The sequence below is a fragment of the Poecile atricapillus genome, chromosome 12, assembly GCF_030490865.1.
Source record: "Poecile atricapillus isolate bPoeAtr1 chromosome 12, bPoeAtr1.hap1, whole genome shotgun sequence".
Taxonomy (NCBI): Eukaryota; Metazoa; Chordata; class Aves; order Passeriformes; family Paridae; genus Poecile; species Poecile atricapillus.
Window position 1 is genome coordinate 2,330,802 of NC_081260.1, and position 69,700 is coordinate 2,400,501.

The 69,700-nt window shown below is 49.7% G+C and overlaps 3 protein-coding genes across 7 annotated transcripts; 1 reads left to right on the forward strand and 2 right to left on the reverse strand.

Annotated features, from left to right (window-relative positions):
- The first annotated feature begins 373 nt into the window (after nucleotides 1-373).
- SLC16A2 (solute carrier family 16 member 2) lies at nucleotides 374-40,111 on the forward strand. Its single transcript, XM_058847409.1, has 6 exons — nucleotides 374-737; nucleotides 26,875-27,019; nucleotides 30,820-31,282; nucleotides 31,686-31,829; nucleotides 32,321-32,549; nucleotides 33,804-40,111. The coding sequence occupies exons 1-6, from the start codon at nucleotides 374-376 to the stop codon at nucleotides 34,022-34,024; spliced, it is 1,566 nt and encodes a 521-aa protein (XP_058703392.1). The 3' UTR covers nucleotides 34,025-40,111.
- A 10,872-nt stretch (nucleotides 40,112-50,983) lies between these two features.
- Nucleotides 50,984-64,304, reverse strand: RLIM (ring finger protein, LIM domain interacting). 5 transcript variants are annotated; one of them, XM_058847404.1, is made up of 4 exons: nucleotides 64,118-64,304; nucleotides 54,580-54,768; nucleotides 53,682-53,765; nucleotides 50,984-52,850 (listed from the first exon to the last, which is right to left on the reverse strand). In XM_058847404.1, the coding sequence occupies exons 2-4, from the start codon at nucleotides 54,746-54,748 to the stop codon at nucleotides 51,316-51,318; spliced, it is 1,788 nt and encodes a 595-aa protein (XP_058703387.1). In that variant the 5' UTR covers nucleotides 54,749-54,768; nucleotides 64,118-64,304; the 3' UTR covers nucleotides 50,984-51,315. The 5 variants fall into 5 exon arrangements, with proteins under 5 accessions (XP_058703387.1, XP_058703390.1, XP_058703389.1 ...); XM_058847407.1 differs by having other exon boundaries at nucleotides 64,176-64,283; XM_058847406.1 differs by lacking the exon at nucleotides 64,118-64,304 and adding an exon at nucleotides 63,539-63,682.
- On the reverse strand, nucleotides 63,690-64,406 carry LOC131583701 (spidroin-1-like). Its single transcript, XM_058848109.1, has one exon. It carries the CDS (start codon nucleotides 64,404-64,406, stop codon nucleotides 63,690-63,692), a length of 717 nt encoding a protein of 238 aa, XP_058704092.1.
- Between the last annotated feature and the right edge of the window lie 5,294 nt (nucleotides 64,407-69,700).

Sequence of the window (69,700 nt, forward strand, 5' to 3'; positions counted from 1 at the left end):
GGCTCCCCCGTGGCTCCCCCGTGGCTCCCCCATCGCTCCCCGCCGCCCCCCGCGCCCCGCCGGGCCCCGCGGGGGCGGCGCTGGCGGGGGCCCGCCCCGGGCCGGGCCCGCTGCAGGATGCGGCGGCGGGGGCGGCGCGGAGGCTCGGCGGGCGATGCGGGGCCGCGGCCGGGCCCGGGGCGGCCTTTGAGCCCCGCGGGGGGACGGGAGGGGGGCGCGGGAGGGCGGGCGGCCCCCGCCGCAGGTAGGGACGCGGGGGCCGAGCGGCGCGATGGAGGAGGAGGAGGAGGATGGAGGCGGCGGAGGGGAGGCGGGGAGTGAGGCTGCGGCAGGAGGGGGCGGGCGGGGGGGCCGGCCGGGGGGGGCGGCGGGCATGTGGGACCGGCTGCGGGGCAGTCGGGCGGCGGGCGGCGGCCGGAGCGCGGCCGCGATGGCGCAACGCGACGAGAAGGTGCCGGCGGCGGCGGCGGGCGAGAGCGAACCCGGGGCCGGGGCTGGGGCCGGGGCCGCGGCTGGAGCCGGGGCCGGGGCTGGGGCCGCGGCCGAGCAGGGACAGAGCGGGGTCGCCGCGCCCTTCCAGCCCCCCGAGGGCGGCTTCGGCTGGGTGGTGGTCTTCGCCGCCGCCTGGTGCAACGGCTCCATCTTCGGCATCCACAACTCCTTCGGGATCCTCTACATGATGCTGCAGAGCGACCTGGGCGAGGGGGAGAAGGACCCGGCGCTAGAGTTTAAAACAGGTACGGGCTCCGTGACCCCTTTCCCCGGGCCGGGCAGGGCGTGCGGGGGGTGCCCGAGCGGAGCGGGGATGCCCGAGCGGAACGGGAAAGGTGCGGCGGCGCGGCCGGCGCTGCCTCCCGGAGCTGGAAGCTCCTTCTCGGCTGTGTTGAACCTCGATTGCTCCCTGCCCCCCTCTATCCTCGTAGCCGTGGCTATATTTATCTCCGACAGCATCATGTGTTTCTAAGCTCCGATGTACTCAATTAAAAGTAATTCGGCTGAAAAACACGCCCTTAGCTTGTCCTGCCGGTGTGTCTCGGGGTAAAGCAGAGCAGCGCTGGTGAATCAGCTGCTGGGTGTGAGCCACCCCCTCTAGTTTTCTTTATTATTGTTCTGTTTTATGGGTTTTCAAGCTTTCTAGCTGGCTGCCTGGTTGGCCGGGGGTGGCTGCAGGAGAGCATCCCTCCGAGCCGTGTCCATTCAGTGGGACAGCCGGCACCGGGCCGGGCTGGCAGCGCCGCCTGCGCTGTCACTGCGAGGGCGGCGCGGGGTCTCCAGCGCTTCGCATCCCTGAAAAGCAAGATCCATGGACTGTGTGTTTTGGCAGGAGCGACGGGCCCGGCCGGGATGCAGACTGGGTAGGGTTAACGTGGAGAAAAGGGATGTTTCTTGCTGCCAAGACCCTGCTGTCGAAGCGGACTTGGCAGAGGGACACCAGCCTGCTGGCGTGGTGGTCCCGGCTGGAGACCGGTGTTGGGAGGCCCAGCTTCGTCCCAGGTCCTGCTGTGCCCCCTGGAAGATCACACCCATCATCCCTGGCATGGACAGTGTGGCCCACCTCGCTCTCATCTGCCAGCTGGAGATTTGATGCTGAGGGAACCTGCTTGTGGTGCTGCCCTGACTCCGGACGGGACGTGGGCAGCAGCCAGGAGTGTTCTGGGGAGGGATGAGTGCCGGGGCTGTGTAAGGACCTTAAAGCCTTGTTTTGGGGACCAGCGCTGCCCACGCTCCCTCCCTCAGCTGGCGCACGGCCGGCGAGCGCGGCGGGGAGCGCGCCAGGATGAAATTCATTACGGGATCCACCACATCTACAAACCCAAATTAACTCCGTGGTACTCTTACCAGGGAAACGATGCGACCGTGTAATTACGGGTACTGACGGAGTGCCACGGCGAGCTGCGGACGTGTGGCCAGTTGTAATTAGGGTGATTGATGGGCTGGGAGTGTGTGTGCGCTGTGTGTGCGCGCGTGTGATGCCCAGGAAGCTCATAGTGTAGCTCTCTGTTTCCTGCTGCCTGTGATTGTATCTAGAAAGCCTAAGGCAGGGCTCTAAAGGTAGAAGCGGTAACAAAAGAAATTAAACACTGCAAGTTCTGGTGGTTTAAAGGCTCTGCGCCCAAGACAGAGGTTGTAGGAGTCAGCATCTGCCTCTCGCTCCTGCCATCTATTTATTTAAGGCTATGACCGCACAGAGGCCTCGAAAAAGAAAAGGCGTGTGGGTGTGCGAGGCAAACCCAGGCTGGGTAATTAAATCGCCTGGGTGACGAATATATGCATTTTGGTCTGGGTGCTTAATGAAGAGGCCGTTAATAACCGAGCCGTGGCTCCCGGGTTGCGGTGCCGGGGCTCCGGCGGCGGTGACGGAGCCCATCTGCGGCACCTCGGGGGCTGCAGCTGCACTGGCAGGGGCTGAGGGCAGCGGGGTGCAGCCCAGGGCCCCCCTCCAGCCTTTCTTCCCTCGCTCCCACCCCTCCCCGCTCAGCGTTGCATAATTTCCCCGCGGCGCTCGTTTGCGTGCAAACATAATCAGGAAAATATCGTAGCTCCTTTCCAAGCGCTAAGTGATACGGCCTTCCTGAAAAGACCGGTGCTGTCTGTTTGTCCTCCCATGTCACCCTGAGCCCTCCAGCTGCAGGCAACAGCAGGAGCCCAGGGAGCCCCTCATCCCTCCAGCAGGTTGGGAGGATGAGGATCCGCTCCCCGCTCCGACAGCGGCATCCAGCATGGCTGTGGGCATGGCTCAGCCTTTTGTGTCTGCTCTAAAACCTCCTCCAGGTCTCAGGGAGGTGGGTTTGTACCAAAGAAGGGGGTTTGGAGGCAAAATGGGGAGTAATGTTGTCAGCTGGTCAGGCATCCCTTTAAAAATAGGGTTCTGTTTATGCTAAAGCGGGTGCTAGTCGGCACTAAACAATAGCCGCCCCGGCTATAATTATCGAGGTTTATTCCTTGTTTGCATTGGTCACGTTTTCTTGCGTTTGATCTTGAGAAACGCAGGATCCGTGGAGTTCAGGTCTGGGGTCAGGCTTTGAAAACAAACCCTGTGGCAGCAATGCATCGAATGCATAGGCTCCTCTCTTTAAAGAAATATACTGTGCTGCCTATGTCAACAAGCACGGCGGGCTGGGGCTGCGACCACCGCGTGCCCCTTCCCCGCGGGACGCCAGCGCCGGGGCCTCTGCGAGGCTCACTCTGCGCTTTGGGTTTGTTTTCTTGCAGGGGGGAGTGGAGGAATGCTGAGACCGGAATAAAAAAGTAAAAAATAATATACATGTGAGCGCTCGGCCAGGAAAAAAAAAAATAAAAAAATCCGGCTTTGTTGGAGGGGTGTTGAGTGATGTTTGAGGGTGTTTGCTGGGAGGTGAGTGGTGACGTTTCCCTCTGGTTGTACGAGGCTCATTCCGGTGCTGAGGGATCGGTGCTGATCCCACAGTGAGGGCTGACACTGAGCCAAGGGCCAGATGAGCCATCCCAGCTCCAAAAGCCCTTTTGAGTGGCAGCACGGCCCTGGTGAGCATTAACTGGGCGTGAATTTTATTACATCAGTGTCTGCTCTGCCTCTGCTTGAATGCTGCCCCAGCCTTGGGAGAGGGGACCACAAAGTGGTCTTGTCCCTGCCCAGGGCTGTGCCCTCCCTCAGCCAAGGAGCCACTCGAGGGTCCCAGAGGATGCTGCAGCTACCTGGGCAGAGCCAGGAGGGTGACATTTCTTGTTCCTCCAAACACATCTGAGCTGTACCTGAGGTCTGGAAAGCCCTGGTGGGACAGCCTGCAGAGGCACACAGATTTTGTTGGTTTTTTTTTTTTTTTAAAGTCTATTTATCTTTTTCTTCTCCCCTCCTCTGCTTTGTGTCAATATCCCAGGTATAGATTAACTCTCTTCGCTTAATATTTAATGTTTTGGTGCCTGGAAATGGAACTGAAAACATTCAGAGAGGTGGCCTGAGGAGCTGGTCTGGTTTGGCTGCAGCTCCTCTGAGTGCATCCCTGTGTCCATCAGCATCCTCTGATCTGTGTGCAAGAATTTGGGGAACAGCTTCCCCGCTTTAGTCCAGCTCCAGACAGGGAGCAGAGGCTGCTGGAGCTCCCTGTGCTTAGGGAAGCTGGAATGGTGCATGGACCACAGTCCTTGACTGACCAGATCCCGAGGCCAAGGCAGGGCTGATTTATTCCTGAATTCCCATCTGTTTGGCTGGGGAATTTCTTTGTGCTGATTTCACATCCTTAGGACAAGTGAGCACAGGTGGAAAAGGCTAATTTTACTCCAGCCTTGTAATGCAAGCTTGGTGAGAAAGAGCAAGGATTTATTTTTTGGAGAAAATAAAGCATTTCAGTGCTAACAGTCATATGAAAGAGGGGGAGGAGAAGCCCTGGACTCCTCTGTGCTGAAGAAGATTCCGTGGGTGGGTGAGAGTGGCTGGAGCTTTAGGATCTGGGAAGAGAAATCCCAAAGTGAGGGTAAATAACAGAGTGCTTTGGGTTGTAAGGGACCTTAAAAATCACCCCGTTCTACCCTCTGCCATGGGCAGGGACACCTCTCGCTATCCCAGGCTGCTCCAAGCCCCAGCCTGGCCTTGGACATCTCCAGGGATCCAGGGGCAGCCACAGCTTCTCTGGGCACCCTGTGCCAGGGCCTGCCCACCCTCCCAGGGAGCAATTCCTGCCCAATATCCCATTTAACCCTGCCCTCTGGCACTGGGAGCCATTCCCTGTGTTCTGTCCGTGTCCAGCTCTCCTGGAGATCCTTTAGAGGAGGGGGAGAATCTCCTCCCTCAACCTGTTGGCCACATTGCTTTTATTGCAAGAGGCAATTCCTAGAAACGATCCCAACTGAATTGGAATGATGGGATCATCGTCCAGTGCCGGTGCTTGGGAAGCTCCTGTGTCCTGAAGGTGACATTGTGGTTGTCCCCTTCTTAAAGACCTAAATCTGCAGGATTTGGAGCATTTAATGATTACCAGGGTGCTGTGCTGGCCCCGTTCCTCGGCTTTTTTGGCCAAGGGTGCTGTGGACCTCAGAATTCCTGGGACCTTTCCCATGTCCATCCGGGCTCCCAACCCTCCTCTGACCCCACAGAGGGATGCACTGACATGAACAATATTTACATAGCCCAGCTAGGGATGTAAATCCAGCAAAAAAAAAAGAGATAAAAAAGACATTTTTATTACCTTGCCCTGCTAGCTGGGGAGTACAAAAGGCACCAGGGAGCTCTCCCAGATTTCCTGGGGGTTTCCCATGGTGGGATGCCAGTGTGCCAGCACCAGGCTCTGCCCCAGCTCAGCTGCCTCTCTTTTGGGAGTTTGTGACTAGAGGGAAGCAGGGGGGAGTTTTGAGGAACTGGGGTTTTGCCTGAGCTGATTGCAAGGTGCCGTGTGATATAAAGCAGCCTGAAAAGCAAACAAAGCCCAGTCATGTTGTTAAACCTGGTTCTTGGGGCTGTCGGGAACGATTAAGGTTATTAGGAGGCCGGAGTGCTGTTTCTAAGGGAGGTTCTTGTTTTTCAAGACTGCAGGGGCCCTCTCAGCCAGCACATTTGCCATTTTAGTGGTTTTTAATTTACTTTTAAGTGTCCTCCACCAGCCAGCCAAGAAGGTGTAAGGTTGTATTTCCTGGTGGCCATTGTCCTCAAGTGGTGGTAGCTCCTGTGGCCCATGAAGAAGTGGAACACGGAGTGGTGCTTGGAGTTTTTTGGTCCTTTTAGTTGCAACTAAATGAACAAAACCACCTTCACTTTGTGGGGTTTGGATCGTAGGTTAAATTTTGAAGGTGCTGAGTTGCAGCTCCATCACTGAGACTGGGCTGGGGGCAGGAGGAGGATGAGGAGGGATTGGAGGGTGAAGGGGTCAGTGCTGCAGATCACCAGGCTGGGATGGATGTGGTGGCACGAGGTGACAATGGGGTGTGATGCAGAGCAAGGCAAAAAACCATTCCATTTCCTGTTCTGGGGAGAAACCCACCAGTTTGACAAATCACCCTTTAATTTCCTTAAAACCCCTCAGCAGTTGGAAGCCGCCCATCAGCTGGGATGGGTCTCATCCAACACCTTAAAATAGACCCGACCCATCAGGCTGGGCCAAACCCCGCAGCCGGGAGGCGCCGCTGACCTCGTTGGCAGTGCCCAGGGGGTGGCTGTGCATAGCTCACCTGGGCGTTGTCACCTGCCCCTGTCCCTGGGACAGCTCCTCAGGCTCTCTCCCTCCTAATCCAGAGTCTCCAGACACGTCTGTTGACAGGGATTATCCCAATTTTGAGGCAGCACCATCAATCACCCCATCCCACCCGTATCAGTCTTCCAAAAAACCTGGTGGTGTGATGGGAACCATCAGGACTGGTGGATGTGGAGCTGAATTCCCTGTAGGGCAGTTTGGGGAAGGAGGAATTACCTGGGTTTCCACCTCCCAGGGCTGATTTTTGTACCCCATGGTGTGCACGGGGGGCGGCAGGGAGCCAGCCCCGCTCCTGCCGTGCTGACGGGGAGGCGATCCCGGAGGGACGGTGGCACTGCCGCCATGCCTGGCAGGATTTGGCACCACCTGGATACGAGCCCAGAGCAGCCTTTTGCTGTTTGATCCCAGTCACCCCCCGGGACCTCAGCCAGAGTGGCACATGCCAGCAGCAGGGGGACAGCGTGGCCGGGTGAGGTGACACGCGGCTGTTGGGGACATCGGCGGCATTTGGGTTGATGCCACGGGCACTTCCAGAGCTGTGCTCCCTTGCTGGAAACAAATGAGGCTCCACCCTGGCTCCATAATCACAGAATAGGTTGGAAAAAGCCTCCAAGATCACCCAGTCAAGCCATATTGGGGTTCTGCCCACTGCTGGCTGCTGTCCAGGTGCCATATGGAATTTTCTGGCATGTCACGAAATACCTGAGTCTCTCCCACTCACTTTCTTTGGAATGATCACCCTCCAGGGGTTTCTTATGAGTGGGTCAGAGCATGGAGAAGGATGCCAGAATTTCCCAGCTGAGACAGAGGCCACGCACCCACATCTTGCAGCTGGCGTTTTCCCTGAGGAATCAATTCTCCCCAGATCTCCGCAACCTCGTGCAATCTCTGCGCGTTCCTTGGCATCACCACGGCAATGGGCAGCACGAGGACTGGACACCACTCCAGCACGTGTGTAAATACGCTGCTGCACCCATCACAGCAGGGATTTGTCGTCTTTTCCCTCCCTCTTCCTCGAAGGATTGATTATTCCCTATTGCCAGGGAAGGAGATGCTGCCCTTTGGCGCTCAGCCGTGCCCGCCGCGGGCACCGGAGCTCTCGGTTCTCCGCGGGCCCTTTTGGCACATCCACCCCGAGACAGTTGGGGCGGTTGCAAAACCCACATGACGTGTGCTGGGAATTGCTGCAACACGTTCGCGAGGTGCGAGCCATTCCAGCCTCTCCCCGGCACCTCGCACAACAGGTCCTGCCAGCTCCGGGGCCGGCGCTGCCCGCACGCCCTGCCCGCGGCTCCGGCCGCCGCTCCGGCCTCCCTCGGATACACCCCACGGGCAGGGAGGCACGGTGCTGCATTCCATCCGCACCTTTGCGGGGTTTTCATCCCCCCAGCCCTCGTCCTTTTAGTTGTAGATCCCTAAAGAATTTACCTGATGCGTGAGCTTGCCCTGAGCCGCCAGCAGGACGACGTGCGCGACAATTTTTTGGGTACAAAAGCAAATCCTTGGAGATCTGGAGCAGGGTGAAATACAGGGGAAAACCCTCGGGAAGAGCTGCTGGGTCACAGCCCTGTGCCCGTGGTGAGTTGTTTTGCTGGAACTCATCCTGGGCATCCTTGGCAACTGTGCCATGGCATTGTAACACTGTGCCGTGCCACGCTGGCCTCTGGGCAAGGAGCAGCCCAGCGTGCTCTGAGCAACCTCCCAGCCTCGTGTGGGATCAGGATGGCAGCCCCAGCACCCCTCTGCATGCCCCAGGGGAGCTCCAGCTGGGGGATACCCCGTGCCTCCATCCCCACAGGGCGCAGGCAGAGGAGTGTTGCAGCACACGGCTGCAGCGTGCAGCGTGTCCCAGTGCCAGGTGGAGAAGGTGTTTTGGGGTCAGTGCTGCCAGTGCTCCTGGTTTTGGGAGAATCTGGTCTGCAAAACCTCACGCTGGAGGAGATGAGCTCACCAAACCCTGCTCCTCTGCATCTTTGGGATGTTTTTGGCTCTGGGTTTGGATTTAGCGGCTCACGATGGGTTTTGCTTGCTCTGCCAAGGCTGGGTTGGACAGGGCTTTGAGGAAGCTCATCCAGCAAAGGTGTCCCTGCCCATGGCAGTGGGGTTGGGCCTGGTTCTTTCAACCTAAACCATTCCATGGTTCCCTGCAGCCCAGCTGCCTCTCCTGGGGCGGGCAGCCCCGTGTGCTCTGCAGCGGCTCAGGCGCTCGGTGCATGGGCTGACTTGTTGGGGTTCGCCCCAGGCAAACACCAGGGCCCTTCTCAGGGAGGAGAAACAACCCTACCACAGCACCTGCGGCCAAGGAACCTGCTCTGAGCACCCACCCACCACCCCAGCCTGGCGACCAGCTGAGCTGGGGACCCCAGGGCACGTGGCCACCCTGCCCAGTGGCATCCCCAGAGGGCTTTTTCTTGGTCATCTCACATCAGGCACCAAAGCAAAGCTTTTGTTTCAAAATCTTGGCCTTGATCTGTCTGCCCGCAGATCCCGTGCGTAAAAGGGAGGCCAAATCCTTCCCTCCTGGGGGATGTGGGTGCTTGCCAGGGAGCCGGAGGGGTTTTTTTGCACAAAACCTGTGCAAAGCAGGGGGAGCTCAGTGAATAAACCTGGAGCCCACCGAGGTGGGAATGGCATCCAATGGCAGCTCTTTCAGTGAGGATTGTGCCTCCCAAGCTCCGTCTGATTCGAGTCCGATGGAAAAGTATCATCTGTGATTAAAGATTGACTGTAATTACATAATGGGTATGCACCAGATGATGCCCAGACAAGCTCCCTCCTGGGATTTCCCAACTTTTGGAGTGTTTGCAATCATCCTAAAGAGCTTCCTCCTACCAAGAAGGGGGGGTGGTAATTATTGATTTTACGGCAGCACCGGCACAAGGCTCAGCAGCAGCACCGTGGTCACCAGAGCCGGGCTGTGGCCACCCTGCCTGCCCTGATAGCTCTGGGGCAGGGTCAGGCACGAGAGATGCATCCACCCAGCCTTGCAATGGCAATAAAAAATACAATAAAATAAAGGAGAACAAAAAACCGAGGGAGTAAAGCTGCTTTTTGGCTCTCCTGGCAAAGCCAGCGGAGCGGCTGCTGCCGTGTGCTTATGCCGTGGCGGGTGACGAAAAGGCAACGTCAGGATGTTCTTGATGGTGGGCCAGCTCTTAATCCGTGCATTTTAGAGAAACCCAATTTGTTTCTTAAGATTTGTGGGAGTGGGGACAACTGGGGGTGTGGAGAGCTTGTCTGGGATTAAACCTGCCTGAGAGCCAAGCACGCCAAGCTCGCGAGCCCGGGGAGAGCTTAATTAAAGTCAACGGAGAAGCGTTTCCAAGAAAATAATACAGGGTTTTTAAACGGGATATTTTTGTTCTGGGCCCAGAATGCCTCCTTTCCCCGCTTCGGTGTCATCTTTAATAAAACAAAATGAGATCTCCAAGAAAAACAAATTGGAGCTCTTAAAAGGCGCTGCGGAGATAAAAATCAGTAACAGTGTTGCTGGTAACACCTTGGGTTATTAAAAGGGAAAGAATGCTAACGATGCAAATCGCATCGGCCTTTCTTGTGGTTGCTCCCCGGCGGGAGCCTGCGCGCCCTGCCAGGGGGGCACGGGCACGGTGCCCCTCGCCCTGGGGCTGCAGGGGCACAAAAGCTTCGCCCTTCGCTGGCCAGGGGGATTGGGGCATGTTCGGGAGATGCTGACACAGGGAGGATTTTGGAGTTTTCTCTCCCCAGGTTCTGGTGGCAGCTCCTGGGGTCAGGAGCGGTGTTGAGGTCAAATAGCAAAAAAGCTTGGAAACATGGCGAGGATCAGGTTTCAGGGTACACCAAACTTTAAACGAGCTGAAATCGGGGCTGGTGCTGTTGGGAAGATGCCACAGGCCATGAGAACTCCTTAAGAGACGATGAACATGTGACTGGAAACAGCAAGTTGGGCTTTTTACGGCCTGAGAGTGGCTGGGTGTGGCTTTGCTCCTCATGCCAAGGCATCAGGCTGGAAAACTGGGGTCACTTCCTCTAAATCCAGTGCCCCAGTCCCACTGGTACAGCTGGATCCCACTGCTCTCACAGTGCCCTGGCCCCTGGCAGGCCCTCCCGGCTGCCTGGCCTCGTGTTGCTCCCCAGGATGCTGGAGCAGGGATGTGGGAAGGGCTGGGGGAGTCGCTGGGGATGTGGGTTTGGTCCCTTCACCATCTGCTTCTGCCAGAGAGGACTCAGAGCTGCCCCTTTTATTCCGTGTGCTCCCATCCTGCCTAGGGCTGGCCATGTCCTGGCTGGGAGCTGGGGATCCAGTGGGACACAGGGGCGCTGCTGCTGGCCCAGGTTCGGAGGGAGGAAGCTGCTGTAGGGTTCTGTCTGTCCATCTGTCCACAAAGCAGCAGAATCCTTTCAGACAGGGTGGATTTAAAATGCCCAGGGTGATGAATTCGAGGCCAGCTCCTGCTCTGCTGCTGTGCCCAGCTACATTAGATAAGGCAATTACAGTTTTATCACTTAATTGCAAAGCATAATAAGAGGAGTGGTATCAGGATAGGCCATTGCCAAGGGGGGAATATCGGCCCATGTTGGGTTCTTACCTCTTTTTTTTCAATATAAACTCATTGGAGCCTCAGCACTGCTGGGGGTTTGAGGTCTTGAGAGGCTCCTCTTGCCTGTTCCCCACCATTCCCCTCCCCAGGGGGAAATTCAGCATTAAATAAAAGCTGTGCTGACTGTCCTGATGCCAGGGAAGTTTATCCAGAATCGGTGAGAACCCAGCCTGGGAGGGGAAGGAGTGAGGACTGACAGGGATGTTGTCAACAACTTTGTGGACAGCTTTTCCCTTACACCTTGGGAATGAGATTTCCATCCCTTGCAGGTTTTTCCTGTCCTGCTCAGCAGGTGTGGGGTGCACACTCACGGCTGCACGAGGGCATGGAGCTGATTCTGGGAGTCTGGATGCCCTTGGGAGGGACAGCTGGGAATGAATCCTAAAGCCCTTTGCAGCAGGCATTCCCACTCTCAGTGTCACGTGAGGAATGCTCCATCGCTGCGCTGGAACCCAGATGGGAAAACGAAAATTTTGTATTTGGCAACTCCTTCGCAGCCTGCTGGGGAGGTGTGGGAGAGGTGAGAGACATTGGCTGCGATTTCCAAGAGCTCTGCTTGTCTCTGGCTCACATGGTCCCAGTTTTCCACTCTCCCTGTGGAACTGTCAAGGAGGCTGAGCACTCCCAGTGTCAGCATTCGGGGCATTTCCCCACCCAAACTGGCCTGGCTGGTGCTTTCCTGCCTTGAAAATGAGGATTTTCAAGACTCAAGGTGGGTTTCTCACCAAGAACTGAAGCTTTGCCTTGCTTGTCCTGATGTCTGCAGGGTCAGGTGGTAAAAACTCAGGTGATCTGGGGGCAAGGGATGGTGTCACAGGCTTTTAACTGGAAGAGCTGAAACTCCCTTGGGATGTGCATTTGAGGAGAGGACCTTTATTAAGGGAGATTAATACAAAATCCAGTGTGTTGCCCAAAGCTAAGAAATCATGGCAGATTTTTTTAAAGCTGTTAAACTCTGCCCTGCTTCAGTTCATCAACCAAAGCGTGAACCAAGGAACCTGGAGAGGAGGCACTTCAGGTCCTGGTCTGACCCCTGTGCCTGGCTGTTAACTCCTGCTGGCCCATCCTAATCTCCATCTGGAGATAAGATTAGCCCCAGTCTGGTTTTCAGAGCTCGTTTCCTTCCCTTGGGACAGCATCCTCCCAACCCCAGGGTTCCCAGCCCCACCATCTGCAGCCTCCCCCCGCCACAGTTTGTGTTCCACTGGCCTCATAAACAAAAATGACGCAAAAAAAACCCCCACAGAAAACAGTTTTTACAGCAGGCAGAGTTTTCCTAGCCCACAAAGGCGGTTGTTTAGATTTTTATTGCCGGATGAAGAAGGATGAAGATAAAAAACAACCCTTAAAGCTGTTGGGGAGATGATGCAAGGCAGAGCAGCGTGGAAAGCGATGTCTCTGAGGGCTTTAATGTTTCCTCTGCTTCCGAATCAGGAATGAGCTATTGCAAAATGCCAGGCATTGCCGGGTGACTCCAGCCCCTGGCCACGCGCCGACACTTTCTGCAGCAGATAACTCCTGCTTTATCACCCGACTGCACCGGGCCAGAACTTCCCCTGAGCGTTGGAGTTTGGGAAGATGGAGAAGAAGCAAGGCAGCAGGATATGGGGCTGGTGTGGCAGCAGCAGGTTCCCCATTAGTCAGGGTGACGAGTCGATCTCCTTTCCCATTTTCTTATGAATGAATCGGTTTTGGCTCGGCCCGATGGTCAGACTGGTTCAGCGAGAAGCAGCTGGTATCAGTCTCATTAGCAGAGGAGACAAAAAGCAGCCTCTCCCTGGCTCTGCAAACTCCCTGTGATCCCGACAGGCCCGCGGCTGCCAGGGCTGACAGCGGCACTGCTGGGGCTCAGCTCCTCCATCACCCCCTTCCCTCTGCGCCTCTCCCAGCTCCTGGGCACTCTGAAGCTTCAGGGGCACTTCAAAACAAGTGTGGATGCACACAGGGTCCTGCATCCCTTCTGCTCTCCAAGTGCATCAGTGCTTTTAGGGGAAAATTAATTTTCAGGGGAGAATTTCAGCTCCAGGTCGCCCGTGGTTGCTGTGAGCAGCACAACTCGGTTTTGTTTGCTGTTCCACTCAGAGTCAGCCCTTGGCCAGTGGAAAATGCCTGGCATTTTGCCAGTGCTTCGGCTGGAGCCGTTGGGATTTGGGAATGTGGGGCAGGGGCAGCGGTGAGGTGTGGCTGTCTCTGCTCAGCCCTGTCGTGAGGATTTGCCACGGTGTCACCGCTCGTCCCTTCCTTGTCCGCCCCCAGCACCTCTGTCCTGCTCTGCCTGTCCATAATGCCACCCCACGAGTGTGCCAGCTCCCTTGGGACGGGATTTCACTGTGCTGGGGTCACTGCAGAGGCTGAGGAATGGTGAGGATGGTGCCTCAGGAGCAGCATCCCCGGTGTTGTCACATCCCCAGAGATCCATGCTGGCCAGAGCAGAGGGGTTGGACCCACCCCTCGCTTGGGGCTTTGCATTCCCTGGCCCCTCACGTCCCTCCATACCCCAAAATCCTGGCTGGTTTCAGCTCCATGCTGCTGAATCCTCTCAGCACCTGCTTTTCCCTTTGCCCCTGAGCACGGAGGGGTGAAGGGGGAGCTCAGGCAAGAAAACAAGACTGGGAGCTGGGGGCTGTGTTCCCTACAGCAATCCCACCCTTGGCACCTGTAGGGCAGGACGAGTTTTGTAGGGGCAGGGGTAATTCTGTAGGGACAGATTGATTCCCACCCCGTATTTCCACGGGGAGGAAGAGGAGGCTCCTTGGCCACGGAGATGGGGTGCAAGGCTTTTCACCCTGACTCGCAGCACCAAACCTGACAGGAGCCTTCATTAACCTGCCCTGTTGTTTATTCCCATTTCAAAGCCCTTGATGCAGCAAAAAGCGGAGGCATTTCCTCAGGAAAGCACATTAACGTTTCACCTGCCTTCAGAGCCCTTTGCTACTTGGAGTGCTCGGGGCTGTCCCCGCTTCCCCTCGCTCTCGTTAAACATTGTGTGGCTCCAAGGGAGCTCTGCCTGTGGTTCCAGCCCTCGGGGGCCTGGTTTTTAATTTATATGGAGATGTGAGTGTGTGCACAGATGGATTGATGGATGTGAATGGTGGATCCCCATCCGAGGGGCAGCGGCAGGGGCTGCAGGGATCCCGGTGTGAGGATGGGAAGCAGGGGGCTCATCCTGCTGTGAACCTCAGCTGTGGATCTTCTCCTCCTGCCTGCAGCACCAAAGGGCAGGGCTGGCCCTTCCCCGGAGCCACCCGGCGTCTGAAAAACTTTCAAATGAGAGCAGGTCAGCCAAAAGTGACAGCCCGTTGGCAAAGGGGTGTAACCTGCTTCTTGCTGGGCTCAAAAAAAAAAAAAAATTAAAAAAAAAAAAAAGCATTAGATTAAATATTGCTGGTTTTCACTTTCCTTTAGCGGTCAGATTTGTTTAATGACAGCCTGCTCTATTTTTCTGAGATATCCAGTTGTTTTCAAATGTGGTCTTTAATGTAAGGAAGCTCCAAGAGATTAAAATCACATGGATATTTTGCCCTTCTCTCGCCCTCTGGGTGTCTGGTTTAATGATGATACGCAAGTGTTGTGTCATCTGGGGATCTTTTTCCTGGTCCATGGGCTCCAGGAGCACTATCCAAAGTCTCTGTCTGTGTTGCAGACTGGGGGCAAACTCCCCAGAGTTGGGGCAAGAAATAATTTCCCAATGGCCATCAGGAGAAGAGCCCAGATGTTCCACCACAGAGCTCTTTTGTCCCACAGACACTGTGCCAGCCCAGGATGACTCTGTGCCTGCCCCAGGGCTCTGCTCAGCCTGCTTAAAAACAGCTTTTCTTCATTTATTTTGATTTTTAAAGATGTTCTCTCAGTGGAGGAGGCTCTCCAATGTGGCCAGTCATCACCTCGTGTCCCTCACGCCGTGGGAGGGCTGGGGACAATCTGGGGAAGATGTCAGTGTGGCAGGAGAGCTGAGGTGGAAGAGGCCATGGAGGGAGGTGTTACCTCCTTTGTGAGTGAACCTTGGGGGCAAAACAGCTTAAAAGCCACCTGGCACAGCCTGGGGAGGGGCTTCTCCTCAGAAAGCAGCTGGAGCACTCAGGATTTTCCCTTTCATATTTCCAGCCCCGGGCATCGTTGGGTATTGGGCAGACTTTGTCTTCAGGGAAATTTTGGGCTGTGTTGGGTGGAAGCAAATAAGTAACATAACTGAAATATTTTGGTAATGTTGGGGTGGGTGGCTCTGCCTGGGCCACAGGGGAGGAATCCCAACCTTCTCCATTTCAGAGTTTTTGCTCCGGTGGGGCTGAGGATGAGGTTGCCACAGCACATTTTTCCTCTGGAGCTTGGAGGGCTCTGGGGGGTGGCTGTGGGTGGGGGTGGCTCTGGAGATGGTGCTGCAGGGCAGGGCCAGCAGTGCCAGTGGAGAGTGTGGTTGGCACTGGTTAAAACTCAGGGGTGTTTTCTTCCAGCCTCGCTCACCCTGGGGCTGCCCCAGCCTTGGCTGGTGGGTGTTTGGGACCCCAAACCATCCATGCCCATCTCATAGGATAATAGAATCATGGAATATCCCAAGTTAGAAGGGACCCCTGAGGTTGATCCAGTCCAATCCCAGACCTGCACAGACACCCCAACATTCCCAGCCCACTCATCCCTAAATGCTCCCGGAGCTCTGGCAGCCTCGGGGCCGTGCCCATTCCCTGAGAGCCTGGGCAGTGCCCCAGCACCCTCTGGGGGAAGAACCTCTCCCTGATGTCCAAACTAAACCTCCCCTGACACAATTTCATGTCATCCCCATCCCCATCCCCATCCACCACAGAATGGGAAAGGATTGGGCTGACTGGGAGATGTGGAGGACAGGAGGGAGAACATGCAGTGCTGAAACCCAGGCTGGGGGTGTTCCTGAGAAGGGGACAGAAGGTGCCTCACTGCCTTCAGCTCCCTCAAAAGTTGCAAAAACCAAGGCAATTAACTGTGTTCTCTGTCTGGTGAGGGGTAGGTTGCAAAGTGGTGCTTGGGAATTTTGCAGCAGGGAAGGTGTTAGTTGGGAAAAACACTTGGAGTTCAAGACAGGCCCTTGTTTAGGGGAAGGTACAGATATATATTAAACACCTTGTAGGGACTGAAAAGACAAAAATCCCTGTAGAGATTGGAAATTGAAAATTGAAAATTGAAAATTGAAAATTGAAAATTGAAAATTGAAAATTGAAAATTGAAAATTAAAAATTGAAATTGAAAATTGATGAGGCACTTGGGGACATGGTTTAGTGATGGGCTTGGCAGTGCTGGGGTAACAGGAGGACTCGATGCTTTCAGAAGCCTTCTCCAACCTAAACGACTCCATAATTCTACGATTCCAAGACTGGACATGACCACCACCAGAGGGTTTGGAGGAAAGGCTGTGCAGAAATCTGCCAGGACTGGGAGAAGGCCACAGATGTCCTGCAGTGGCAATTATTTGTCTAAAAACCAGCGCCTGGGCGGGCGAGGAGCTCTGGCCAGGGCTCCTGGGTTTGGTGTTCAGCCTGCTGGGACTCTCCCCTTAATGCTCAGGGCTGGCAAAGGGCTGGAAGTATTTTTCTTTCTGAGTATCCCTTAATTAGCTGAAAGGGAAGGCTGTCAAGTACCCAGCTGAGAAGGAAAAATATCTTTGTAGCCTGTGACCAGCCCAACATTTCGCCTCCATTTATTTTCCCTGACTTCTTTGTTTTCCCCTTTGAAAAAAAAGTGTGTTTTTCTCTTTCCTTTCATTTAACTGCTATTTATTTGCTGGTAAGTGGAAGGAATTCAGCTGGGATCAGCCTGGCTCCTGCCAGGGACTGGAGTTGGAAAGTTTCCGTGGGGGAGATGTAAGAGCAGAGCAGGGGGGTTGTTTTCCACCCGCCGCCGGTCCTCACTCCGCGGGTCCCTGGGTCACGGCCAGCCAGGTTGCATGGGTTTAATTCTCTTTTTTTTACTGGGATGTGGACAAGTGCCCATGGGAGTTGTGGTGGGAGGAGCGTGGAGCTGGGCCGTGGAGTTTCTTCTTCTCCTCGCTGTTAATGGGAAACAGAAGATGGCTTGGGAGAAATTTGGCAAAGAGGGAAACTTTGCTGTCTCTTCCAGCTTGGAAAAAAGCATCCTTTCTCACCCCTGTCTCATGGCAGAGGGAGGAGGGTTCCCAAACACAGCCTGGGAGGGGGGCAGAGAAGGCAGAAAGTGCCCAGTGATTTCACAAGGATGGAGCAGCCTTGGGCCACCAGCTTTGTTTTGGGAGTGGAGCCCAACCTGTCTCTCTTTGGAGGCCAGGATCCATCCCATCTTCTCCCCAAGGCATCAAGGGCTGGATGCCCCAGGTGCTCTCAGCCTGAGGTAATGCTGGGGATTTTTGGGATCCTGTGTTAGGTGTGATGTCTCCATGTAGATGGAGATGTAGTGGTGGATCAGTGCTGGGCACTGGCTCCCGTAGGGATGCACATGGATTCTGTGCCTGGCTGGGACATGAACCCCTGGCCTTGGTGTGGAGAGCTCTGTTGGCTCTGCCCCTCATCCCGGCTTGTGAGCCGGTGCTGCTTCACCGTCTGCTCCGAGCTGTGTTGGCCGGGAACCACAGCTCCACGTCCTGGTGCATCCCAGGGCTGGCCAGGCTGCTCCAGTCCTGGTGGATCACAGGGCTGGCCAGGCTGCTCCAGCTGGGAACCACAGCTCCATGTCCTGGTGGATCACAGGGCTGGCCAGGCTGCTCCAGCTGGGAACCACAGCTCCATGTCCTGGTGGATCACAGGGCTGGCCAGGCTGCTCCAGCTGGGAACCAGAGCTCTGTGTCCTGGTGGATCACAGGGCTGGCCAGGGATCTCCAGTCCTGGTGGATCCCAGGGCTGGCTGAGCTGCTCCAGCTGGGAAAAGCCATTGCAGTGACTCACCTGGGGCAGCTGGCAGGGCAGGGGATGCTCCCAGAGTCACACTCCAGCCCTTTAGGACTTTCAGGTGTGCCCCTAAGAGTGGCAGCTGGATTGCAGCCTGGGAAATGGTGGCTGGCTGATCACATATCCCAGCACTGCTGGCCCAGCCCTGGTGCTCATGTCCTGGCAGGTGCCTTCCCCCTTCCATCCCTCCATTCCCTCTTCCATCCCTCCTGCCCTGTTTGTGAGCAGATGAAGCACTGAGGTGAATTCCTGAGGCTCCACCACCCCGGTCCCTCAGCTGCACAGCCCTCCCAGTTGTCTGTGGCTACAGGAACTGGTTACCAGCACAAACCTGCCGGTTACCCACGGTGGGGTTCAGAGGAGATGACACATTTTGGGGCTGGAGGAGCAGAAGGGGATCACAGCTCAGTGCTGGGGACAGGGGATGGCTGTGGCGGGGTGTGAGTGCTGAGCTGTTCCCAGGCTTTGTGACCTTCCACCAGTGGCTGCAGATGGTTAATCATAGTCAAAGCCCAGTGAAGTTTGGTCAGGTCATGGCTTTTCCAAAGGCTGAGAGCTTTGCATGTGCTGCAGCCAGTATCTGGGGCCAGGGCTGACCCACAGTGTCCCACCAGAGTTAATCATTGCCATCAGCTTGGAACCTGCCTGACTTCAGCAGTGGGAACTCTTTCCCCAAAAACAGGGTGAGGGACCTGGAGGAAATCCCCAACCCACCAGGATGCATTGGGCTGGGGAGAGCAATGTCCCTGGACCTTGACCTCAAACCAAACTAACCCTGATCCAGACCCTAACCCTGATCCACACCCTAACCCAGACCCTAACTGCAACCCTGATTTGCGCCTGTCCCAGATCCCAAACCTTTGCTGTCCCTTTCATTTTATAAGGTGGATATTGTGTTTATCACCCTGTTGGAAATGGGAGAACCTGGAGCAGCCACTGGCAGCCACTCAGGACCCCCTGTTGGGCTCTCACTGCCATCTGCACCTGCAGCTGGACAGAGAGGAAGGATCTGATCTGCTTTGGCCACCCAGTCCCAGCTGGGAGGTGCTGGGGGCTGCTGCTCCAGCCTCCAGCTGCTGTGTTAGGAGATGTGTAAATCCCAAACCACTCCACATGAAGCCCAGGAATCATGAGACTTGGATTCTGGCTTCCACTGGTGAGGGCAGGTTCTCCAAAACGGAGCTGGATGATGTTGATGGCTTCCCCACAGCGCTTTTCCCATCCTCCCACTTCAGGGTTCCCATCCTTCATTGCATTGCAGGGGGAACCTTGAGGTGCATCACAGCTGAGGGGAAGAATATGTATTAAAGAAAGGGAAAGATGGACAAAATCAGGACGGTCTGGTCTTGGCACTGTGTGTTTGGGAGAGCTCTGGGATCCAGGGGGCAGCCAGACCCTGGGCCGGTGCCGTGCTCGCCGCTGGTGTCCTGATGCTGGAAGGAGGTTTTTATGTATATATATATAAAAAAAGAAATACTTTCTTCTCCCTGTGGGTGTGTTTTGAAAAGGGGCTTGGGAACAATGAGGATTAACAAGCAGATAGAGAATTAAATGCAGGGTTTGAGTCTTCAAATGTGTGCACATTTCAGAGCGCGTGTTTGTGCCAAGATAAACTCCGTCAGGAATAAACATCGTTTTACATGAAAGGCTAATTACAGATTGGTGCTCCGCGGGTGGGAGGAGGGAATTTTCACCAATTAAAATGGAACTTCTCTGTTTTTTGTAAAATTGCTGGATGAAAACGCAGCCAGGGGCTGGCGAGGCGTTTGACAGCGCAGTCAAGGGGGGAGATGCTCGTCCCCAGGATTTGTTTTTTTCCCCCCTGGTGCTCAAGAGTCTTTGCCAGTTCATTTGGGCAGGAGCTGTGGGAGGGCACTGGTTTTGCCCAACATCAGCTGAACGCCAAGAGAGCCTTGGGCTCTCACCCAGGGAGATGGGACATGGGCAAACATGGTCCAACCCAGCATCCCTTGGACTCACACAACATCAGGAGAGCTTGGAGCAACAAGATCCTCGGCCTCCTCGGGTGTGTAGGTCATGGAAAGATGTCTGGATGGGACGTGGCCCACGTTGAGGAGCTGCAGCTCCTGTTTGTTGGGTAACTTTAGTGTGTGGTAGGTGAATCATCCCTCAAAAATTGCAAGCCAGAGGCAACGCAGAGAAGAAAAACCTTCCTGGCCTGTGGAGAGGAGTGCTGGGAAGAAAACTCCCGCCTGGGCACATGGTGGGTTTCAGCTGCAGAGCACATGCTGCCTTGTTACTTTTGGATGGCTTTCACAAGGATTTGCATTTCTGGACCAGCTCTGGAGCCTCTGAGGCTGAGGCTATGGATGGGGAGGATGTGATGCAGCCCAGAAACCAGCTCTAACGCCATTTCACTCTAGCCAGGGTCGAGTTTTATGGGTTTGGAATGAAATGGATGAAAAATGTGTCTGGGACTGAGTTTCTCTGGGATGTTGAGCTCAGGAACCCCAGGCAAACACTCCGTGCCTGCTGCTTGCTGAGGAAAACCACAGATTTGTCTCCATCTCTACTTGTTGTGGCCACAGGGCAGCTCATTTTGGGACTTTTCTCTCACATAAGCTGAGGCCTGTCACTTAGTGGTTACAGGAGGTGGCCTGGGCATTGTCTCTCAAAAGTCCCCTGCATCCTTCAGAGTGAGGGGAGACAGAGAGACACAGTCAGGAGAGGCGTGGTGGGGTTTTTAAAGCAAAGTGCATTCCCAGCCCGCTCTGCTCCAGTGCTCTGTGCTCCTGAACCAGTTCAAAACTGGTGTTTTAGAACTCCCCTATAGCAAAGACTGGATTGACACCTGCTGGGTCTGATCTCTGGGAAGCTGTTGGCTTCTCCATGGTCATGGGACCATGGCACAATGACCAGAGTTTCCACTTCTACAACATTAACATATTTCCTTACCCTCTCTAATACCACCATGAGCAGGGCACTGAAAGGGTCTTTAGCCAGACCTTGTGTTGAATAATTCCTCTGAATAATTCCATTTATTCCAATTTTCAGGCTGTTGTGGAATTGTTTTCAAAAGAGGGGGGCTGGGGGGGGAGAAGTCAGCCAAACCTGATAAAGGACGACTTTGTTCTGAAGCTTTAGGGTATGGTACCAAGCAGGGCTTGCTATACAATTAATGAGTTTAGCTGGCTTTGAGCTGCACGTGATGCAAAGTGGCTGCCACCACAATGCCCCGCCACCACCAGCTCCCATCCAGAGAAACCTGGCTGCTCCAGTTTGGTGCTCCCCAGCCTTGGTTTGGGGTTCTTCAGCATCACTTTGGTGCTCCCCAGCCTCGGTCTGGGGTTCTTCAGCATCACTTTGGTGCTCCCCAGCTTCAGTTTGGGACTTCTCAGCATCATTTTAGAGCTGTTCAGCATCAGTTTGGTGTGTCCTGGTGTTGTTTTTGTGCTCCCCACCTTCAGTTTTCAGCTCCTCAATCTCAGTCTGGTGCTCCTCTGGTTCAGTTCGATGTTCCCCAGCTTCAGTTTGGGGCTTCGCAACTTTGGTTTGTGGCCTCTCATCTTCTGTTTGGTGCTCCCCGTCTTTGGTTTGTGGATCTCAGTTTGGTGGTCTCCAGGTGCAGTTTGGTGTTCCTCAGGTCTTGGTTGGGATTCCCCAGCTTTGGTTTGGGGCTCCTCATCTTCAGTTTCGGGCTCCACAACTTCATTTTGGGCCATTTTGGTGCTCCTCAGCTTCAGTTTGGTGCTCTCCAGGTTCAGTTTCTGCTCTTCAGCTTCAATTTGGGGTTCCCCAGCTTCAGTTTCAAACTCCTCAGCTCCGTTTTTCTGCTCTCCAGCTCAGTTTCCCATCCCACCGTGCATCGTGGTGGCTTCCTCAGCTCTGACTTTTGCATCTGCCTTTATTTAAGCCTTGACCATCCGTCCCTGGGACCGGCTCAGCCCGCGGGGGGTGTTGAGCACATGGGGCTGGGAGCGTTTCAGGCTTCGCTTTGAGAGCACAAGGGGATGACGCAAATGGCTCTTCAAGGGCACGAGATGAAACAGCTGCTTGGTTTTCATTCCAGATGTGCTGTGGGAGCCCTGCTGAGGGGGCACAGCTGTCTGCTCCTCCTCAGACTCCTCCTGGGAAGGGCCACGGGGTTGTCTGGGCTCCCAGGCCACCCCAAAATCGAGCCAGGTAGGGCTGGGGAGAGCTGTGAAGGTGCGTGACGAGGTTTGTCACAGCAGCTGAGCTTCCCCGTGCCTTGAACGAGTCAAAAAGTGATTTATTTCTTGTGGGAGAGGTGCAGGAGGCGAATTACCTTTGGCTGCCTCATCTCTCCTCAGAGAAGTGCCAGGGGAAGGTGACCCTGTGCATCTCGTCCCTGTCCCCTCCAGCAGCCACCCTGTCCCAGCTGCGCGGCGCGAGCGGGAGAAGCCGCGGGAAGCGAGGGAAGACACTTCCTCCAGCAGCGGATCTGAGGTCACCTCCTGGCCCTTGATCCCTCCAGCCCGGGGTATTTGGGTCAGCGGGGAAGCACAGCTGAGAGCGACGTCCCTTCCTCCTCTCTCCCTGGAGATTCGGTTTTAAAGGAACAAATGGGTTTGGCTTCAAGCGCTGCAGTCTGATTTTTTAATGATGTTTTTTGGAACAATGAGCTAAATACCGGCGGGGCTTGGATCCGCATCTCAGAGTGCTGAGATTTTCTTCCTTTCTCACCTTCCTGCTCCTACCTTGCTCTGCTCTCAGAAACCTTTTTCTGCTTAGGAAAATGCCAGCTACGGTGGAGTTGGTCATCCTGTTGGATGGTCTGGCTGGAAAGAAAGCTGATCTGGTACCTAGGTGGGACCACCTGGACTGGCCCTGAGGGCCCTGCCCACCATGAGCACACAGACATGGTGCTCACAGCCCTTAGGGACCCCTCAGCATCACCAGCCCCACTGCAGGGGGAGCTGAGCCCCCCAACCCCCCTGTGCCTGTCCTCCTCTGCCACAGGGTGCCCTGGAGCTTTGTCACCCACTGGTAGGAGGAAGAGAAGGTGACCAAATCATTCCTGGTCCCTGCTCCACCATGGGCACAGTTGGGTGCTCTTGGGCTGGAGGACAAGTGGGCTGGTGGACAAATGGGTCACCTCCCCAGTTTTCACTCTGTGAAAGCCGAACCCAGGCTGAGTGGTGTTGGAGAGTATGGATCATCCTGGCCATGCTATTGCAACTGCTGGAAGTGTCCAAGGCCAGGGTAGATGGGACTTGGAGCAACCTGGGATAGTGGAAGGTGTCTCTGCCCATGGCAGGGGGTAGAACTGGATGATCTTTAAGGTCCCTTCCAATCCCAACCCTTCTGATTCTATGATTCTGTGATCTCTTACACCACTGAATCGCTGTTCCCTTTGGAGAGCTTCAGTCACTGCCTTCCCTGTCCATGTTGAAGGCCACATCGCTTTGGATCAGCCATGGGCCACCAGCTTGGCTGCCTTTGTTATGTCAAGGTGGGAAGGAACAACTTGTGGAGCTTTAGCTGCAGCTTTCCCCTTTGTGGGAGAGGTGCTGGTGGAATGTTCTCCTTGGTCAACCACTCTGCTCCAGCAAAGCAGCACCAGCCCCACACTGAGCTCTTGCCCTACCCCAGAGCATCCCTAGGACCACCAGGAAGATGCCATCAGCTCTGGAGGTGGCTTGGGCTGGGGTGGCAGCTGGGGCTGGTGCTGTCTCCCAGCCCCCTGGAGCAGGGTGTGTGTCCTGGGGCCGGTCCTGACTCCTCAGCTGCTGCTTCAATCCCTTCAGGAGGGGCTGTGGTGGGAGCAGGGTGGGATGGACAGGTCTGGGCTCGAGGTAACTCTCAGTGCCGAGCAGAGTCAGCTGTCAGGGAGGGACAACACACCTTGAGTCACATCTAGGATCAGCAGCCCCCAAATCAGAAGTCACGTGCATCTCCCCTCACCGAAAGCAGAGTGCCTTCATGCCTTTTGTTTCTTTTAAATCTAAAAATATGGTTTCTGAAGAATTTTGTGTTTCTGCCAGGACATCTCTAGCGTGTCATCTGTCAAGTTGTTTCTGTTGAGACACCCCTGTCACCAGCCAGGTCCCCACATGGCACCCAGCTCCAAAACCAGCCCCTTCAGCTGGTGCTCCCAGGAGCTGCTTGGACTCACTGCACCCTGAAACGCAATCAAGTCTTAACCCGATCCCTGTCAAAGTTCTGGCAGCTCCTGAGCTCCTTCCAGCCCCATCCTCAGCTGGATTCTCTCCATAGCTTCTTTTAGGACCTGCTTGATAAGACTCCGTGCCTCATGTGGGGGCTTGTCTGTGTGTTTCCATATCTCGCCCAGCTTATCAGCCACAGAGGGTGGGAGGTGGGGCCAGGCTGGGAATTAACCATCCCATCCAAACCCTCTGGAAATCAGAAGCAAAAATCGCCCCCTTTTTTCTCATGTGGCTTTAAATCAAGAGGTAGCTTCTCCAGCGCTGGAGAAGCTGTAGGAGGGGAAGGTGCTGAGCCCTGCCAGTTTCCACTGGAGGAACGGCTGCCTCTGCCCTTCACATACAGCAAAGTCCAGGAGAAACTTCAACACCACAGACTGCCAAAAATAAACTCTTCTTTCCCTGGAGTTGATCCAAGGACCATGCCCAAAGGGGCAGGTTTTGGGGCTAGACTTTACCTGAACTCCATTTCTTTCCCAGCTTGTGCTTTTCTGCCGTGACTTCCCCCCATCTTTACCCCAACCCAGCTGAGTGGAGATCACTGGGGATAAAACAGGGGGGAGAACTGTGCACCCCACTCTCTGGGGGTGTTTTGGTGTGAATCATGCCGGGAACAGAGCCGGCACTGAGGCGGTTTTCTCCTGCCCCCAGATTTTGCCGAGGTTTCCTTCCAGCGCTGGAGCTCGCCCAGCCCTCCCGGCTTCCCGGGGCTTCGCTGGGAAGCGCTGGGAAGACAAAACCCCGCTCTGGAAGTGAGGCTATTGTTCTTACTAATTTTAACTGGATGTTCTTCCCCAAGCCTATTTTTATTCATTGCTTGTGGTAAGCCCTTTCTCTAAGGTAGAGCAATTTGCCACAGGACTTCTTTTTTTTTTTTTTTTTTTTGGTGTGTTTACCAATTTTAATTGAGAGATATCTCCTTTTTACAAACCCAGAGCTGGAGGAGCTTTTAAGCACCCGTTGCTGAGCCTCCTGCCCTGGGTTTGCTTTGATCTCTGCAGGTGAGTGTGCATTTTTGGGGCCAGAGATTGATCCTGCCTATTTGCATGTAAATCCCCGGGTTATTAAGATCCGAATCTGGCCCTTTAAATTTAATACTTCGCTTTATGCTTTTATTTCCTCGTTTCTTAAAGCAATTTCCAAAAATAACAAACTTCAAACATGACGGGGCCATCTAACGTTTTACTGCCTTGGCTGGAGTAGAAGGAACATTTCTGGAAGTATATTATCCAATTTAACGAGCCTTTCCCATCCTGGCGTGGCTCCCACCCCTCACCCCCTCTCGGAGCTGTTTTGGACGGCTCTTTGGATCCGTGCCACCTAATCCTATTAGAGGGACTTTCGTTACACTGTGCCTTGTGTTTATAACCAAGAAAATCAGCTGGAGAGGGGGGTCCTCTCCCTCTCCCTTCCCTTCTCCCGTCTTTTTTTGCCTGGAGTTGAGATGAGAGCCCAGCCAGTCCCACGAGGTTCCTGTGCAGCCCTTGCTTTTGATTTTATTGCTCCACTCTGCATTTATTAAGGAAGATTTTGAAGTAAATTGGGTCCTTGTGAACTTATAATTAATTTGGAAGGGTCAGGTCTTCCCAGCCTGGGGAGGGCTTCTTTGTGTGGTCCTTTTATGAAAGGCAGAGGTTGGAGAGGCCGTTCTATAGCTGGGATTTGCTTTTAATAGGGACCTGGCTATTTTTTGAAGATCTCACAGCTCAGAAAGGACCATGAGGGTGTTTTTATGCAGGGCTGTGATGAAAAGGTTTGCAGAGCCCTTGGCTTGGGTGCAAAAAAAAGAAAATTAAAAAACAACCCTGAAAAGAGGTAAAAAATGGTAAAAGGACCACACGTCCTGGGGCTGTGTTTGGCAGCCCAGAGATGGCACCTGGAGCTTGGAGATGCTCCAGGAGGTGTCCCCACTTTGGTGCCAGGGCTGGGGGCTGCTTGTCCCTCTGTCCATCCTGCTCTGCCCCACACACCACCCAGGGGACCTCTTGCTTCTCCTTAGAGCTGTTAGAATTGAAATTATTCTCCTTACCACATTGCTTTTCTTGAAATCCTGTCTTTCCTCCCCAAAACAGTCACATAAACCATTAAAAGGAGGAGGTGGAGGGCAGGGAGAAGGTGGAAGACAGAGAGAAGATGGTGGACAAGAGGAAATGGCCTCAAGTTGTGCCAGGAGAGGTTTAGGTTGGATATTAGGAAAAATTTCTTCACTAAAAGGCTGGTCAAAGACTGGCACAAGCTGCTCAGGGCAGTGATGGAATCGTTTTCCCTGGAGGGAATTAAAAGCCATGTGGATGTGGCACTTGGGAATATGGGTTAGTGCTGGGCTTGGCAGTGCCAGGGGAATGGTTGGACCTGAGGATCTTAAAAGGCTTTTCTAACCCTAATGATTCTACAATGGGATGAAAAAAACCCCTGTGAATAATTAAAATTTCTGGAAAAAAAGACAGACAGACAGACAGACAGACAGACAGTGGTTTTCTCCAGAGTGGGCTGGAAGGAGACAGGGCATGATGGTCCCACTTGGGCATTGCCTGGCGAGGTCAGGGGTGGAATTTAACTTGGGATAAACGTGTGTCTCCATCAGCTCAGCTGCCAGGAGAAATCCTCACTGACTGTGGGGAGAGGGGAAGGTGAGGAGTGCTGGCTCTGGGGAGTGAGGGAGAGATGGGTGAGAGTGCTCCCTGGGAATGCAGGGCTGTAACTCAGGATAGGAAACTCTCCCTAGCCAAAGCTGGGAGAGGACTTGGAGATTTTGGATATGGAGATTCCTGATGGAAGTGGCATCAGTGGGGGATTTTCCCACGTGCAGCAAAAGTTGTTTGGAAAGAGCATTGAAACTTGGTGCCCTCCCTGGGACACAGTAACCCAGCAGAGAGGAATCCAAGGAAAACCTGTCCGTGCTCCATCCGTGGTTCCACCGGGTCTCTGCGTCATTTATGAGTTGCACTGCTAATTACAGCACTTAACACTGTTAATTAACTGTGTGATGGGGCTGCCTCTCTGCCAAGACACCTCCAAAGCTGCACTTGGTCCCTGGCTGATTCCCCACTGCCCCTGCTGGATGTCCCACCCTGACCATCACCTTTCTCCTCTCTCTCCCCAGCATGGGTCGGCTCCCTGGCCATGGGGATGATTTTTTTCTGCTCTCCCATCGTCAGCATCTTCACCGACCGGATCGGCTGCAGGACCACGGCGGCCATGGGAGCTACCATCGCCTTCATCGGGCTCCTCTCCAGCTCCTTCACCAAGTAAGGCTGGGGAGGGGACACCCAGCTCCTTGGAGAGCTCCTCTTCCTCTCTGTCAACCCCCTGCCAACACACTGCTGCTGCCTTTGGGGGCAAAGCAGGAGGTTCCCCTCCACACAAGAGGGGTCCTGGCATCCCTACAGCTCCTCTGTGCCCAGCCTGCTCCCCTCCAACTGAACCTTGTGTCCTTAGGTAAAAAGAGGGTGAATTTTACCCAAGAAAGGGGCTGTATTTTCTGGGATTTCAGCACTCAGGTCCCTCGTTTGATCTCTAAAACAGCAGGAGAAGTTGGTGTGCCTCTCCTGGTAGCTCCAGTTTTTCTCACAGAGAAAAATCCTGCTCCTTTGCAACCATTTTCACATTTGGTGCTGAAAGTAAATTAATGCTTGAAATAATATTTGGTGGATTATGCTTAAGAGGGAGTTTCTGTGCAGGGCAGACAGGGAGGGGAAGGCAGACAGGGTTTGGCGCTGTTTGTGGTGTTCCTGCCCTGGCTCATGTGTCTGCAGCAGCACAGGGTCACTGCTGCTCCTGGTTTTCCATGCCTGATCCCATGCCATGAATTTCTGCTGGCAGGCACTGGCCAATGTGCATTTGGATGGCAGGTGTACCTTGTGTGTCTTTCCAGCCCAGAAATCAGGGTTGGCATCATTGTGGGAGCAAAAAGAGGTCACGTCTGGGGTAATTTATGTGACACTTATTAAACACAGTCTCAGAGGCTCCATGGAGACACCTCCAGAACAGCATTTGCCCCACTTTTTTCTGAATAAAAACGTTGTTTGGGTTGGATTTCAGTTAAAATCAATATTGTTTTAATTAAAATGCTTCAAGGAGTGGGTTTTTAAAGCAAATACACACCAGTTTTCCAGAGGGCGACTTGCCCGCGCTGTGCTCCTCTTGGTCAGCGAGACCCTTGTGCTCATCCCAACCCTGTTTCCCTGGATCCCCAAGTGGGATCCTGTGGGATCCCCCCATCATGCTGGGAGTGGGGATCAGTTCTGATCAGCATCAGGTCTGTGGCCAGCTGCAGATGGGATTTTTGGGATGCTAAAACCATTTCGGGCAGCACCATGGAAGGAACAGCCGTCTGCATCTTCCTCCTCAGGTGCCACCCTTGGTGTTTCCAAAGGGTGCAGTGGCTCCTGAGGGAAGCTGTGCCCTGGCATGATGATCACAGGAGCTTCCCATGTAATCCTGCCTTCCTTCTATCAATGGAGCTTGGACTTTTCTCCCCCCTCTGTTGGAAAATGTGCAAAGAAAAAGGGCTTGTGGGACTGAACCACTGCCAGGGGCTTGTTGTGTTGGGCTTCAAAAAAATAAATCCAACACTACAGGCAGAGAGGAATATAATTTCCAGGAGAGCTACAGGACTGAAATCCCCATTTCCTGCCTCTCACTCTTGGACCACATTCCTCTGGCTGCCTTTTAAGGGAGAAAGGAGCCCCTCTGCAGCTGGACCACAGCGAGGGAAGCTGCGACGGCAGAGCCGAGCGGGGCCAGAGGAGGAGCAGGGAGGCTGTGGGATTTGGCAGCTCTCCATCCGGATGGTGAAGCTGCTCCTGAAATTCGGGCCTTGTGGCTCCAGCTCTCCCAGAACAATGGAGAAGCTTTTTTTATGGTCCCTCCTGCCAAGTCTCTCCGCCACAGCTGGAGATCAGTCCCCTGTGATAGAAGCACTGCTGCAAAGGGGCACAGCCTGGCTTTGGTGGGCTCAGGCAGAGCTGGATCAAGGCTCATCTCCCCCTTTATCTCCTGGTTTCTCTAAAATGGGTTTGTTTTGTCCAAAGGGAGGAGCAGCAGTTCCCAGCACTGCACTGAGCTGCTCCAAAAACCCTCTGAACCACCAAGCCTGTGTGGCAAGACCCCAGTGCCCGGTTCAGTGCCTCTTGTCTCAAAATATTGGGAATTTTGTATGAAAACCACTAAAGAAACCAAATATGCTGAAGAGCAAAGCTCTGGAGAAGGCTGGATGGGTCAAGTGAGGCTTTTCTTCTCTGCTGCCTTGCTCTGAGGTGTGTCCTGCGCTCGTAACCAGCTCAAGCCACCGGAGACCTTTTGTGCTCTCAAGAAAAGAGAAATCCCAGTTAAGGCTTTAGCTTCCTCCAGTTTAAGGGGGTTGGTTTAACATTAGGAACAGGAGATGATGGCCAGCTCAGCAGGGCTGTCTCCACATGTCCCCAATACCCTCTCAGCCCTCCTCTGCACTAAGTGCTCTGTAGCAAGGGTCGGGTCTCTTTTCATCTGCTTCTCCTTCCCCTCCACAATTTCTGCCCAGTTACTCCTGCACAGAGGAATCCCCCAAACTTCTGCCAGCAAGGATGGACCAGGGCTGTTCCCACTGAGAGCTGGAAGCAAGAGGAAGCCGATGGAGGGAGACCTCCTTTCCCCAGGAGAAACAATTCTCCATTGGCAGCCTCACAATCCGAGGAGACGATGCCGCCCTTCCCACCGGACAGCAGCTGGCTGATTCCCAGTAAGCAGGCTGGGAAATCCTGGCTCCTTAAGAAGGATGGCTGAGAGGAGCCTCTGCTCATGCAGGGGTGTCTGAGCATCAGCAGGGAGCAGATGGGAACTGTGGCATTTGTCTCCACTTCTCCGACACGTCAGCTTAGCTGCGGCACCGGGGCTGCTGTGACCAGGCCAGGGCTGGTGCGTGGGAGGTCGGGCACGGCCAACAAGGACCAGCTGCTTGCCTGGCTCCCACAGAGGGGGCTTCTGATGTGGTTTTGTTCTGGAGTGGATGGAAGTTGCCTTTCATGACAGTCATTTGTCTCGGAGCTGTCGGGCATGGCGACCGTGCTCTGCTTTCTGCTTGGCAGGCTGGAGGGATGGGCGTGTAATGGAAGGAATGATGTGCTTGTAAAGGTTTTCCCAACTTCCAGCTGCTCTGGTGGATGTGGGCTGCTGTCTCCTCACTTGCTTTGGGAGCAGCGCTCCATTGCTCTGAAGGTTGGAGCACAGATCCTGCTTCTACAACACCCTGAGCTTCCCAAAGGTTTCACTCACAATATCCTCCCAGGCAGACCTTTGCAGCTGGATGTATGGCGAGGGTTAGGAAGGAAAGATTCCTTCATCTAGAGAGAAACACAACAGGTTGTTTGTGCTGCCTAAATCCAGGCTCCTTTGTCAGCTGCTTCTGTTGGGAAAATAGGGCTGGAAATTGGGAGGCAGCTCCTTCCAAGGGTTTTCAGGACTCTCCATCTGCTCTGCAGAGCAACCACTCCCTCCTCGAGTGCAGCCACCAATGTAAGGTACAAATGAGATCTATTAACTGTCTAATTTAAGCTCCCAGAGGAGCTTAAAGAAGAAGAACTTAATTAACCAGCCTGGAGCCTGGGCAGAAACACCACATTTCCTTCTTACGTGCCTAATAACCAGCAGGGCTGGTGCCTTCTGCTTCCAAACACTAGGTGCAGAATGTTTTCAATTAGTCCTTTCAGTGGAAAAATTAAAAGGATTTCTAGCTAAAAATATCCCACCGTCCCTACCTTAGAAAATCTTGTTTGCTGTAATTTAAAAACCATTGAAGTGAGGTCAGCTTCCCAAGGAGGCCAGGTCGGCTGCTGCCTTCTCCTGGTGGCAGAAAGCACTTCCCAGCTCCACTTCATTTTGCTGAAGATTTCATGTGCCAGCTGTTAAGTGAGGATTATCCTCCCTTTGCCAAGGGAATAAGCTCCTTGAGGTCAGACAGTCTGTGCAGCACCTGCGGCATGTGAGACCCGGGCCTTTGCAGGGCCGTGAGGGGGGAGGCTCCCTCTCCTCTGCCTCACATCCCCGCTCCCGTGTGTTTTATCCCCACCAGGTCCCTGGAAGTTCGTTATTTCACCTATGGGATCCTCTTTGGCTGTGGCAGCTCCTTCGCCTTCCAGCCCTCGCTGGTCATCCTCGGGCACTACTTCAAGCGCCGCCTGGGCCTGGCCAACGGCATCGTGGCTGGGGGCAGCTGCCTCATCTCCGTGCCGCTCCCCTTCTTCCTGAAGATGGTCGGGGGTGCCATCGGGCTGGCACACACCTTCCAAGTACTCAGTGCCTTAATGCTCATCCAGATCTTCTTGTCCATGACCTACCGGCCCATCCTGACGCCTTCTTGTGACTCTCAGCACGACGGGCACGACAAGCTGGGCAGCCGGAGCATGAGGCAGCAGTGCTGGGCCCAGACCCGCAAGTATTTCAACCTGAGGGTTTTCCGGAGAAAGACCTATCGGATTTGGGCCTTTGGGATCGCTACTGCTGTCCTGGGATACCTCGTACCTTACATGAACCTGGTAAGAGCCGTGGCTGGGGCTGGAAGGGGAGGGAGGTCCCTTTGCCCAGAGGGAGGAGGAGGAGGAAGGTGGGGATGGGCAGCGGGGGCAGAGGCACCAGAAGCCTCGAAGCCAAGAACTGCTGCACATCCTGTAAACAGGAATAGTGATGGATATGGTTTTGCTCTGTCCCTCCTGTGCCAGGGTAGGCCAGGGTCACTTTGCAATGCTCCTGAGGACCAGCACCAGTAGCAGAAGAAGGGCCTGCTGGTTTTGGGGTGGGTGGAGGGTGCAGGTCAATGTGAGGGTCACACAACCACCCCAAATCCATGAGCCCTCTGCAGGAAATCTCATCCCTTTTGGGGAGACGAGAGGGATCAATGTACTGCAGCTTCACTTCCTTGTGTCCTTCCCTCCATCCTAGGTCAAATATGTGGAGAAGCGATTTCAGGAAACCAAGAAGGACTGGATCCTCCTGGTTTGCATCGGGGCCATGTCAGGGCTGGGGCGCTTGGTTTCGGGCCGCATTGGCGACTGCATTCCTGGGCTGAAGAAGATTTACCTGCAGGTACGGTGTGTCCAGCCCTCCACGGAGGTGCTGGCCAACCACAGCAGGGCAGGGATGCTTTCTCTACATTGGTGTCCACACTCTGCTCAAAAAGTGTCAATCACAAAGCCTTTACCAGCCATTGTCTGCTGTGAGGGAAGAAAATTTACTGCAGAAGTGTGTAAGAAGAGTTACACACTTGACCTGAGGGATTGGTGTCTGCTCAGCAATCAAACCCCGTGGTAGCAACTCTTCCCAAACTACCGACACCCTTTCACCTCCTTGTGGTTTTTGAAGAGCAAACTGCTGAAATCTAGCAGCTAATCCAGCAGCTAATCCTTCTTAACCCTTCTTAAAAGGTTATCCTTAAGGGCCTCTCCGAGACAGGAGCAGTGGCTGGATGGCTTTGCTGGGACCGGGGGAGGGAGCAGTGACATTGGCCTGTTCAGTGTCATCTCCATCACCCTTCCTGCTGCCCATCCCCACTCTCACGCCCGCTTCTCTCTCCCCAGGTCGCGTCCTTCATGCTGTTGGGTCTCCTGTGCATGATGATCCCCCAGTGCCGAGGCTTCGAGGGCGTCATTGTCATCTGCCTCTTCCTCGGCCTCTGCGACGGCTTCTTCACCACCATCATGGCCCCCATCGCCTTCGAGCTGGTGGGGCCCATGCAGGCGTCCCAGGCCATAGGGTACCTCATGGGGCTGATGGCCGTGCCCATGACCGCGGGCACGCCCATAGCAGGTTGGTGACACCACGGGGCTGGACCGGGAGCCAGCGGTTGGGAGGGAGATGGTGGTGGCAGCTTTCGCCCTTGGTGGTGTTTTGGTGTGAGACCAGAAGTGCTGGTTGGAGTTTTCTGGTTTATCAGGTCACGTGGAGGTTGAGGAGTGGGGGTGGCACCACTCCATGCCACGTCCTGCAGCGTCTCAGGGCTGTTCTCAAGGCTGATGGAAGGTGATCACTGGGGGAACCAAGGTCACATTAAGTGATTTCTATTTGCAGCTGAGCTAAAAATTGGCAGATAATAATTTTCTAGAAGTCCTTTTAGATGGAACTGAAGTTGGAGATGGAGACACCTGAGCCTCCACAAGACCTGTGTCTGTGTTCCAGCACAGCAATAACCCCAATGTCCTTAACAGCGAGGGCTTTGCCAGAGCTGCCCCTGAGCAGTGGGACCTCTGCATCAGCAGCGCTAAGCCAAAGCTGGATAAGCACCTCCGATCTCTCTGCTTCCGGCAGCAAAGTTCACTTTAACGCCCTCGGGAAGGAGAATGGGGGTCACAGACCTCTCACTGGGAGGGTGCTGCACCAGGGGAACCCCTGAGTGGGGCTTGCTGGGTGAAGGGGCCCTCTGCATCAGCCAGATCCCCAGGGAAGTGTCCACACAGGAGACAGCCAGAAGGATTTTCCAGCGCTGATCGATGGCCACGTGTTATTCCCTAAGGATGCCTGGATGTGCTGGAACTTGCCAGACAAATGCAGAACCTTGTTGGGTTTTAAAGGCTTGGCTATTGTTTGTAGCTGGCAGCGTGTATTTCACAGCTGGAGATAAAATATCCATGAGGGCAGGGCTTCCAGATGGAGGCATTCAGCAGAGGAACAGCCCCTGCCCACTTTTCCCATTGCCTCCTGGCTGGCAAAGCCTCTGGGAAGAAGTCTTGGGTTTAACACGTCCCAGCTTGCATTTGGGATTGTCTGGGATGTGGCCGAGTGTGTCCTGTTCTGGTGAAACAGGAAGGATGGCTGAGGCTTTCCTTCTCCACTCCCTTGGTACACAGTGTTGGCTGAACACATCCTTTAATCCAGGGTGTAAAAATTCCAAGAAACGCAAACGGGAAAAAAAAAAAGATTATTTTAAAAACCCAAATCTCCCCAAATCTCCCCAAATCTGGTGGGTGACGCAAGCTGCACTGGAAGGAGGGAACAAAACAGGTCATTAGTCTAACGAGCTCATTAGACTGACGAGGCCCTAACTTCACCCCTCTTCTCTTCCAGGATACCTCAACGATTATTTTGGGAATTACGACGCGGCCTTTTACTTTGCCGGGGTGCCGCCCATCATCGGCGGCCTGGTGCTCTCCGTGGTGCCGCTGGTCCACCAGAGGATGCTGAAGAAGCAGCGCCTGGATTCTGGCAAAGACAAGATGCTGGTGTCGGAGGCGGTGGTGAACGGGGAGCTGCTGCCGGGCTGCCCAGCCTCCGAAGCGCACATGTGACGCCGCTGCCGGCTCTCCCCGGGACACCAGCAGCCTCTCCATAGCCCCAGCACAGGCCCTTTCCCAGACGGACCGGAATTCCCAGTGATCGCAGATGCACTATGTTTGTAAAGGAGAAAACACAAAAAGTTCTTCTAGTTAAAGGCTTTTAACTAGCAGAAATGCTCTTTTTTTTTTTTTTTTTATGGCACAGTTTTGATTTCAAAGCCATCTTTTTTTTTTTTTTTTTTTTTTTCCCCCCTTCTAACCATTCTTCTAAGGAGAACTCTCACCAGGATTCAAACTTGATCGAGCTCCCGCTCCTCTCCCTGGTTTTCTATACGTCATGACAGAGGTTTACAACAAATAAATGCCTTTTCCAAGCAGGCCACGGATGGAACTTGTTGAACCTTGCAGCTGTCCATCCTCCTCCTCCTCCAGTGTCACTTGGGTGTCACATCCAAGTGAGACAGCCCCTTCCCCGTCCAGCACCTGGGGCTGTTTTGGAGCCAGAGATCCGAAGGAGGAAACGCTGCTTTAGTCTGATGCACAAACCAAATAAATGTCAGCGAGTCCCGCTTTCATCTTCTTCTTTCCTCCTTTCCCGCTGCTCTCCCACACCCCCAGGGAGCTGCAGCTGGGATGACAGGGAGCTGGGCTGGCTCCAGCCATCGGAGTCACGCGGGAGCACAACCTTCCTGCAAAATATGCCTTAAAAACGCGTGGATGAGACCAGCAGGTCCCTTGGCCGCTTTCCACCTCCGTTTTCCCACCCAGCAATTAACGACTGGGCTTTTGAGCTGCGAAAGAGAGGGGCAGCTCCTTGCACAGCCCACAGTGCCTGGCTCCGTGGGGCCAAATCCGTGGGATCGCCACCAAAATGAGCAGCTTGGTGGCTTTGAGGCACGCAGGGCTGGGACAGAGCCCCCTGTGTCACGGATCATGCTGGGACGTGGCTTCCCTGCTGGGCTCAGGGGCACCCATGTGTGTGGGGATGCTGCTGGCTCAGGGCACAGGGTGCCACTGCTGTTTTTGGGGGCCAGTTGTGTATTATTCAGCAATAAGCATGAGTCAGTGCTGGTGGGGAATCCCACTTTTCCAAAGGGTTGGACAGTCCCAGTAGCATTTTACTCGTAGCCCGTGTGTTGTCGCTGAGCTGGTGCAGGGTCAGTGCTGACCCAGGTGGAGAGGGAGAGAGTGTGAGGAAATCACACAGCCGGTGGGTACCCACCACACTGAGGGGCAGCAGAGCTCAGCCTCAGGCAGGAATCTATCAGTGCCCACAGATAATTGTAGAAATTCAAATTGCCCAGAGAAGCTGTGACTGCTCCATCCCTGGAAGTGCTCCAGGCCAGGTTGGACAGGGCTGGGAGCAACCTGGGATAGTGGAAGGTGTCCCTGCCCATGGCAAGAGGCTGGAATGAGTGAGCTTTAAGGTCCATTCCAACCCAAACCATTCCATGATTCTATGATCATCTCCAGGGATGGCTAATGAGCGTGGCTAATGAGTGAGAAGGGAAGTTCTCCTGCCCTGGTGGGTCCCTGTGTGAACAAGGACAGCTGGGACTGGGGTACCTTTTCCTGGGAGAGAGCAAGAAACAAAACTCACATTTATCCTGACTGCAAACCCATCCTTCATCAGATTTTCATTTTGTTCACGTGTTCACTAAAAAGCTGAGATGTCTGAAGAGGGATGTGTGGCATGGGAATCATCCCTTGGTCTCGGGGCGAGTGTGGGGGTTTGTAACACCAGGACATGTCTTTGCTGTGGAAATCTGGGCTCAGTGGAGGCCCCACCCACGGGCAGCAGTGGGACTTTTGTACATAATAGGCTCAGGACCCTGCATGTCCCTCTGGCCCTGTTTTTAACCCCTGTTGGCTGATGCATTTGTAAGGTCTTGTGGTCTTGTGGCCCTTCTGTCCCCGTACGAGCTGGAAAATTACCTTGTGTGTTGTGACGTGTCTGTTTATGATATAAAATGAGATGTCTACCTGTCTCTTTCTTGGATGTGCTTTTCCATGACTGTTCCTACCCTTCATGGCCTGCATCACGTTGTCTGCTGTGGCTCTGCTGAGTTTTGGGAGCCACGGGAGGCAGATGAAGCTGCAGGAGGAGGCAGGGCTTGAGACACAGAACCCCAGCTCCAGCTGGGATCTGCCAGACTTAGCCCAGGGCAGGACGTTAATGTGGTGCTTTTTGGGTGGGAGCCTTGGCAGTGGGGCAGCTTCAAAGCCCTCTGACAGCTGAAGGGAATAAAAAAACTCCTCCTTGTAACTCCTCCTGCGAGTTTTGGGGCATTAATTCACATTGGAGTTTGATGAAGTTCACGAAATCATATTTTGGACCTTAATGCCCCCCAAAGGAGAGATTAGGAGAGATTTAAATTCCAATAGTAGTTTCTTCAGAGCAAGCAGAGCATAAGCAGAGCTGTCTCCAAGCCCCATCTGGGCTGAGGGAGCAGCTGCACAGCAGAGCCCACTGATGGCTGCACCCAGACGTTGTGGGGCAAAGCCTCCCTGGCTCCTAAGGGGATTTATGGTTCAAATCCCAAATTTCTACAGAATTCCACTTGCCTTAACTGCTCCATATGCCTGCAAAGGTCCTTGCCCTGGGAGGAGCCTGCAAGGGGTGCTTAGCCCTGCAGAGGCATCAGAGCAGCTGTGTCAGCCCAGGAGAGGTGCTGGTACCCACATCTGCCCCTCCTAAATTTTGATCTTTCCCCATGGTTTTTATTATTGACCCTCCAGGAGACAGGAGATCCTATCCCATACCAGCCTTCCAAAACCACACTCAGTATCTTTGTCTAGTCGAAATCCTGCCCTTGGTGGACACAAGGACAAATTCTGCAGAGGGGAAGGCAGGTTTGGACAACAGCCATGAAAGGTCTCCTCATCAGCAAATACAGATGGGAATGGGAAGGACAAAGGCTGGAGCAGTGTCAACATACAGGGAGCATTTGGGGCTTGTTTGTCAGATTGTGCTGCTGCTGCTGTGGGTCTAGTTTGGTTTTTTTTGAATACCAGGCAGTTTGCAAGAATTCCTGCATGTGAGAGGTGGGATTTTGTGATTGGAGCTCCCATGAAACAAGGAGGGGTTGCACTGCTCCCCAAAAGGTCCTTTCAGCCTGTGGTGGTCTGGTGGTGACGCCAAATGTGTCCCCAAGTGCTGCAAAAATCTTCGTCCCAAAGGCCCTCCTGTTCCATCAGGGTCATTTTGTCCTAGCCCAGCACATCCACATCCCCTCTGGGGCTGCCTTTTACTCACTTTTCTAATTAAGAACCCAACCTTCTCCCTGCCCTGCGAGTGCCAGGCTGTGATTCCTGCCCCTCTCCCTTGCTCTGGGAAGGGAAGGGGGAGCCCAGCACTCCAGACTCGGCCAGTTTTGGGAGCCAGCAAGGGAAGAGGAGTGGGCTGAACCCCTTGGGTGGGAAAGGGGTGAAAGGGAGAGGGGAGAGCCCCACTTCACCCCATGGTTGGGGTGTTTGCAGAGCTGCAGAGCCTTATGTAAGTGTGCAGTGAGTACAGGACGTGTCCCAGCAGCGCCTGCTCGGGGCTGGGCTGGGGCTGCCTCTTAAATCTTTACCTTAAGGGTGTTCAAAACCAACTTGTTTTCTTTTTTTCTTTCTTTCTTTTTTTTTTTTTTTTTTTCCTTCTACTGCAGGGTGAGGCCTCGGGTTTAACTCCTCTTGCTCTGGCTGAGGGGATGGAGGGGGACAGCTGAGCTGGAAGGACTCCAGGGATGGTTGTGTTTGTGATGGGAAGGGTAGCAGGGCTTTGAGAGCTGCCTGGGAACTGCCATGATTCATGGCTTAGAGCTTTTTTCAGTTCTGAAACAATATGCAGGAGCTGCTCCACTGTAGCTTGCCCTGCCCTGAGGTCTTGCAGCCAGGCAAACACAAGTTTCAAAGTCACAGAGCTTAAATTTATCAAATTCTGGCCTCTCTCCGGCTGGGGTTGAGGTTTCCTAACATTTCTCTGCTGTGGAAGCTGTGGGAAGGCCACATCCTAATTGCCAGCCAAGCACAGGGCTTTTGCAGGTCTTCTGTGGTACCCTGGGGTTTGGGAACCCCCAATTTCAGGAGGTTTTGGCTCTGCCTCCCACTGTGGTGGTGCTTTGGGGCAGAACTCGAGGAGCTTCATCACCCCCTGGGCTGAGCTGCCTGGAGGAGCCAGCAGGGAGGTGGCCAGCAGCTGGGCAAGGACATTCCTGCCTTTCCCTGGCAGTGCCATGGGAATGTTCTGCGTGGCAGCAGAGGCTCTCTTTGGTACGTGGGTGCCAAGAGCAATTTGCTCTGGGCAGCCTGATTTGGTGCTGAGGATCTCAGCTGCTCTGCATTTGAACCCTGGCCGACACTTGCATCTATAAGTGGCCATTTAATCCTCACCTGGATCAAGGTGAGCAGGGATCAAATCCTCTGAATGCAGGGGGACAGATCCAGCTGAGACTTCTGCTGTCTCTCCATTCTCCACAAACCTGGCTTTTGTGTGCTCCTGCACCCCACAGTTTTGTTTGGGGTCACCTTGATTATTTTAGCTTCAATTATTTCCATGCTGGCAGAGTCTGCTTCTCCTTTTCCAGCTGGGAGCAGAAAACTGGGATGACTTTGAAAGCCAAGGCAAGCAGAGCAGCCCCTTCCCTCCACCTTTATGCCACCAAACATGGACTTGAGCAGCTCTTTTGGTGCTTACAAACCACCCTCGTACCCTCTGGGGACAATGATTGACAAGTGCTCCTTAAATCCTCCTCCAAGGTGCTCTGAGTAACTCCAGGCATGGAACTGGCACAGAGAGGGGCTCCTTGGGCAAGTAACAAACCAAAATAAAGCTGTTTCCTTTCTTTTTGAGAGCCCTTGGCAGGAAAGCAAAAGCAGAGGTGGATGGAGCTCTGAGAGGGTTTGGGTCTGCAGGGGTGACCCTGTGTGATTGCTTTGGGTTCTTTATCTGCCTGGCATGGCCACTGTGTGGACTTGAGCCCTGCTGACAGGGAGGTTATCACTGGCCTTTGGTGGGACCACAGCCCCTGTTCGGGGTGGACTTTGTAGTTTTATTTCTGTAAATATTTTGCCGTGCCCTCAGCGCTCCCCTCAAGGCCAGACCCGCGGGTGTCCCCGCGTCCCCTCTTCCCGTAAACCTCGGTGATGAAACCCTGCAGGTGCAGGGCTGGGATTCACCTTCCCAGCCGAGAGGAAAGACACAAAATCCCTCCTGTTTTCTGCAAAACATGGCTTTGGAGGGGGCTCTGTACCTCCAAGCTTCCTCCTCTTTTTGTACCCTTCTCCCCAAGGCTCACCCTGCACCCTCCTGTGCCCGGCCCAGCAAGCACAGCCCCTCCTGCAGCATTAGAGACAAGATCTGGGGGCTGTTTCACCAAGGAATTCAGCTCTTTTTTAGTCCTTTCTGTAGATTTTTAATCGTGGTGTGTCAGATGAGTTGTTTACTGCAGTTTCTGCACTGAGGTGATGCTCCCCTTCTGGTGGGCCATGGCCAAATTGCCTAAACCCTGCTGGGATTTGGCTCCCGAGCGCGTTCAAGCCAATCCTTTCGGGAAAGAACACGACTTCTCCAGGCCTGAACTTTCCCAGCATATCCTGTTTCATCCATTTCAACCCGTTAGAGCCAGAGGCAGGATTGTTCTGGGGAGGCTGAGGGCAATTAGGAAATTACCCCGCTCCCCCTCCCCTGCCCTGAAATCCAGCAGGACAAAGCCAAATATTTGCTTTTGGATGGGTGGATTTTGGAGCTGGCTCCACATAAGAGCACTGGGGTGGAGGTTTGAATTTTGGCCGTTTTGGGAAATTGTTTTTTGAAGCAGGACCTCCAAGCTTGCTGCCATCACCCCGCTCAGCAGATTCCAAAGTCACAGCTGGCATTTGCTCCCTTCTTGATGGAAAACATTCTGCCCGTGGCTTTTTTGGGGTGGGATGAACCCTCTCCATGTCTGTACCCACTAGAAAGACTCAATAAAAGGCTGCAGCACCGTTGGTAGCTTTGCAATCCTGTTTTTTTCTGCTGTGCTCCAGGCTCTGAGATTTTTTTTTGTGCTGTTTGTTGCTCTGAGATTGGTCCTGGGAGGTGCCCAGGCCTGCTGGGCACCCTGGGCAGAGCAGCAGAGCCAGTGGTCCAAAAGCAGCTGCTCAATTCAATACTGAAATCAGATCCTGAAGCTTAAAATTATTCCTTTTTCCTTTTTTTTTTTTTTTTTTCTTTTGACATCTGCTCCTTGTAAGTGATTTATAACCCCTCAAAATTTTGTATCTGGAAGTAAAGTGAATGTGTCTCTTAAAAGTATGCCTATCCTTTCAAAATGTGAATTTCTGATTGTTGGAATAAAAAAAAATAAAAAATAAAAAGAAACCTACCCCATATTAGCACATTTTTTGTAATTAATGTTTTATGAATGTTGTTTAAAAGATTTATGTAGAATAAACCAGCTTAAAAAGAAAAGGGATTTGCTCCTGTGTTTTGCCAGGTCTCTCCTCATGGCTGCTCATGGTTCTCAGCAGCTTTTGCTGCCAATTCTCCAGGGGGGCTGGAGAGGCAAGGGTTTATAATGGGAATTATTTTTATGAAGTGTTTGCTGCACCTTGAGGAAAGGCTGAGTCCTGGAACCTAACAGGGGAGATGTTCCCATGAGCTGGTGATGGGTCACAGCTGCTCCTTGTCCCACCGAGGCATTTAGGAGTAAAAACGATTTTAAAATCTGCCCCTGAGAGCATCTGTGTGCCCAGAGGGTGCTCAGGATGAGTCTGGAGCCTCCTGGGTGCTTCCCATTCCCCTGGGGGCAGCTTTGGGTGTGGATTTTATCACCCAACATCTCCAGGAGCTGCAGCATCTTCACTCCATGGGGGCTTTCACAAAGCCACAGCACCAGGGCTATTTTTAATCATCATTAATGTGATTTCTCCCATTTGGCAGTGGTTGAGGGGCACAACGAGACCTTCCAGGTACCTCCTGGTCACAGGAGAATTGATCATTTTTATCAACAGGAGAAGTTATGGGGAGGCTGGGAAAGATCAGGGGTGATAATTCACAAGTGAGGTTACAGAGGCTGTGAGACACTGAAAACACAGCTTTCATCCAGGGTTTTCTATTAATGATTTGTTTATATGAGGTGCTTTAATTGCCGTTAGATGAAAGCTGGCACGTGCATTAATTTTACACAACTCAGGTTTGTTGTTAGGTTTTTTTATTTTAATGTGCACCTCAACCCTTTTTCAAGTTGGGAATATTTACTGCAAATAGTGTTTAAAAAAAACCCCATCAGGAGATAAGAGATGGTAAACAGAGATTGAAAGGGAATGAGAGCACAGCAGCGAGCTCCTGCAGAGGACTGTGCTGAGCATGCAGGGACAGAGCGAGGAGAGGGAATTCTGCATCCCATTCCTGGGAGAGGGGAGCACTTCACTTACAGGCACCAGAAAAAGCAGCAATTTTAGCTTGATATCAACATAATCTTCTTGGCATGGCTGGAAAATGAGGGGGGAGTTGGGAGGGTGCTGGGGTAAAAAGTGGGATGTGCATCCATAGGGATATCCTGCCCTGCTGCTCCATCAGCTCATCACAGCTCATCACCACAAATTCTGTATAAATAAATGTATATACATACACATGGATGCATATGTATAGATGTAAATTAATTTAAAAATCAAAAATTAAAAATTATCTATAAATAATATTATATTATTTAATTTATTGTTTAATTATTTATTCTATATATATAATGTTTTTATTATTTAATATTTATTTTATTTTTTATATATATGTGTGTGTATATATAGATATAAACACACATATATGTGTGTAAGTGTGTGTAAATATATGTGTGTGTAAATATATGTGTATGTGTGTGGGGGTAAATATATATATGTGTGTGTAAATATATATAATGTGTGTGTGTGTGTGTAAATATATATATGTGTGTGTGTGTAAATGTAAATATATATGTGTGTGTGTAAATATATATAATGTGTGTGTGTGTGTAAATCTATATATGTGTGTGTGTAAATATATATGTGTATAAATATATATATATGTGTGTAAATATGTGTGTGTAAATGTAAATATATATATGTGTGTGTAAATATATATAATGTGTGTGTAAATGTAAATATATATATGTGTGTGTAAATATATATAATGTATGTGTGTGTGTGTGTGTAAATATATATATGTGTGTGTGTGTAAATGTAAATATATATGTGTGTGTAAATATATATGTGTGTGTGTGTAAATATATATATGTGTGTGGGGGTAAATATATATATGTGTGTGTAAATGTAAATATATATATGTGTGTGTGTAAATATATATAATGTGTGTGTGTGTGTAAATATATATATGTGTGTGTGTAAATGTAAATATATATATGTGTGTGTAAATATATATAATGTATGTGTGTGTGTGTGTGTATGTAAATATATATATATATATATATATACACATATGTACATCTCCAAAGGTGCGTTTGTGCATGGGCCCACTGCAATTCCCCTCTCAGCCTGGCTGAGCACAGCTCAGGGAGCAGCAGCCTCCTCCTCCTGCTCTGCCAGGCTGCTGGATCTGGCCCAAATTTAAGGGAAAAAATGGGAGAAAAAGCATTTTGCATCAGACAAAACTCGGAGTTTTTCCACAAAAAGGCTGCGAATGAGAAAAACCCAAAGCACAGCAAAATAAAAGGATGTTTTCATGACCACAGTGGCTCAGTATTTAGATATCTGTTTGAACATTAACATTGAAATATCATGGATTAAACAAAATTAATTAGATAGCTGCTATTTGTGCTCTGAAACACATGTGTGTTTTAGATATTAAATGTATATAATGACAAGCATGTTTTATATATCAAATATCAGCCACATGTCGATGTTTGGTATTCATTTAATAGCTTTAAATGACATACGGTTTAGACCAATATGTGCAAACAGCATTTATCTATTTATTGATTTTTTAAAGTTTACACATAGATTCAGACACAAATATATTTCTTTATGGATGTGTGGTGTGTTCACTGCCCTGCCCACCACTGCTCCTCTCCCCTCGGGCTCTGGGCTGGGTTTGTTTTCTTTCATTGTCTTCTTCTCCATCTGTTTTCTTTTTGCAGGATTTAAGTGTTATAATCCTTCAAGGGAGGAAAAAAAATTACAAAACTCAAAAAAAAAAAAAACCCAAAAAAACCATTTCAAGCTCCTTTGAAGGACGTGAAGGACGCATTGAGGAGCAGCAGGAGATTTTTGAATGGTTGAAATGCAAACCTTTCTTAGACCTGTTGTTTCTCTGTCGTTATTCAAAGCAATAATTTGGGGAAGATCCCTTCCCGAGGATGTTCCAGCCGCATCCAGGGTGGGTGAGTTGGGGGGTCCGGGGTACCCAACCCCAAAATCATCGCCCCGGGGGTAGGAGGATGCTCCGCTGGGCTCGGGATGCTCCGCTTCTCTTCGCCTTGGCATTTGGGGATTTAAAAACGCTTCGTGCTGGGGCAAAGCGAGGAAGAGCAGACACGGGGTGAGATGTAAAGGGAACGCGGGACAGGGAATGGGAAAAAGGAGGGGGAATTGAGAGCGAGGAAACATCAGCAGCCGGGAGCAGAAATCCCTGGGGATGCGGGATCGCCCTGCTGTGCCGGCCGGGGCTCGGGGCTGGACCGGCTCTGGGCTCGGTGTTCTGGCACTAAACGGGTCCCTCGCAATCACAGGCAGACCCCCCTGGAAACACGAGGAGATTTTGGGGCAGGGTGGTGCAGGAAGCCCCTCCCGGACCCCCGTGTCCCCCCCTCGGCCCTGGCAGGCTCCAGCTATTGTTCTGGCACTCTCCTCTTCCTCCCAGCATCTGTTCTCGTCTCATCTGGAGCATCTCTCAGAAGGTGACCAGCAGCTCCTGACTGCTCCTGCTCGGCCCCCGAGCCTCTCCTGGCCCTGCTCTGCATCCTCACAACCACCAGCATCTCTCTCTCCCTCACTCTCTTCCACCTGTGTTGATGTTTAATCCCACTCAGATGAGCACGTTTCTAAAGGGTTTTTTTCACTCTTTCGTTTTCCTTCTGTTAAATCCCCCTCCTTTTTCCCTTCCCATCCTGTGTCCTTCATGTCTTTCCATCTTTTCCACCCTCACCTTTCCCTCCTGGCCATGTCACACTTTTGGGGAAGATGGACAACCAGCAGTGCAGGATGCAGAGCGAGAGGCTCTCAGGGCACTTCCCAGCCTCTTCCATCCCATAAATGTTTCAATTTATTTAGCTGCATCTTCACAAATTAACACACAACCATCCCAAAGGTGCCAGCAGCAAAGGCTGAGTCATTTCCAAGTTTATTTAGGATTTATTTAGTTTAGATTAGTAGTACCCAGGGAGATTGACCTATTTCTTCCACTGCATCTTTTCCAGCCCTTCACCTGAATGCTGAGCAGTGAATGATGCTCAGGGCAGGTTCCACCTCCATTCCATAAAACCCTTATGGGCTCCTGAAATGAAGTTATTTCAAGTTTTTACCCCTAGAAATGCCCTCTGGAACCTCCAAACCCACTGGCCAGTCTGGCCCTGCAGACACAAGGCAAACTCTGGGTCTGGAGAGGTTCCAGGGCTGTTTCACTGCTGTGAAAATAAAGATTAAAGAAAGTATTAAAGCCAAGAAGCCAAGCCAGGCACTTTGTCCTTCATGGCATTTTTGATAGGAAACAACAAGCAAAGCTGATACTCCAGAGCTAAAATCCACTGACCTCAAACTTTCAACCTGGAGAAATCACATTCTGCAAATGCATGCTGAGAAATCAAACTGGTTTAAAATCCCTGCTGGGCACCAGGAGCTGGGCTGGCTCCTCTCCTGTGCACACCAGCACAAGGGTACCTCCTTACAACCCTTTTCCCTGAAATCCCAGATTCCTGCTGCTGTAGGGTGCCAGAGTTCAAGGAACCTTCCACAAATGTGGGATGAAGTAATCATTGTTGAGGGGACCTGATGCCGGGATTTTCACATGCTCGGCTTAGCAGGGGATTTATTCAGGGGAACAGTTGGAGCATGTGGCAGCAGCATCTCATTAGTGTCACAGACAATGCCCAGCTAGTCTAAGACTAAAAAGTAGGGTTCATTTTCCCTAAATACATTTACTGGAAGAGTTTAGGAAGCCACAACACAGCTGAGTTTAGATTTATGATGTTAAAAGTCCCAGGTTCAACCACACTTTAAAAAGCTGGGAAGGGCAAGGAGCAGCAGGTTCTCCCTCTTTCCCTTTCCAAACACTTCATCCCACTGAGGAGGGGTCAGAAAAGGGGAGAAGCCCCCAAAAGAATGGTTATTCCTGCTCCCCCATCACTCTGGGATGCACAAGGTCACCAAACACAACCTTTCTCCTCCCACCCAGCAGCAGGAGCAGCAAAGCAGCCAAACACATTCCCCTGAGAAGCTCTGGTTGTGCCATGGAAATAGATCCTGAAGGGAGGAGTGAGACAACGTAAAAGGTTACAGAGTTTAAGCACCAAGAGGGAGGATCAAGGTTATATAAAGTTTTACAGGTCAGGACAAAGACCTCAAATATATTAAAGCAAATAAACAGAGGGATGAAGTCAGCCACACACGAGTGCCAAGGTTGGCTTGGGCTCTTTAAGCAACTCAGGGGTTGATCAAGAGTTTTTGAGGAACAAATTCAGGGTTACCCAAACTGAAGGAGATCCTACAGGGAGGCGAGGGGCTGGAAACAGCTACCAGGCAAAGAGCTCCTGATACACAAAGTGTGGGAGTCACTTCATGAATAAAATCACTGAAATCAAAGCTAACACCTGCGTTAATCACACAGTTTCAGACTCAAAGAGCAAGAAGCACGTGGGAATGAGAAAAAATTACCTTTGATCAAGAGCTCTTCCTATGGAGTGTGAAGCTGGAGCATACGGATGCTAACTATGAAGCAGGGAGCACAGTGCCTGTGGAATAGCAGGCTGCATAACTTTCTCAGTCTTGCCTGAGAAAGTGGCCTGGGAAATCTTAAGGAGGAATTAAAACAATCCTCAGAGATAGCAAACAGCCTTGCAGGTGCTGTTTGTCTGTTCCTTGTTTTCTTGCAAGAGAAGTTCGAGGGGTGGTGAACCCCACTGACCAATGATGGTGATGTGTTAGTTCACTGACCAGTAAGAGTTTTACTTTTCTGTACTTTCATGTATCGGTCTATAAAAAAGACCTGAGGTAATAAACCAGAGAGAAATTCTCCTGTTCAGCTCCCAAAAGAGTCTGCATCGTTCTTCTCGCTGTTCCCAATAGAGCGACAGGAGCAGAATCCCAACTCCATGCACCCCACAGCTTCTCCTTGCTGGAGAAGAGCATCACTGGCAGTGCTGAGGAGCATCAGCCCAGCTGTGACACTGAACCCATCCCCTGGCACCCAAAACTCCCTTTTTTAGGGACCCATCACCTTCCTGCCCCTTCTTCTGCACCGATGTCACCGCGCTGCTCTCGGTGAGCGGCTCCCACCTCCTGCCCGAGCTACGGGACTGAGGTGAGGGAAGCACAGGTAATAAATAGAGCTTCCCACACCCTAAAAAACTTCCTTCCCACTCCAGGAAGCGTCTGCACCTACCTCAGCTGCTAATTTTAGGATGGAGTTTGAAGCCACTGTGAGATTCTCCCGGAATCCTGGTTGGATTTGCAGGGAGACTCAGCCCTGATGGATACCTGGAGTCACAGCTTTTCCTTGGAAGACAACTTGGAGATGCTGCTTTTGTATCCTACGTTATCCACTGCCAGATTCACAAAGTCTGGGACATAGAGGGATTTATTTCTTCAGTTTTATGTCCTAAGTTAATTCTGTAGCATTCCAGCTCCTTCCTTTCTGCCTCAAGGGGAAAGGTGAATGGAGGAAATAAATTCCTGTCACTGTGTACTCCAGTGCATTCCCAATGTAAGAATAAACCCAAGGAGTGATGATCCAGCACAAAATGAACGCTTCATGCATTTTATTGAGTCTATTTAAATCTGCATTATAACATCTTACATAGGGAACAAACTCCTCCTAAGTGTTAGCTGGTAAACCTGGTCAAACTGTGTCCAAAAACCTCTGAGTACCAGTTTGTACTAAACAAAAAAACCCAAAACAAATGTAAAGCACTGTACCAAAGAAAAAGGGAAAAAATAAAGTGTCACAGTGGAATTCAGGGCTTCCCAACCAACAGCCTTCCCAGCAGAGTGAAATTCAGAAAGGGTCTCAAATATTGTAGCTAAAGGGAATAAAACCAGATAGAAATCAAATAAATTCGATGGGACATTTCCCCATAAGAAAAAGGAGACACAGTCTGTCTGAGAGGTTGGGAAGCCCTGGTGTAACAGATGCAAACCTCTTTTTTTTACCACACCACCACTTCTTTGTACTTTGGGTACGTTACCATTAATTGTGTCTCTTCAGCCTCCTGCTTCCCCCCCTCCAGTCGAGGGTAAACAAAAAGCCTACTGTACATAAGGGCAGGAAATATTTCTGAAGTTGTTATAAATTCCCTCCATGTGGCTCCAAGCCAACCTTCATCCAAAGCTCCTCCTTCTGGGAAAAGGCAGAGGAGCAGGCAGACATTTCCGACAGCGCCGGGCTCCTCCTCGCCTGCTCACCCAGAGCCTTTCCCAAACCAGGACATGGCTTTTGTGGGCACAAAAATCCCAAATTAAGGGTGAGATGGAGCGATGGAAGCTTGTTTAGAACCCCCCTCATCCTTACCTGCACCTCTTGTGACCCTCACATTGTCCATTTTTAGGAGGAAACCGCTGGATTGTGGTTATCCACTGGGAAAGGGGCCTTTGGAGTCCCACATTTGCATAACCCAGACAAGTGACAGGAAACTGGGATGTCACTCATTATGTGCCATTGTGCCAGCTCTGGTGGGAAATCCTTGGTCTGCAAGTGCACACAATGGACAATTAGAGCTCCTTCAGACCCCTGGGTGTCTGTCCTGCAGCTGCTGCACTTCCTACAAAAGGCCTTTAAAATTCCCTGATTTCTATGCATGAAGTACCTAAATAATCAAATGCCTTTTAAAGCAACTCGACTGCCTTCATGTTCTCTGCAAAAAATTCGATTTGTTAGAAGAAATAAAAAATATGCACGTGAAAGGGAAATTGAACCAGCACCAGGAATTCAGGTTTTTCACAGATAAAGCCCCAAATAAAATAAAACACAAAAAAAAAATTAATGTGAGCACCCACAAGTCTGTGTTGGTTCACAATGTGAATTAAAATATGAACTTACAGCAACCCATAACTGATGGAATTATTAAAACCGTGTTTGTCACAAGGCTTTGGGCTGGTGATCATTGCTGTGGGCAGGGTCTGTCCTGCCAGAAAGGAACGAAGCTCACACATCAGGAATTCCCAGCAGGAGTTTGGACATTTGGGAAAAAACCCCGTGGGAACCAGTGAGTCGGGTAATGATAAAGAGGATCCTTCCAAACCAAAATAGAAGCTGCTGATGCTGAGGAATCCCGCTGGTGCTGAAGGCAGATCCCACACGGTGGCACTGTGACCCAGGCTCCAAAACCATCCTTCCTACAAATCAGCAACGAGACAAAACTCGCCCTTTTAACCCTTCATACCCCTCCAGCACGACTGAAGATGCTGTGTCTCCCTCCAGAAATACAAAAAAAAAAAGGAAGGAAAAGCTAAATACACATGTTCACTATCAAAATAATTCATGAAATGTAAATTAGTCTAATTATGAAAGTGTTTCACTTCAGTTTTGCAAGCAACTGAAATGTTAATATTGGCTTTTCCTAACTCCTATCTAAATTTAGATAAATAGAAATTTAATTACCCTAATTAACTGAGCTACATAAAGAAGTTTTTGCTGCAGACAATGAGCCCCCAGCCCCTTTAGCACACTCAGCGCTGCAAAAGGCAGAGAAACCACGGAGAAAATTCAACATCTCCCAAATGGAGATTAAATTATTTGCTCTTGGTACTGATTGGGAAACCTCCAAGATTTTATTAGTTGTTCTTGTTACAGAAAGATAAAATGTTAAGACATGCTATTAGCTAACAAAAGTGTAAGGGCAGTTCTACCAAGGTGGAAATTCCATGGAAAAGGTGGGGTGAGAGGTACCACAGCCATGCTTTGCGTGGGTTTGGGATAATTGGGCTCCCTTCCTGGTGGTCACCAGCTCTGATTTGAGCATCTCTGACCTTCAACATCTAACACAGTACTCATGTAAAGAGGCATTTATTTTTCTTTTCCTTCTAATTCTATGCTCTGTAAGTCTGGAAACCGTGACTGAAAGCGAGAATTTGCTCTGTGAAATTCACAAGTGTTATTTTGTTGTGAAATTTTGGCACGGAGAACCCAGCACCCAGAATCAACAGCCAACTTTAATTTTCCAGTGATGGGTGCCCAAGGAAAAACCAAACCTGCGAGCTGATTGCTTGTTCTGTTCCCAAAGAACCCTCGTGTCCTCTCTGCTGTGATGGTGTGTCCCACCAGGAGGAAAGCGAGCTCAACCAGTCAGGGCTTCCCACTGAAACAGCACAAAATGCACATGAAGGGAAAAAAAAAAGGAATTTTGGGATGATGTGGAATACTGAAGTAGCTGAGATGTTAAAATGGTTTAGAGCAGCAATTATAGTTTATGCACCCACCACTATAAAACACCAAAAATGTGTTTTAATTAGGAAAAAAGAGATAGGCCAGCTTTGGTTTTGTCATCTGAGGAACAAGCAACATTTCCCATCCAGCCACCAAGAGCAGCTCATATCCCTTCAGAGCTACTGCCCTGGAGTGGAAATAAATAAAAAACACTTTCCCATTGCACATGTAAGCCAGGAAAAACCCAAAACCTTAGAGAATAAAAAGAAGAAGGGGTCACTGAGAGTGAAGGGTGCTTCCCCACATACACACACTGATGAGAGTTGAGGTACATTCTCCAGTTCTCAACTGCAACACATCACATACCTAATTTTTTAAAAGAAAATTCATTTTCATTCTGTCCAATAGGAATAAAAAGAGCTTGTTGGGTTTTTACTGTTATTCTTGAGAATCTGCTACACATTTAAGTGTACTCATTTTTAAATGTAACCCAATACCAAGGATGTGCTTTCCAGTTATTCCCTGTGGCACTTGCACCACAGGCTCCCAACACCAGATCACTCCACACATCCAGGGGTTACCAATACAGCTGAAGCTCATGAAGAACTAAAAAACCAACCTGTCCATACATGCTTGCTGAAGTTACATTGCCTCAAAAATTGAGAGCAAAAGCTGATAGAAAAATTGGGCACAAACCTCAGTGAACAAGCCAGTACACATGGGTTTGTATTATTCCATATTTGTAACCATACCAAGAAATAACCAGCCATTAGAACAGTTTCTAATTTTTATCTTTTTTTTTTTTTTGGTGGCATTACTGAGCCAAAAACACTGCAATTATAACATTTAATTTCCGTTTTTTAAAATGCAATTAAATGTCTAATCCAACTGTTTTTATGTTACAGTAGCTGTTCACATAAATAGTACAGATATGCACTGCTCTTGACAGGTACACAGTCACAAAAGCAGCTCTCTCGTGTTCACTTTGCTCTCTGTGTGGTGGGGTCTGTATGAAAAGCATTCTTGATTTCTAAGCATGGTACAATTTTAATTCTTAATGCGTTAGAGTACAACAGTGCGTTGGAAAAGTACTGAGCTTCTACAAAAAAGCTTTACAATTTTAAAACAGATTTGTTGTTTTTTTTTTTCCTTTATTTAAACAAGCATAGGCAATTCTTATATTTCCACAACAAGATAAATATCCCAATTACGCTAACAGCTCATCCTACAGCGTGCCATAGTGATGGGGAAAGGGCTAACATTAGTGTTATTTACACAGACATGTCCAATATTAACCCAGGAGGAAAATTAAAAGTATGTTCACATGTGCAATTAAATTAATATTATTTTTTCAGAGAGTTGGATTTCTTGCAAAAATTCCTCTATGACTCATGGACACTGAGCTGGGATAACTTCTCAAAGAACTCCTCAGAAGCACAATCTTGAGGACAAACTGTTTATTGGACTGGGATGCCAAGGGCTAGACAGGAGAAAGAACTTAATACTCTTCACAAAGAAAAAAATATTTTGAAGTGGGGAGATGTCTTTGGACAAGTGAAATTGAACACCCAAACCAACTAGAACTCGAAAAACCTAATTAAAGAAATTTTCCAATTCCCAATGCTTGAATCCAGAGAAAATGCTTCAATGAGGGAAGATTCACTCCGAGTCATTACTATACATTGAGGTACCACTCAAAAAGTGGCCATAAAGGAAGTGACTTCTTTGCCCATCACTATCACACCAGCTGCCTGGCCATCGACTCAGCTCTCCTTTAGACAACGCTCTCCCTGTTCCCAGAAGCTAAGACTGCTCTGCGGCAGATGGGGCAGGTGGAGTTCTCCGACAGCCAGCGGTCGATGCAGTGCACGTGGTACTCATGCGAGCACGGCAGCTTGCGGAGCTTGTTGCCCTCCGTGTACTCTGTGATGCACACGCTGCAGGTTTTCAGAGCGTCGCTCTCACCAAAATTCCTCATGGCTAGGTTGTCAATTTGTTCTTTGGTGAGTCCTCTTGGTTGGTCATCGTCATCTTCGTTGAGTAGGAAAAATTGTGCAAGGCTAAGGAATGGTAGAGAACCGCTTTCTTCAAAAGTGACCGATCCCCTCATATTGCGGCCTTCCCTCCTGGCACCGGATGTCGAGCTAGCCTCGTGCCCACCCTCGTACACCTCCCCTGAGCTGACATCTGCATTCTCGCTGCCCGAGGTGCCCCCGCCTCCGCTCTGCGCCTCAGAAGTCTCCACGTTCTGACTGGGAGCCGGCGCACTGGGATCTGCATCGCTATCGCTGTACATGAAGTAGCTGAGCTCCCCGAAGCCTGTCATGATCTGCCTCAGCATGGTCTGGATGGCCACGGACGTGGTCTCACTCAGGCCCGTGTTTAAGATCCTACGGATGGGAATCCTAATGGTGCTGACGTAAGTTCTCACTCCGGCCCGCTCCGAGCGGGAGAACGTGCGCCGGAATCCTCCGCGCTCGCTCTCGTAGGTGACCGTGTTGTTGGGGGTCTGGGAGCGGGAGCGGGTCCTGTTGGCTATGCTGTCCCTCTGCCGGTACTCGCCCGGGCGAACTCTTCTCACCTGCAGGTCAAGCACTATGGTGGGAGGCCTCTGCCCAGGAGCCGTGGACTCGCTGGTGCCGGTGGTTTCTGAAGACCCTGCTGCTTGAGGAGCAGGCCTCGTTTCAGGGGGGGAAAACAGAACTGCGTTTTCACTTGGCACCTCAGTCCCCACCGTGTGCTGCCTTAAGGTCACGTGCTGCCTGGTTCTAGAGCTGCCCTCAGCCTCGCTCGCTGAGGAGTGCTCGAGCGTTTGAGATGATGTGTTATGGTGAGACCTGCGAGGGGCCTCACTCACTGCATTAATAGGTGACCTACTTCTATCAGTCCTAGCCCGCGTCCGCCGCTGTTCTGGACTCCTACTCCTGGCTCTCCTCTGCCCTCTAGGAGGGGAAGCCTCCTCAGCCGTCAGCTCCTCCGCGCTGCTCCTTTCTGATCCAGGCTGCCTTACAGACGGTGATTCAGACCTTGGAATTTCAGAGTCACTTTGGCTGTTTTCCAAATCCTCCCCATTGGAAGGCTCTACAGATGGCTCATTCTCAGTTTCTGGATTCGTGTTCCCATTATTACGGTTGACATTTATTTCCAAACTGAATCTGAAGTCGCCACTATTTGGGTTAGTCCGGCTCACTGCTCTCCAGGACTGGTTTCCTCGCTGCCCACTTCGTGTTGTATTTCCAGTCTGTCGGACTGAATTAAGCCAGTCTATTATAGAATCTCCATTTGAAACATCTTCTGCGGACTCTGCACCTGTGAAAAAGACAGGGAACTACAAAAATTAGAGTACTGAGCTAATTTTGGAGCCATCTTTTTCCAAGAACATAATTACTTAGCTTAACAAGTGACAATTTAGAACTGCTGAATCCTACCAAGTGCTACTGTGGTTTCATAGGCAGAGTGACAATCCTGTAACTACCAGAGCCCTTCTAAGGGAGCAGGAGTGGACATTGCTCTAATATGGACAGATAGGCTGCAGCCATCACAGAGCAAACAAGTCATCAAAAGAACACGTGTTTTCTACCTTAACTAAATGGAAAGTCACATGTCAGGTGTCATAACACATCAATATTCTGTGTTTTCCTTTCCAAACAATTAAGTGATCTATCGACCATGAAACAGAGAATTAAGTTTGTCCTGAGCCTCAACCTGCAGAGCTTTATAGCTAATCTGTCTCACTGAAGAAATGAACCCCAGTGTCACCCCCGAGGATCCCCCACCAATCTCTACAGAAGGGTGACAACACAAGCAATGCAGCATCTTTGGAAGGGAAGAATGGTGAATTAAAAAGAGGGATTGCCAAAAAGCATCCCAGAAGGGAGCAGACAGAAAGGCAATCTTTAAAGAAATAAAAAAAATTAATAAACCTAAACAAAACTTTATTTTGATAGAAGTAAGAGATGTGTTAGGAATGAAATCTGTCCCAAACTGACCTCTGCAGCAGATACCAGACAGAAGGTTCACTGAGTTTTGAAACAAAGCTCACCTTGCACCTGCCTAGGCTTAACTTGTTCCACTCCTGCACTCAAGTTAAGGTCCGTACGGGGTGCTAAAGTTAAGGGTTTTTACAAATACTGTATATACCTCTATTCTCATCACTGTTTTGCTGTGGCGGACCTTCTTTAACTTGGTGTAGCCTTCTCAGCAACTCTTCTTCAGTAATTTCACCTTAGAAAATAAGCAAAATTTTCCAAAAATATTTCCAAATCATATACGTATGGCAAGCATTATCAAAGCTTCTAAAGAAGGTACAAGCCACTGCTTATGTTCTGTCTAATTAAATCCTGCCATAATGGCACTGCCAAGCACGTTGCTAAGGGGAAGTTCAGACACTTTAGCACTGTTGTCCCAATTAAGTTTTCCTGAAGCTGAAATATCCAACAGTTCCGTCCTATTCAAGAGAGATGTGCTCTCTGGTTCTGTAACCTCTACAACTGAGCAGCAATTTTTGTCATCCTACACCCATTAGGGTGCCCAGAGTGAAATAGTTGAGGTTAACACTTCCACAAGCAGGAAAAGAAGGTTTAAATTACTTGAGTTGTGGTTTGAATTAGATTTTAACCTATAAAAAGGAAATTTAACAAGTTGATTGAGAGCTGACATCAAAATGCCCATGCAGAATCTCATACCAGACTACTTACCCTGGTTACAAACTCCTAACCTCACCAGCACAACATCTGCACACAGATGCTTAAAGGAGACTTTTTGTCCATCTAAGGGCTCATAACTGGAACTGGGTCAAATCTGGGTGTTCCTGCCAAGTTGTGCAAACACCAGATCTGGTGAATCCACACCATCCTATGTCTCCACAAGTCAAGGGACAATGTGAATTTAAACATGTGCAAATTAGCAAGAAGCTACTTCCTACCACGGAACATGGCTGCAGCACACAGACGGGTGAAAGGGCTTCAGGAGAAGAGAAAATGACACAAATTGCCTACAAGCAACTCTAGCAGGATGGACACAGGCAAGCATTACCTACCTGGTGTTCCTAGCAAATTGTTATCTCTCATAAGCCTGTAGTCCTCTTCACTCAGGTTGTTCACAAATTGATAGAAAGCTTCTTCTCGATCTAACCGATCCAGCTGGCTCTGACGTTGGGCTTCTGATTGATCAATACTTCCTTTATCACTAGAATCTGAGCTTTCCATCTTGATGAGTAGAAGAGTACCTAAAAAAGGAGAGAACAAAGCCTTCATTGAGAGCAGTGAAATACAGCCTGGAATTTAGGCATGTTTGCAATACAGAGTGAAGCACAGGTTAAAGCGGTTTGCTAATGAAGCTTTAGTTAAAATTAGGTTCATCACCACAGGGATCAAAAACAAAGCAGAAACCTCCTCAAGAAGTACAAACAAAACTGATGCCCATCATTACCAAACACTCAACAAAGCAGCAAGCTGAACACAGAATATCATCTATCATAAGCCTTAGCCCATCTTTGCATTCACATAGTAGGTGACCATGATTATCTGCTTTTTGCATAAAATATTCCAAATATCACAACTGCCTGTCCAAGCAGCCTTACAGGAGTGTAGTACAAGGCATAAGCCATCCTTGATCATGCTCTCTGAGCACAGGATTATATGTTCCTTGCTTTTTCCTGCCTGCTACAGAAACACCCTCTTCACCATACAAGTGAATTTTAACACAACCAAGTGGTTATGAAGAACTCAGAGTGTTTGTTTTTGTGTCTGTGCACAAAAACAGGTTCTCATTCCCTCAAAAAACAAAAAGAGTTTGTAAAATCACCTTTACAGTTTTACATCAAGAGAGGAATTTGCTTTCAAGTTCCAGCTTTTACTGAACATCAACTGATGTTGATGAGCAAATTTCCAAGACAAAACTCCAGCATACACCAGGTATCACTGCTTTAAAGAGCTGTCTTCTAGGCTGCATATTTTTAAATATAACTTTCTCATATTGTTTTTCATTTGGATGTAATACCTGACAACGTCTCTCTTTCAAGGAAAATAATCGATGAATGCCGTGTCTGTATCTGATAAATATTATAAGGAACACATGCAAATGCAGGAGACATTCTGGCACTGGCTGTGCCATGCAAATACATCAAATGAAGATAAAATAACCACTTTCCTTGATCACTCTGCCTCAATATTCACAGCACCAAGAATTTTCCTGTACAACTGGTAGAATCTAGTTACTCAGAGAGGTGATTAACAAGCTAATCCTCTGCATGCTAAAAAGCTCTGCAATAACATTCCCCATCAGAAAACATTCCTTTCATTTAAACCATACTTCATGTGACATGGAAATACTGGAAGAATAAAGCTTTTCTGCTTCTCACTGGAAAATTTCCAACACTTAGACATCTGTCTAGTGCAAAAAGCATCTTTTTTTGGTTTGTCAGCACAGCTGTCAAGTCAAGACTGCCCACAGTTTACATTAGTGCTTCTCCAGAAGAGCAGCACCGCATGATCTCCACGGGCACTTTATTTCAGCTGCTATGGTGAAAATTAAAGTGCACCTCCGACCTCGGTGTGTAGCACCAGAAAAATTCCACAGGACAAGACATCCCATTATTGCAGACTTGCAAATTATGAAACTTCTGTTCTGACCCTCTTTGTCTTCAGTTCTGATAGAATTTGATTTTAAGTTAGTGCTATTAACTTATTGCCACTCTGGGCTACTGGTGCTGTTCGGTTCTGTGAAGTTCTGCCCTTTTACCAAAGCAATTACACTCTTTTTTTCAGCAATCAGGGAACAGCAGCAATTACCAGGGTTACTCCTGAGTCAGATGGGAGCCTCTCAGCATTTCTAAATCCCTGGTGCAATCTGAAGACTGCAGACTGGCATGTGAGTGTTGTGTTCTGGTGCTGATAAATGACCCCATTCACAGGACAGTTGAGCAATAGTTTCTGCAGGTGTGTTCAGCTCTGACCAAGCTCACTCAAGAAATCTCTCTGTGCCCTTCACAGGCCAGGCACGTATTTCTAATGAGAACACAGCTTCAATCAACTTTTTTTACAAGCTTTTTGTAGAAGAATTATTACTCCAAGTAGCATTACTTATAGACATGTCGGAGAAAATACTTTTAAAAGCAGCTCTCGTTCTGGTAAGATCTGAATAAAAGTCTCAAGTAGAATGAGAAAGTTGTATCCAAAATAAAACCTTGAAAGATGCATCAATTCTTTGGGAATACACATCAAACTCTAAGCAGCATTCCCTTTTTTGGGATAACTATGATACAAAGTCAACAACAAGACTAAGAAAATAAAGACAAGTAATAAGATGCTAAGGGCCAGGAGCAGCACCAAGTTTTGTAAAATATTTTACTCCAAATGACTGCCATGGGATTTACTGACTTGGAAACACATGAAATGTCTTCAGAAAGATGGCAATATTTACACCTTTGTAAGCATTACACTAATTCTTCAAGAGCTTTTAAAAAAGAAAGATGCACTATGCATACAAAACATAATATTTGTTTATTAATTATTTACTGCTTTCCTTTTAACTGAAAATTCCAGTGCTTGCAGGCACCTTGACTATCTAATGCCTACATGATTCAAAGACATTTGCCTATTCCATTTCAGAAAATGAAGGAGTACCATTCTTAGTAAGGAAAAAAGGGAGAGTCAAAACAAGTCAAATGGGGTTTGAAAAATTTAAATACCTCTTCTTTACAAACAGGCTGATGTACAGTTCAATAGGTGGTTCTTTAGGAAATGCTTGGAATAAGTCAGTACTACTTATTTCCAGGTTTGCTCATTTTTTCTCCTCCATCACATCTTATCTTCCCATGAAATCAGCTAATGGTCAAGGCTGAATAGAGTTTACTGCTAAGAAAAAAACCTCAGAGGTGGGATCTTGAATGAAGAATTTAATTTACATGAAGACTATTTCTGCCAGTGACAAATTGCTGTATTTTCCTATTGCAAGCTATTAACAAGTTACACCAATCCCCCATATCCCAATTTCATGATCCCAGAAAAGCTGTGAACCTCTATGATGGAAATAAAGCTGGCACAGAAACAGCAACAACACACTCTCCCTACCTGACTGCTGATAGCAAATGGGATGATACTCTTCAAACCACAGCTCTGGTATTAAAACCAATAAATAAAAGCAGGATTTCTACCCCAAGGCTGCTGCTGTTTTCTGTCTCCTCCCTGTGCACTCAGCTCATTGTGCACATTGTCCAACATAAGCCTCACCTCCCAGCCTGCTGCAGAGCTCTCCATGGCCAGACTGAACTTACTGGAATGTTTAGAGCGCTCCTGCCTCAGCACAGCTCCACAGAGCCCATCTAGCTGGACAGCAGGATTTCCCTGGTGGGAGTTACTCTCTCTGCACAGAGAGGCAGAAATAACTTGAAAATCTGCCCCTCAGGATGCTGCTGTCAGCTCACACCCTGCAGACAATTAAGACTGGCTGAAGGAAGCCAGTAATACAGGGAAGCTGATGAGGGAAAGCCAACAGGTGTACTATTATTTACAACAAAATAACCAACATTTGGCTATCTAATAAGCAGGTACAGTTCAACTATGCTTTTCTATCTTCCAGTGTAAGACTTTGTTCTTATCCAAGCTAAAAGATCCAGAATTTCCTCCTTTAGTGTCCTTCCTTGTCAGCACTGAGTTGACAAAGGGTGGGGAAGATCACAACTACAAGCAGGAAGTTCAGATCTGCTGGTTATTGCCAACTTCAGCCGAGATACCCAGATAGGAAAATCTCTTTATGGGGAAGTGAGGGGGTGACCACCTAAAGCTTGCATAAAGCAAGAGAATCAGAGATAGGATAAACAATTTTTCTCCTTTAAAAAGAGAAAAATTCAGCAGCTGAATATCTAGACAGTAACTACAGTGAATTCTTAATTGGTGTTCCCATCCTGCCACAAATCAGAAAAGTATCTTCCCTGCAGTTACGCTTCAACAAGCTCAGAGATTTCCAAGCACAAATGACTGCCTGTCTCCCCACTGCTGCTCCAGACTGCAGTAAGCCCTCAAAAGCTATTGTTTGTTACATTCTTTTATTCAAGAGGAAGTAATACTGTGTTATTTTGGACTGGGACAATTTAAGAGTACTGCATATTCCCTCAGTAACGCAAAGTTATCGTTCTTACAGCATAAGAAATACTTTGTTTCCTTTCATGCCAGGTTGGGCATAAACTAAATCCAGTCAGGAATGAGCTTCTGCCTCAAATCTAGTGGAACAGCAAGCAGGGATAACATGTGTCACCCATTTACCTTCAACAGCCTATCTCCATACTGCATAGCACTTGTGGACTACAGGATTCTTCCCAGAAAAAGTACTAATGGACCATAATGCACAGTAATAAATCTCTTCCTCCTTCAAGAATGTGCAGTATCTCCTGACATTAGTTATCTGTATTGAATACCAAGACACTACCTTAGCCTGCATTCCTGGTGTTTTTAGGTTTAAAGAAATTCCATAAAACATAAGAACTCTCATTAAACCATCTAGGCAGAACTTAAAAATTCTGACAAACCCTGAAATCACTCATTGGTGGGGTCAAATGAAAAAGCACTACCTTAAAACTAAAATCTTCATTAAGATTTATGGGGCAAGCCTCAAATTTTAACAGGACAAGGCATGGAATTTAATTAAACTGAAGAAACAACTCAGCTGCTCATGAGTCAGGTGTGCAAGAAGTTCCTCTAGAACTCCCCCATGTCAGTGTTACCGGTATTTCAACCTCACCTGAGAATCTCTCGTGCCCTGTATGGCAGGAATGTTTCCTGAGTTACCTCACGTCCCAGCAACACAGTTAATACCTCTGGATAAACAAAAAAAGAGGATGGCAGTGTGGGTGTTCCAGAGGTGTCCTCAGCAGAAGGCAAACTTCTCATTTATGATTCATACCTTCATCTTAATTAGCTACTTCAACCTGTAGAGCACCTTGCTTGCCTGCAGTCTGCAGAACTGATCAAACCCTTGGACTAAAAGAGTGACTCAGGATGGAAGTCAGAAACACTGATTTGTTTGCTTTGGGTCGTTAGAGGCTTTTTTCCCTGCCCAGCTTGCAGTGAACATGCCTCAAAGACACTTCAGCTCCAGAGAAGCACAGCACAGCTGCGTGTCCAAGCGCTTTCCACGAACTGTGACTTCAGCAGCTCTGACGTGCCATGGCAGCACAGCCCCAGCCAGCCCTCACTCCAATTCCGTGTCTCAGATGACACAGGAACAGCAGCTAGAACAGGCAGTCCTCTTACCCCGGCTCCTTCAAGCACAAACAGAACCCACTCCACACACAGCACTCGTCCAACCCACCCCACCTCATTTTCCTAGAAGAATTCAAAGTTAAAAAACAGTTTCCATGCCAGTCAGTATCCAATTTCTCATACTCAAAACTAGCTGGAAGTAAGACATAACAGAAACTACATTTTCATTTTAAATATTTCATCACTCAAGTCTACAAGCTCAAAAGCAGAAGCAAAAACTGTCAGTGAATCCCATCATTAAAGGAAAAAGACACCCTAAGACAGTGAAATGAAAGTCATCTATTTGCATTATACATGGAGCTTCATTATGTCAAGTTTGTTTGGCTTTCTCTTTTTGTGCAGGTGCACAAGCTTCTTTTTGTCATCACACCAAAGGCTTTGATACCACAGGTCCAATACACTCATCTCCATCTTAGAAACAGTAAAAAGGAACAAACTTTTCTGGTTTTCAAAGTGGCATCATGAATTTTGGGATTTTTTTTTTCCCTCCAGCTATTCTGGCTTTTTATTTCCACAGGGATGCACAGCAGATTTAGGTTCTTATCAGATTTTTAATAAAACCACCACAAGATTTAAAATCAAGAACTCCCTATGTCCTCTTTAATTCAAAAATTTTCATGAAACATGCATCACTCTTGGAAAGCTGGAAGAGTTTGTGTTCTAGGGAAGTGTTCTGTGAAAAATGCAGTAAAATTTAAATGCCACTTTAACAAGGAGTGTTAAACATCAATTCAGCTTTTTCACTACCACAGTGTGTTTCAAAGCAAAGGCCCTCAAACAAGATCTCATTCTGAACATACATTTCAAACAATAGAAAGCAAATGAATACTTTTGCAGAACAGTGGCAGAAAGTTCCACAGAATAAAAAAGCCCCAACAAACCAGAGAGGGAAAACACTTCAGCTGAACCAACTGTTGAGATAAAGAAGAGAAACACTAACAACTCCTGATAAGTCAGAAAGAAGTGAGGAAATCAGGGCAGAGCTTAGCAATTCCAGAACACTTGAGAGCATGTGGAACCAAGATGGAGCTCTGAAAATAAAATGTGGTAACAACTGCCAAAATGCTGGGCTTTGCCTTTTATCATCTGCACTTACTAAAACAACACTTTTCACATACAAGTGGAAAATAAAATTAAGATAACGCTGTCTTTTGCTATAAAATTCAGATAGCACAGAAGAGAAAGCTTGGTGTATATGAGGTGCAGCAAGTTTGCAGCAGTGCAGGCTTATGAAATGATGCTCTTTCTGCCCAGAAATGAGCTTCCTGCTGGGTCAGCAGCAGAAGGCCCACTCTGAACTCAAAAGAAGTAAAGCTGCACACAAGTAACCAGTGTTCACCCTGAGGGACAGCACCAGAACAGGACTGACATCCAAGGACAAGTAGAGTTTTGATTCCTTAAGAAACACAAGCTATGGTTACTGAAAACACTAAGCCAATCAACCCTCACTGACTTTCAACTAAAAAAGAAAATCCCATCTTTAAATTCACTGCTGAATCTTGCAGTCTCCACACAACTGCTGCTAATGCAAGCACTGCTAATGGTAAAAAGGCAACAACCAGAGAATCACTGAGACCACAACCCACAGAGGAATTCCGATCCGTGCGTTCCTGCTCATGTTGGTATCTGGTGCCCAACACAGAAGTGAGAAATAAAATGAAAGCAAATTCATTTGAATTTAAGTAGGCATCTGTACCATGAGAATTCCATTTCTGATGCCATCCCAAGGCAGGGAAGCTCCAGCACTTTAACAGGACTACGTGCACATACACCTTGCACATCGAAAGCCAGAGTGCTCTGAGCACAAGATGATTTTAAATTACTCAACTAAGATGAAATGTGCGCTGGCTTTTGCTACATCCCATAATCATCAGGTGGTTTTACGAGACCATCCAACCCCGCAAACCTCCCTGAGTCAAAAGCTGAGCCACAACACTGCACAGCAGCCAAAAGTTCCTAACAAGTACCTCATTAATATAAACCTGAGTAGTCTGAAGGAGACACAGGCTTGTGTTTATGATCTGACCTGCAGCCAGAGCCTGTGCAAAGGCAAAACCAGTCCCTGGGATGCTCCTGGCTATCCCTACTCAGCACACAAAGCTCCTGACTAAGTTATGACACTGCTACGCTCTTTAGAAGTTTTGGTTTTGAGAAGCACAAGACTCTCATAAAAATATCTTGAAGATGGAAATGTTCACATTTGGTTTTATCCCTTCAGGAATAATTTTTGCAAGCTCAGCAGCTGATAAATTTTCACCACGACTGAGATTAAACCACAAAACCTTGGATAAACACCCAACAATCATGTCTGGATTCAAGTGTTTTAACACATGGAAGCTGAAGTTCTCTATTAAAAGAAACCACTTAGGACACTGCAGTAGTGTGTTAAACTACATTAGGCTGGATTTAAATGCAATCTTTAGACTCAAGTATACGGAGTCATAACATTATGCTATATTAGGCTATGATTGTTTAAAAAGAAGTGCAACATCTCTACTGCAACTGGAATCATTCTACCAAGATCAAGGGATTTATTTTGATAAATTCCTTCTTCCACAGGGAAGAAGAATAAAGGAACAAGCAACAATATTGATCTAGAGGAGTTTTGAAAACATTTCCATCACACTCCCCATTCCACTAAAAAAACCCAAATACACATATTGGAGAGGAGACACTTGCAACACTCTTGTCCAGGAATTCAGTAATATATGGAATTCAAAAGAAATATGATACAGATGACAACCACTACAGGCTTGAAAAATACTGGTGTGTGGTTATTTCAGTGACAAACATTTACCCAGTGAGAGCTGCTGATGAAGGGAACACTGCAACTGCTGTGCCTCAGTGGTCTAACATAACAAGAAACCCTTAATTTTATAATATGTGGTGTGTTTTCCCTTCCCAGGACATAATTCCAAGCTATCATTATTTTAATTCCAAAATGGTAAACCTGTAGAGGGAACAGAGTCAGTTTAAGTGCTGGGTGACCACTACAACAAAACTAAATATCTGACCCTCAATTAAGATAATTAATTGCCCAAGAAGCAGCCAACTGTTTACTTGTTTTAGAAAAATTTGACAAGTCACTGCAATTAAAATTCAGGGACAAATTAGTGTCAGAACTTCTTCTGAACATTTGACAACTATTTTCAAGTCAAAATTACCCAAGACTGCCAATGTGGACAGGAAAATAAATGTGATGTGTGATGATCCTATTGGGTATTATCAAGTTTGTATTCTTGTTTAGGAGCTTCTCTGTATGAAAGCTCCACCTTCCTGAGAAACAGCAAAATAATACTATTATTATTTTTAAAATTCAGGGTATTTTTTTTTTTTGCTTTGAAACCTTTTGTCAGGCTTCTACTGCACGCTAAAATCGAGACACATAACAAAATTAAAAAACAAACCTTAATCATCACTATATTATATGTATATTACACACACATACATATATGTAGATATATACACGCTATTATACACAAGCTGATATTGCTCCTCAATCAAAGCAGATCATTCAAGATAAACACATACATCCAGCCGAACTTGAAAAAAGGTTTTGAAACAGAGAGACAGAAACCTTAAATGCCAACAAACAGCATTAAAAAGGGGCAGGGAAAAACCTGCACAGGAAGCTCAGGTGACAGAGCAAAGATGACGTGATTAACTGGGGAGAAACTCAGCACAGGAATAGCAAACACCACAGGTCTGAACAGGTCACAAGCTGATCCAGAGCCTTACACAGCGGGATAGGAAGAATTGTTCTCGCCTGTCTTCCACAACAAGGCTTCTTGCCTCGACTCTCGGGAAGCTCGGCCTGAAAATACGGCCCTGAAGAGCTGCGATTCCTTCAGCAGGCACTGAACTGTGGCCGAGGCCCAGGACAGCGGCTCTAAGCACCCCCCTCCCTCCACCCCTCCCAAAAGGAGCTTGTTCCAATTCCTCCCCCAGCCCAGCCGGACACCCGGAGGGTGCCGGGCCCGCCTGCCCTCCCCGGGAGCAGCGCGAACCCAGCTCCAGCCCCCGCTGGAGGATCAGGGTGGCGGCGGGAGGCCCCGCCAGGAGAATCCCCGGGGTGACGGAGCGCGGCCCATCCGGGCACACCCGCGCTCGGACCGCCATCACCGGCCCCCGCTCCCTCACGGCACCGCGGATGGAGCCTCCCGCGCTCCGCAGAGCCGCCCCGCTGCCCCCGAGCGGGGACTGAGGGGCCCCGCTGCCGCCCTCCGCTCCGGGCGGAGGCCGCCGCCGCCTCCCCCGGGCCTGGGCCTCTCCCTTCCCCGGGCCATTTTGAGAGCCCGCCCCCGCCCCGGTGCTCACCGCCCGCCGCCGCCGCCCGCCGCCGCCCCCCCGGCTGTGGGTGCACCGCTGCCCGCACCGCTCGGGGCTGGGTGCCGGCTGTCCGCGCTCCTTCCGTGCCGCTCCGCCGCCGCGCCGCCTCCTGCCCGCTCAGGCCGCCATTTTCTGCTCCATTGTTACCAAGGAACGGGGGGCCGGAAGCGGCCGCCGGCAGCCGGAAGTGGCGGCGCGCGCGGCCCCGCGCAGGCGCGGCCCGGGAGGGCAGCCCCGCCCAGCGCGCGCGGCCCCGGCCCTCAGGGGCCGCCGCCATTTTGGTGCGGGGCAAAGGCTGAGGGTGGGGCAGGGTGGGGCGGGGATGTTATGGCGACTCATCGGCTCACGGGCCCAGGGAATGTGGAGGCGAGCGGCTGTCAGCGGTGCCTTCTCCTGGTGCAGTGCGGGAGGAGGGTCCGTGTCCCCGCGGTCCGTTAAGTGTGGGGCCGTTTCATGTCACCTCAGGTGTGTGTGCGCTGGGCAGAGGTGGCTCCGTGCAAGGCCGGTGGTGGCCAACAGTGCGAAAATAATAAATATTGGCAGTACTGGCGACTGGCGGTGGGGACATTCCTCCACCTCTAACCATGGGCATTCCTTCACCTCTAAGCTTTGGCATTCCTCCACCTCTAACCATGGCAGGGTTTCCCCTCTCACCTGGCGTTGTGTACTACATACAGCTGGCATGCCCTATGAAAACGAAGATATTCCTGTTTTCCGATGTCACCCTTCATTAATTGAATGCCACACTTCCCATCTTAGGTAGGGTTAAGCACTTGTGCAGTTTTCCCCCTCACCCCTGAAATTATCAAAGGCAGCTGAGTTTTGAAAGATCTCATTTTAATACCCAAAGTCGTATCTTGAGAAGGTCTTGCGAGGAAGTCATCTTCATAATATTTGATACATTGAGAAAAAACATATTCCTGAGGATTTACACCATTTCAGGAAGCCCACGAGACACCTTTGTTTCTCCTTTTGGTGGTTCATTATAAAAATAGCACTGTCAAGTTGAGGGGGATGTTGCATTTAAAGGTTGTGGAAACTGTTTTCTACTCAACAATACAAGCACAACTTCTAATGTAAATGAAGTGATTTTATATATTCACACTTTAAATTTCCTGTCAGACTTGAGAACTCAAAGGCAGCCACAATGTCTGGGCAAGAGAAAAAGGAAAGGACAGGTACAGGTACATATTTCTCATCAGCTTTACTTGCCACAGGCTGTGACCAGGAAAGGAAGATGCCAAAATCCTCAGTAGTGGAGAGCAGGAAGGAGTCCCACTTTCATCTGGAGCAGGTGTGTTTTCCCAATTATATTTTTGTTCAAATAACCAGTACATGAAGTGATTGAGTTTCTTACAGCTGCAGGACAGGTGATACTTGATACACCACATAGCAGGAGTGATGGAGAGGTGATACCTAATATAGAATAAAACTTGCTTGCAGAATGTTCACCTTTTATGTTTTTAAAAGGAAATTTGGGTTGGGAGAGTGACTTTAAATCAGATCAGTCCTTTGCATCATTGCTGAAATTACAGTTAGATTTACTGCAGGGTCAAACCATGACCTAACAGCTCTGCTTTGACTGTTAAAATGTGAGTAAAATTTAAAAAAAACCCAACCCAAAACTAAGAAGAGTAAATTCAATGTCACAAAGCAATTTTGTGGTTTTAATGCACCAAAATATTTGTCATTGGGAAAAGTTGTCTTGCTCTTGACCCACAACAAATGGATTTTTTTATTTACTTAGGCAGTGCTCCAACCCCTACAAATTGCAGTGGCTGGAGAAACTGTATCCCCCAAAGAGAGACCCTGTGGCTGAGTGTGTGGGCACACCTTTATATTTGACAGGCACCTCTGAAGCTGGCAAAAAATCCATTCCATTGTTAAACGTGGATAATTCAGGGAGCAGGTGATGGGCACACAATTGATCCAGTTTATCATGAAAAGCCTTGTGCCCACGATTGATAAGGCAGCCACCAGTGTGAGTATTGGCAATTAGCACAGCAGCAGGACATTCCTCAGTGTCACCTCAAAGGAAATCAGAGGTGAGGGGACTGCCAGAGGCTGATCATGCATGAAAGTGAATCCTTCCTTTCCTCCCCACCTTTTCTGGATACCAGGTAAGATCAGAGCAGGATAAAAGTGGCTTTGTTTAGACACCAGTAACCTAAGCAGCAAAATATTAGGGATTATGGAGCAAACGGGAGGTGGAGCATATTCTGTTTAGATGGAGGGATAAGATGATGGTTTATGCTCCTGGAACAGCCTCCTGATATCTGACAGGTCATTTTATTTGTCTCTTTTCCCCCTCAACTAAATGCATTTACTTGATTAACCTTACCAAAAGTCTTGAAAACCATCAAATGGCAAAGCAACAGAGGAATAAAGCATTCTTCTTCACGTCTGTGGGTGAGCTCTGACTCTTGAGGCAGACATTTGCCAGTTTGCTGGGAGATGAACACCCGTGAGGAGCAGAGATGGCAGCTGGATCCTGCTGCTTCACACCTTCCTGAGCGCTAAAAACCCGGGGCTGAGCTCCAGGGCACACAGCCGAGGAAAAGTCTCTCCCTCGGTGTGATTTGGTGGATTTATTTGCAAATGCCCTCACAGAGTCGATCAAGTACAGAAAAAGCTCTGATTTTTCAAAATCACTTAATGGATTTCAGTATCCACTTGACATTAATAACAATTAATGACCTGTGCACACACATCTCCTTAACAGCTTTGATAAAATTAGGATCGGTGTAGCAGAATTTTTCAAAAAGCTTGGAGGGGAAAATATATCTGCATAGAGAACTTTGCAGTATAGGGAAAAATCAAAAATCTACAGCAAAAGCATGGTGTAATTCCTACTTAAGTGTTTTCAATTTGCTACTGTATGTATAGCAAAAGAGAATTGCAACACTTTTCCATGGTAAGTTCAATGTAGTTTCCTTCAATGAGGGTAAATAAATTTGCTTTAAATTCCCCAGGGTTTTAAAAACAACTTGTTAGGTATGCAGTGATAGATGAAAAAAATAAAAGTTTTTTTTTCTTTTTCTAAAAATATATTAAAATAACTTATTCACAATATAGCTAAGTAATAATCCAAATGCAGTGAGGTGAAGAAATCTGAATCTCTTGGGAGCTTCTAAACCTGAGCAAAAAAATTTAAAATAAAAGACCCACCAAACTCAGACCCTTGTACACTCAAAGTAGAGACAGAGCCAGGAGCTGAGTGGGCAGCTGAAGCCAGCTGGGTGGTGTAAATGCAGGAATTCTGATTTTCTCCAGCTACCTGGGCTTAAAGCTGGGCTGCTGTTTACTTTTTAAATTGACTTTGTCTTCCTGTAGCTTCTGACAGAAAGTTGCATCCAAAGTCTGTGATAAACGCAGGATGTGTGAACTTCTGCTGAATACACTTAATCCCAAAGGATTGCTCTGGTGTTTACTGTCAGTACCTAGTTAGGTGCTATAAATCCAGTTGCACCTGGGAAATTCAGGCTGCAGAAGATGAAGTAGTTGAGGCAAAGTGTGGCCATTTATACAGTCCCAACATGGAGGTGCTTGTTCATGTCCCCAGAGTGCTTTGTCACTGCACCTGAGCCCTGCTCAGGCCAGGACTAACCAAAGTGGGAAAAAGTGAGGTTTTATTTTTCATTCTAGTTGACAAAATTGTCCTAGGCCCTCCAAGAATCATGTGCAATTGAATGATGATTTTGTCCTTTCTTTATAGAAAACTCACCTCCACAGGTATTAATTTAAGAAAACTTGTCTCCTGATGAAAGAACTTCATCTCTCTTCTGAAAAAGCCAACTCTGCCAGGTTTTAAGCACAGAAGTGGGTGAATTTTATTAAAACCCCGAGGCAAGAAAGCTCATCTCAAATAGTCAAATGGAAATTAAAAGCTCCATAGGTAGGACAGAATAAAATCCTAGACTGGAAAAGTTACCTCATCTTGATTACCATGCTTCCCAGATTAATTTTATTTTGGTTAACTTTATTTAATTTTAAAGTAATTTGTTTCTAGGATTATAACATGACTCAAAAAGCATCTTGTAGTACTGTGAGAAAAACACTGTTTGAGTCTTTTTCCATGCCAAAAGTTAAAAAATCAAATTTATATCAAGTCTTAATCTCAGCCTTTCTCCCAAAAGCAGCCATGCCCAAACGATTTGCTCTGCATTCACACTGGTGCAGCTGAGTAATGCGTGTCCTGGCACAGCCTGATCCATTCCCTCCTCTGTCACCTAAACCAAGCAGAAAACCCAATCAAAGCCCCTGAAATGTGGAAATTTCCTTCCAGTGCCGGCACTCGGCGTTCAGAGGAGTCTGTCTGTCCGTGCTGGCGGCAGACACTCACTCAGGATCGGGTACATGAGCAGCACTTTCCTCCTGTAGATGTCTGGGGGGAACTTGGCGTAGTACACCTTGGCTCGCTGGGTCTCCTCGTCGCTCTGGATCAGGATTTTCCCGATGCGGATGGATCTGCAGCAATCCCGCAGGCCCTGCTCCATCGCCTCCCCTGCAAGGGGCAGCACAAACACAGCAGCAGATGCTGACACTGACAAAGGGCTCGGGGCAAGGGGCTGCAGGGAAAGGGACAGTCCCAAAGGGACAGGCCCCAGATGGACATTCCCAAATGGACATTCCCAAATGGACAGTCCCCAAATGACAGTCCCCAAAATGACAGTCCCCAACAGGACAGTCCCACCCCTGTGCTGGTGAACAGCTCTAAGCATTCAAACTCTTGAAGCTCTTTCCCTTTTTCCCCATTTACAGCAAACCGAGTCTCCTCGGTGTTGCCGAGCCCCTGGGTTTGGTGTTCCCACCTCTCCCAGGAGAGAGCTGGAAAGGACAGAAGGTGCGGGCGGGGTTTGGGGACATCCCGGTGACAGAGGGTGGGGCAGAGTGTGGGGCCGCTGGCTGTGACAGCTCAGATCCAAAGGTTTGCCCAGCACTGGGCAGTACCAGGGACTCTGCCCCCACGAGCGTGGCTGGGGTGGGGCCCTGGCTCTGGGCACAAGTGGGAAACAGGGGAGGGCACCTGGCCCCTCACAGGGAGCAGCTGCCAGGGAAGAGGCCACAGGAGATCTGTTCCAGACATTTGTCTCCTTAAAGGTTAATGGGAGATATTCCTGGACATCCTGTTATCAAGGATACCTGAGAAAAAAGAACAACTTAAAATAAATACTAAACTGATAAATAATTTCAAGGAGATACTGTAACATTATGAAAAGTAGGCTTTGCCTTGTTAACCAGATATTTTCTTTGATGTCATAGTTTACAGTAGTAGAGCTGTTAGAAGAAGCCTTCAGCCAGTAAGAGACCAGATCTTGTCTTTCACTGTGCTTTGATTGAGAACGAGGAACAATGTGTCAATATGACAAATATTAATTGGACTGAAAACTGATAGGTCTCCAAGTGTAAGCAGCACACTGAACACGGCAGAGCTTCTTTGCTGCCAGATCTTGACCCCACACCACTTAATGTGTGGTCGCTGACCTGCGAGAAAATGCCAAATCATTACTGGTGATCTGCAGCTGCACAGAAGTTGGGGCAGGTCGCCAATACCAAACCTAATCTGGATCA

Bases quoted from the DNA above. Each gene is read 5' to 3' on its own strand.
- RLIM (XM_058847404.1), bottom strand. From the start codon at position 54,748: ATGGAAAGCTCAGATTCTAGTGATAAAGGAAGTATTGATCAATCAGAA. The intron at 53,766-54,579 runs GTAGGTAATGCT...TTATTTTCTAAG, and splicing joins CAATTTGCTAGGAACACCAG to GTGAAATTACTGAAGAAGAG. The intron at 52,851-53,681 runs GTATATACAGTA...TCTTTTTCACAG, and splicing joins AAACAGTGATGAGAATAGAG to GTGCAGAGTCCGCAGAAGAT.
- SLC16A2 (XM_058847409.1), top strand. From the start codon at position 374: ATGTGGGACCGGCTGCGGGGCAGTCGGGCGGCGGGCGGCGGCCGGAGC. The intron at 31,283-31,685 runs GTAAGAGCCGTG...CCTCCATCCTAG, and splicing joins TCGTACCTTACATGAACCTG to GTCAAATATGTGGAGAAGCG. The intron at 31,830-32,320 runs GTACGGTGTGTC...CTCTCTCCCCAG, and splicing joins TGAAGAAGATTTACCTGCAG to GTCGCGTCCTTCATGCTGTT.
- LOC131583701 (XM_058848109.1), bottom strand. From the start codon at position 64,406: ATGGCGGCGGCCCCTGAGGGCCGGGGCCGCGCGCGCTGGGCGGGGCTG.